Consider the following 54,543-nt stretch of genomic DNA (forward strand, 5'->3'; position numbering starts at 1 on the left):
ATAGCTCAGATCTCTTCATAGGCAATAAGGAGCCTGACTGCTGTCCTTTGCCTTGAAGAATCGACACTCATGAGTGAAATTTATCTCTTAAATTAGGTGTTAAGAAAAAAAATTAGGTTTGTGGCTGTTTTTTCCCCATTTTGGTAAAATACCCATAAAATTTACCATCTTGACCTTTTATGATTAAGGGCCTAATAAGAAGAGAGAATCTTATATATGTAACAAATCATGAAGCTTGAAGATACATAAAGCAAGTAATAGAATTAAAGCAATATTGACAACGGTAAGGGATGTTGACACTTCCAACTGGACAGATCAACAGGACAGAATAAATAAGGAAATAATAGCCTTAAATGAACTAGATCAGTTAGGCACAATATACTTCTACAGAACATTCCACCCCAAAACAAAATGTGTTTTTTTCTCAAGTGCACGTGGAACATTCTCAAGAATATATCATATTTTGGGACACGAGTCAAGTCAAACTTAACAAAGATTGAAATCATGCCAAGTATGCTGATAACATAAAACGAGAATAAGCAGGAAAAACCTCAAACATGGAGCTTAAACAACATGTTGCTCAACACCCACTGGATTATTACCTGGAGCCAAGGAAAAAGAGGCTACAAGCTATCAAAATTTAGGGGATGCAGCAAAAGGTGAATTAAGTTAATTGCAGTACAGGCAAGACAAATCCCAGATGAACAATTTAACTTATCTAAAGCAACTGAAAAGGAACAAAAACAAATGTTAAAAGGAAGGAAATAAAAAAATTAGAGTAGGAAGAAGTGAATTAGAAACCAGGCTATCTAGGGCCTCCCCAGTGGCGCAGCGGTTGAGCGCTGGGTTGCGAGGCTGCCCGCGGCTTCTGCAGCACCGGTTCGATCCCTGGCTGCTCCCCGGCCACCGGAGGAGGGTCCCGCATGGCGCGCAGACCTCTCCTGCCGCCCGCTGCTCCCCTCAGCAGTGTGCTTCGGTCCTTCTGCCTGCTCTGCTCCCCACTCTGGCTCTGGTGGATTCTCTCACCCTCCCGCACTTCTGACTGTACCCAGTGCTTGTATAAATAAATAAATCTTTAAAAAAAGGAAAAAAAGAAAAAGAAACCAGGCTATCTAGAAGATCAGTGAAAAAAGTTGGTTCTTGGAGAAGATAAAATTGAGTCTAGGCTAATAAGAGAAAACTAAAAGAAATGGAAGGAAAAATCACTACAGATGCCAGAGAAATGCAGAGGATTATGAGATGATTATGATCAAATATATAAATTTGGGTAATATTGAAGAAAGTATAAATGTTAAGAACAATATGGTTTACCAAGAGTGAAGCAAGAAGAAAACCTGAACAACCACAATTCTGGAAATTGAAATAATCAGACATCTCTTACCAAACAAAATCTCAGGATCAGGTGACTCTTTTAAGTTTGAATTTTATCAAACTTGAAAGAATTTATGCCCACTTAAATTATTCCCAAAAATCAAAGAAGGAAAAGGGCCTCACTTGTGGCCTAGGAGTTAAATCTCAGTGTTACCACCTCTATGGCCTGAGTTCGATCCATGGCCAGGGAGCTGCCCACAAGGTGCAGCAGGCCTCTCCTGTCTCCCGCTGCTCCCCTCAGCAGTGTATTTCAGTAGACCTGCTTGTTCTGCTCCCTACTCTGTCTCTGGTGGGGCCTCTGGAGACGCTCCCCTGTGACTTGGGATGTGGTGTCCTTGGTAAGGACACACTAAGCCAGTTCTGATATGTTGCTAGGTTGGTCCTTGAAGTATGGAAGAAATGGTGGCCCCCAGTAAATAAGGTGAGCACAGAATCATTATGGCCAACGTATTCAGAGGCCAAAAGGCTCAGCGAGGTGGAAGTGCAGCATAGATGCACTCTGGAAAGAGCAATGAATACGAGTGCTGGGCACTGATAGTCCAAGAGCCTGCGTGTTGTCCTACGAGGCAGAGTGGATACTTGGAGCTGGGCTCCCAGGGATCAGCAGGGATGACAGGATTCCAGAGTAGAGGTTCGCTGATGTACTGACCAGGACAGGAGCAAGGCAGAGTGGCAACCAGGGAGCTTGCAGCTTCCATGCCGATGACTGGGAGGCCAAGGTACTCCGAGGGACCATAGCAGCCCCTGTACCGCTTGAATTTTATAGGATGGAAAGCACTGGAGAGGAGGCTCCTGCAACTGCTGATGGGAGATCTCTAGGAGCCCCCCATTATCAGGCCTGAGTGGGTCCTCAGACCTAGAGGTCACACTGACAGGGAGGCTGGGTCCCTTGTGGAAAAATCTCTAAGGCCTCAGCAAACGCTTGCAGTGGCAGTGCCACCAATCCTTCGCCAAAGGGACCAACAACCATTTCCAGCGAGCAACCTTCACAGGGAAAAGGGGGTACCAGTGATTCCAAGGGCTGTTGGGTACATGGTCTGAATGGGCTTTGGTTGCCGGATACGTCTAGAGGGCTTGGGATTCTCTCCCGTTCGCACTCGCTTCCTGGGTGAACCCCCTCTGGCCGCCTTTCCCAACACCCATCCGTTGCCAGCTCCGTGGGTATCTCCCCAGGCCAGACCTCTCCTCCGATCTTTACAGACTCACGTCCGTCCGCCCCATGATGCCTAATGGGCACCTCACCCCAGTCCCTGGTGAACTCGGATCTGCCCACCCTGTCTGTGCCAAAACCGCGTCTCCTACAGTCTTCCCATCTCCATAAATGACACCACCATCCTGCTTGTTTGTCACACCCCGAAGCCTAGCGGTGTTCCTGGCTTTCTCACCCTGCGTAACAGTCTGCTAGCAAACCCTGTCAGGATTCCCCAAAACCTGCCTAGACCCTGATCGACCACGCCACTTCCACCACCACCTCTGGCGACAAGGCACGCTCTTTCCTCCCGGCTCTGGCAGTGGCTGGAAGCGGGCCTGCTCCCGCCCTCGGCCTCAGGTCTAGGGGCACTAGGGCTACCAAGGGACCGTTCACACACCACTCCCCTCTGCTCAAAATCCCACAGTGGCCCCCACCACACTCAGGGTAACAAGTGTTCGTGGAGGTCTCCCCGGGCCCCCCTGGCCAGTGCTTCCCGCCCGCGCGGCCACAGGCCCTCCCTGGTATTTCTCTACCACAACAGAGAGGGTCCCGCCTCCGGGCCCGCGCTCTTTGCCCTGCCCAGAGCCTCTTGTCTTTCGGGAATGCCTTGCTTCCTCACCTTCGAATATCTGTTCAAACCTCCCTTCAGCGAGGCCTTCGCCTCATTTAAAATGGCGACGCCTCCCTCATCACATTTTCCTCCCATCCTCCATTTTCCTCTTCACTTTGCACCGACAGCTCTGCTTTATATGTTGCTCCTGGCGTGTTTGTTGTTTTCTTCTCTCTCAGGAAGCCTGGATTTGGGGCTGCAGCGCTCGCACCCGTGTCCGGAGTGTCCACTGCTGCAGGTGGGCCGGGCGAACGAGCAGGGCAAAGCCGAGCTCGCTCCGCGAACCGCCGGGCCGCGCCCACGCTGACTCCCGCGTCGCGCCGACTTTATTCTGAGCCGAGGAAGGAGCCGCTGGGGGACCTGGCGGGAGGGCGGGCTCGGAACCGAGCTGACGCGCCGGCCCCTAGCGTGGCGCGGTCGCCAGGGAAACGCGCCGCCCGGGGCCGGACTACAACTCCCAGCGGCCCCCGCGGCTTCCGGCCGGCAAGATGGTGGCGCGCAGGGGGAAGCGCGCGGCGCGGCACTCTGAGGCGCGGATCCCGAGCCCGCCGGGCTACTCGGGTGAGGGGCCCCGGGCCGCGGGGTCGGGCACGGCCAGGCTTCGCGGGGAGGTGGCTCGGGGGTCGGGGGGCCCCGGCGGGTCGTGAGGGCCCGGAGCCCCCGACCCACGCGGTGTCCCGCGCTGCGGCGGCCGCGCTCCCCGGGCCGAGCCCGGGGGGTCCCGCCCGCCCCGCCAGGCGAGCCCGCCGCGTCTCCCGCGTCTGCGCCTCCTCGTCCCGCCCCAGCATGGCAGGGGCCTCCGAGTTGGTTCTCCTGCCTGCGCCTCCTGTCCCCGCGCGGGGCCCGCGGGTCGCCTCAGGTCAGACGGCAGCAGAGCGTGCCTCACGCCCTCGGGCCGGCCCCGGCCCCCTCCGGGCGCCGCCGTGGGCGCCCGACACAAACCTGATTGTTTCCAGCCGGCTTGGGCCGCTGCTGCCCAGGAGCGCTGTCTGTGCCGCCGCAGCGGCGCGCAGGTGACACCGGCAGGGTGTGGCACTTGCTGTGCCCCTTCCTCGGTTCCTGAACCAGCCGCGCCCCGGGCACCCCTTCTGGGGCACCCCTTCTGCCTCTCCCTGTCCCTTCGGGATTTGATGCCATCTTATTCCATGAGTTCATTGCCTCTCCTGACCCGTGGGCGCCCCGAGCGCACCTCTGTGCTCAGAAGGTGGGGAGCATAGGAACAGCCCCGAGGTTTGCGGTTTAGGGCTTATGCGGATTAAAACGTATGGGGGCCGTTACCCACATGATCATACAAATGTCGCTCAGGGCCTGAGGGAAGTGGCGCGGCCCTGGGGATGAGGCTGGCACCTCAGCTTCTCCTGAGGAGTGAAGCCAGAAACCCGGAGAATGGGCAGAGAAGGGGTGGTGCTCCTGGTCAGGCCTTGGCTTACTGCAGTAACAGAGATGGGCAGGGTCCTGCAGGGCCTCCAGCCACACCCCGTGAGGATTTGGGGGTTCACCCCATGAGCAGTAGGGTGTGCTCTCTCATTTCTCCCCACCTGTAACATCTGCCCTCTACATGGCCTCTCCCACCCCGGCCGGGGAGCTCCTCCTGGGCAGAGGTTTCTTGGCTCTCCCGGCCTACCCAGCACTCCCCACAGGCCTGGCCCGGGAAGAGCTCAGAGAAGGATGGACAGACAGATGGAACTGGCCAGGAACAGCCTGAACTTGACTTTCATACTCTTCCTCCCACCCCTGCTTCTCTTCCAGCCATTCCCATCAAGTTCTCGGAAAAACAGCAGGCTTCTCATTACCTCTACGTGAGAGAGCACAGAGTTCGAGAAGGCACCAAGTCTTCCTGGCCTCAGAAGAAGACCCTTTTTGTCCTCAATGTGCCCCCGTACTGCACAGAGGTAAGCTGGTGCCTGGGAGGGAACTGGTGGGCTCAGGTCAGGGCTTCAGGCCGCGCTGGGCTCCCACTGGCCCCACCAAGTCTAGTGAGGTGGCAGCAGCTCATAAGAAGCCCTACGGGGGTTGCACAGAGGCCTGCTTCTCTCGTGGCAGGAAATTGGCCTTTTATTTATTTTTTTAAAGGTTTATTTATTTATGCATACAAGAACTGAGGTACAGACCAGAGGTGTGGGGGGTGAGAGGATTCACCAGAGACAGAGTGGGGAACAGAACAGGCAGATTGACTGAAATACACTGCTGAGGGGAGCAGCGGGCGAGACAGGAGAGGTCTGCTGCTCCATGGGGGTTGCTCCCTGGCCGGTGATCGAACTCGTGTTGCAGAGGCTGTGGATTGCTTCATAGGTTGCGTCTTAACCCCTTGCACCACCAGGGAGGCCCAGGAAATTGGCCTATTAAAGCTGTGCTAAGAAAAACAATCCAAGGAGCCCAAAGGTTTTCATTATTATCCAGAACTGCAGAATTACATGTTGTTTTCCCCAATTCTGAAAGTCACACATGTTCATAGTGAGAAATAAGGAAAGTTGAAGAAAATAAAGTTACCTCTAGATCTGCCATCCATGTCCATTAAATTTTTTTCCTCCAAAAAACTGTTAAAGTTAATATTATGTAGATTTACAGAAGAGCAACTAAGGGAATTGCTGGATTATAGATGAAGTTTTGTTTCAAAAAGGAAGTCTGTTCTCGGAAAGATTCTCGAGTGCTAGAGAGAGGAAGGAGCGCCACGAGGAGAGATGTCACTTTAGCCTTGGCTGAGGCGCATGTGCAGAGCCGGGCATTCCGTGCCCCACCCCACGTGGTCAGCGCCAGGTGGACAACCTGGGAGGGCGCCTAGTTAGAACCTGCTCCTGCTTTTGCAATCATTCACCTATAGAGGTTGCTAGGGACTGAGCTTCCCCAAGATGGCCTCTGCGAGCGCAATTCCGTTCAGCTGGGTGAGGAGAACAGGCACGTGGTGGGTCCTGTCGGCAGCCCCAAGCTGGGTCTGCTTGTCTCCTCCCTCCCAGGGCACTGAGGCCTGGCTTTCCCCCCAGTTTTTAACATGAAGGTCTCCCAGGTGCTTCCTCAGAGCGGGAGGCTGCATTTAGAGGACAGGCTGGCCCAGGCCTCCCTGTTTGCCCTGAGGCAGAGATGCAGGTGCTTAGACCCCAGCAGCCCGCCGGGGCTGTGCTGGGACCCCGTCGAGGCTCCCCTTGCTCCCCTTGCAGGAGTGCCTGGCCCGCCTCCTCTCCCGGTGCGGCCCTGTCCAGTCTGTGGAGCTACAGGAGAAGCCAGATCTTGCCGAGGGCCCCAAAGAGCCCAGGTCGAAGTTTTTTCAGCCCAAGCCTGTCCCGGTAAGCCTCCCCACACTGGGGTCTGCTGGAAGGCGGAGGGGGTGCTGTGGGGTGTGGGGGGGGGGCAGGTGGTAGCTGTGCAGTGTGGCCAGCGTCCCTTGCCAGCCGAGGCCCATCCTGAAGACATGCGGGAGGGCTTTGTCTTCCACTAATGGTGGCTCGTTCTCACGACTCAGTCCGGGCCACTGTTCTTCCCATGGAGACCCCGTCCCATGAACCCGCGCCCCCCCCCCGCCCCGCCCGGCACAGTGGCGCTTGTGCGTCTGTCCATGCTCCTGGCCCCGCCTCAGCTCTCACTGCGCGCCTCCTGGAGCTGGAGAAAGGGCTGTTGCCTCTCCGTGGGGAAGAGGTGGGAGCAGGTCCCTTCTACAGAGGTTGGATAAGCCTGCTCCCCAGATGACGGGACAGCCTCTTGGTGGTCCTCCCGGTCCAGTGACAAGCCCAGCTGCGGATGGTGCGCTTGTGCAGCGGTGGGTGACAGGGAGTGCAGGGGGTTCCCAGCACTCTGATGTGTCTTCCCTGCCCAGGGCTTCCAGGTAGCCTATGTGGTGTTCCAGAAGCCGGGCGGGGTGGTGGCTGCCTTGGCTTTGAAGGGCCCGTTGCTGATCTCCACCGAGACGCACCCCGTGAAGAGCGGCGTGCACAGTCAGTACTGGGTCGGGTTCGGCGTCGGCACCCTGGGCTGGTGGGGGAGGCTTTGTAGCCGCAGGGTCTGTGAGTGCTTCAGGGTGTGGGAGGCCTGAGCGGGTGGGAGAGGTGAGGGCCCAGCTTCCCCTGCTAGAATTTGCTTTACCACCCGAACCCTGAGCCACACGGCTGTTCTCTCACCGTTCCCTGTTCCTGTGAGCCCGAGTGAGAAGGTGCCAGCTAGCCTGGCGGGTTCTGAGTGGGGCCCTGAGGGTCTGCCTGAGGAAACGCCTTTTCCTCGCCCTTTCCAATGCTCAGAGTGGATTGGCGACTACACAGACTCGGTGCCGGACCCCGAGGCCCTAAGGGTGGAAGTGGACACGTTCATGCAGGCCTACGACGAGAAGGTTGCCGAGGTGGGACTTGGCCTGTGGCTGTGAGGAAGAGGGGGTTGTGCGCGCTGGGCTCCCTAGCCCAGTGGGCCGGCGGCAGCCTGTCCCTCGCCAGCCTGTGTCCAGGCTTCCTTCCCTGCTGATCTGGGGCCACTGCCTGGTGACATGTGGTCTCTAGACTGTAGGGAAAGCACGGTTGGAGGGTGGAAGAGGAGGCTGCGCTGGCGCAGATGTGGGCTTGGGGGCTCACTGGGGTGATTCTGGGTGCCAGAGAGCCCAGGGAGGTCCAGGGGAGAGGCGCTTTGGGCTGCAGGCTGACCCCAGGGCCGGCCCGTCCCCGGCCATTCCCTGCAGGAGGAGGCCAAGGCCAAGGAGGAGGAAGGGGTCCCTGACGAGGAGGGCTGGGTGAAGGTGACCCGCCGGGGCCGGCGGCCCGTACTCCCCCGGACGGAGGCGGCCAGCCTGCGCGTGCTGGAGAGGGAGAAGCGGAAGCGCGCCCGCAAGGAGCTGCTCAACTTCTACGCCTGGCAGCACCGCGAGACCAAGATGGAACGTAAGGGCGTGTCCAGGCCCCGTCCTGCCCCCTGCCCTTGGCCACAAGGCCTGTGGGTGGCTACCAGCCCGAGCGGTGGGGTCTCTTCAGGCAGAGACTTCCCCTTGGGCTCTGCAGTTCAAGTCCCAGCAGCCACCCGGGTGGTGGTCCTGTGGCTCCCAGAGGCACCTGCATTTGCCCAGTGGGTGGGGGCCCCTGGGTCCCTTAGAGGTGCAGAGGCGCCGAGTCTGAGTGGTGGTGCGGGAACCTGTCAGCCTCCAGTGAGAGCCGTGGCGGTGGGGGGCGAGACTCAGTTTGAGAGCGTGGCACGGTATTAGGGTGTCCGTGGCACCGTAGCCTGTGGCCTGCCTGGCAGTGATGGTGCTGAGCCCACTACCCAGCCGCCTGGCCGGGGAAGGTGCTCTCCCCTGCGCTCCAGCGCGCAGCCCTTCATCATCTGCCTTCCCTTGATCTCTTGACCCCGTGTACCCTTGGGTCACTGCCATCTCCACTCTGGGTGGAGCCTTGTACCTCTCCTGGCACCCCCAGGCTGGCTGCTGCAATGCGGGGGTTTCCCGGCTCCCCTAGAGCCTGTTGCCTTCCCCTTGGTGTGCAGGCTGGGGTAGGGAGTGTCGCTTCGCGCTCTGTTCACTGGAAGCTCAGGCCTGCTGTCTCCTCCCCCTGACCGTCCTGTTTCCTCACTATTTGCCAACGCAGAATGGGGAAGGGCACTGAGCTCCCCAGCTAGGTGTAGGGAGCGCGTGGTCCAACCCTGCTTCTCCCCGACCCCCAGATCTGGCACAGCTGCGCAAGAAGTTCGAGGAGGACAAGCAGAGGATCGAACTGATGCGGGCCCAGCGCAAATTCCGGCCCTACTGAGTGTGGCCCGGGAGGGGCAGTGGATGGCGGCGGCGGCGCCAGCAGGGACGTGCTCCCGGGGCGTGTCCTGGCTCATCTCCAGATCTGAGCCACGCCTCAGGGGCGAAGGGGACAGTCACCTGTGGTTTGGGGCTTCAGCAGTCCTGTACCTGGTGCTGGCCAGGCCCAGCCAGCATGGGGACGTGGCCCGGGAAGTGGCGCCTTCCCTCTCCCCTCCCGTCCCCTCTCGGCCTGGCGTCTGACACCCGCCCCCCCCCCCCCCGCCCCCGCGTGTGCCTCGGCCTCGGAAGCAGGAAGAACACAGGGACAGTTTATTTTTGATTACAAAAGCCCCTGAGCTGTGCATGGGGTCCCGGCCCCGTCCAGCTGCTGCCAGTGTTGCAGATTCAGCCACAAACACACAACTCACCCCCTCCACTCCCCCCGATCCTGGCAATGTCTCCCCTTGAATCAGTCAAGTTAGAATCTCAGCGTTCTCGCTCCACCAACTGTGCCCTGGATTCTGCCAGCCTGTCGGGTCGTACCAGGGAGGTCCGTTCCCCCCGCCTGGTTGGGGCCTCGGGAGGAGGGAGTCGGGGCAGAAGGCATGAGGTCTCGGGGCTACGGACTCTGTAAGAAGGTGCAGATGATACTGGCCACGTTCTGGGGCTGGTTCAGGTGGACGTAGTGGTTGCCCGGGACTTCCACAAACTGGAACCGCTAGAGGAGGGAGGGTGCACAGTCAGGTGCCGCCCGGAGGGCTGGCGGGCCCTCTGCGCCCCGCTCTTCCGTGACCACTGCCGCGGTGGTTTGCTGATGGGGCCGGTGGCTGAGCCACAGCTGCAGCGGCTTGGTGGGTGGACAGGCCTGACTGCGAGGCAAGAGTGCAAACTCGGGGTTCTGGGCCATTGTAAACTGAAGCAGAGCTCGGCTGGATGGGGGGGTCGGGGCTGCTGGTTCTGATCATCACGCGAGGCGGAGCACCTTTTGCACTGGGCTCTGCCTGACAGGACCGTTAGGCTCTGCGGGTGCACCCAGCCCACCAGGCGGCTTCCCGTTTAAGGCAGCGCTAGAGGCCCGCAGCGGCAGGTGCGTGTGGGTAGATGATCCTAAAATGCCAGGTGTCCCAGGGATGGGGGCAAAGGTCAAGGGCAGCTCGAGTTCCACCCTGGAGACTCACCCACCCCTGCTGCCAGCAGCCCTGATGGGTGGTGTGAGGTCATCTGTTCCTGTTTAGGACCCTATAAAATTGGGGGCCTCCCCTGGCCGAGTTGCACTTGGTCCAGGGTGTATGTGAGGACAATAAACTGGAAGGTTCTGCCAATACAGCCTGTCTCCTGACATGTGACCCCAGATCTCCAGGGACTGTGACCACAGCAGGGAGGGGGCTTAGACCTGGGGCAGGGCAGAGGGGCGAGGGGCCCTGCGTGGCTGACGCCTTCCCAGACCCCGGCACCTACGTCCTTCAGGGTCGACTTCAGCGTGTCGAGCAAGAAGCTCACGGCTTCCCTCTTGTCGTCATTCTCTCTCCGCACGGCATAAAATCCTTGGGTTGATCTGAACGGGAAGAAACGGGGTCCAGCCTGGCGCTGATTCCTCGGCGCCTCAGGACCGGTTCGCCTGACTTGGCTACACGGCCAGGCCCCGCCCGGCGCCTCGCTGTCCTGCTGGCGGGACCACTGGGCGCAGAGCTGGGGGCCAGGCAGGCCCTGGCGTAGGCCTCGTCCTTGGTCCCTCCCGTTTAAACACACGATTCCATTAATAGGCGTTTTAAAAACAGCCACGTGGTGGCCGCGCGACAGAAGCGGGGTCCCACAGCTTCCGGTCTGTTCAGTGGTGCGGCCGTCGCCAGCATCAATTTTAGAAAGTTTCATCTCAAACCCACCCTTGCGTGTGCAGCTGCAGCGCGTGTGCTCCAGCTCCTAGTCTCGCGCCGGCTGACCTCGTTTCCCCGTTTGGCCTGGATGTGCGTGGAACCCCGCGCCCCTGTACTCTGCCTGGCTTTTCACTCTGCGCGTTGTCAAGGCCCGTCGTGGGGTGGGGTCAGGGTCTCCCTCCTTGTGCGGCCAAGAACATGGTGGGGAGACCACGTGCTCGCGGGCTGACCCCTCACGGACGCCTTGGTTGTCACTGCCCGCTAGCGGCTTGGACCTGCCTCTCTAGGCCCTGTGCTGGGTGCCGAGGCCCAGGGGTGTCCCCGGAGGCCACAGCTCCTGCCTCGGGCGTGCTACAACCAGCCAGGTGCGGTACGGCGTGGAGCTGTGGGGAGTGGGTCACCCTAAAGCCACCCTAAAAGACGTTCTTAGCCCTGGGCGCTGGGGGTGGGGAAGGCAGCCTGAGGGGCAGAGGGGGCCTGGAGCGCATGAGGGCCAAGCTGTAATGTCTGCCACCTGGGTGCCCCCGACACACCTGTTCAGAGGGGTGGCGCACCCCAGCTGTCCAAGCCTCCCCTCCCTGGCCCCGCGTTCAGGGGTGGGGCGGGGGCCTTTCCCAGGAAAAACAGCAGTGTGGTCTGGCAGTGTGGTCTCGCCGGGAGGACGGACCCCCCAGCCCCCCAGGCCTCCCTCCGCGCGGCTCACTCACTTGATGAGCAGGACGCGGGCCTGCAGCTGCTTCATGGCGTGCACAAACAGCTCCTTGCTGACGAAGTCGAAGCAGTGCTCTGGCTGGAGAGACGAAACCAGTGAGTACCCCCACCGGCCCTGCCGTGGGCATGAATATTCCATTCCCAGGAAACCACACACAGAGCCAGAAGGTCATGGCCACAAAAAACTCATTGTCCTTGTTCTGCCCTGAACCCCAACAAGTCATTTCTTGCTCCTCGGGCTAAAACACCCTGAGTGCTTTTCTAGAAACAGGCTCCCATGTCACCCGCACGGTGCAACGAGATTGACTGAGGAGCCAGCGTGTGAGTCTTCACAGGGAAGCCCACAGTTGAGGGGAGCCCACGGCTGAGGGCAGGTGGAGAGGCAGTCCCACCCCAGGGAGGGGTTCACAGCACCCAAGTTAATTCCCTGGTGAAAACAGAAGCACTGCCCCCCCCACCAAGTCTGTGATCGCGTCACTGCCCACGGCTGACAGGAGGGGGCGCTGGAACGCAACTCAGGTGGGGACCTCCCCAGGCAGGGGCCCCCTCCCTCCCTCCGGCACAGCCTTGAAGCTCTTCACAACCTTGGGGCTGAGGCTTGAGGGGGTCCCCCGGGCCTGCCTCAATTCTGTGCGGGTCACCAAGGCAGAGTGTGGGGCTGCATCTCCCACGTGTCTCCAGGTGTGAAAACGTGGCGAGGAATGGTGGGCAGAACCCAGCCACTGCTGTGGGCCGGGGGGCCGTGCTGCCACTGTGGAGAGGGTGTGGGGGCTCCCCAAGGGTTAAACAGGACAACCACGACCCTGTGACCAGCAATCCCCCTCCTGCTGTCTAGACACAGGAACTGAAAACGCACTTGAACAGAAAAGTGTCCACTCATGTCCACCGCGGCCCATGGGCAGCAGCGACCCGAGCCCCGCGCGCAGAGCGGGAGCCGGACGCGCCCCAGGTGGTGCCACGGAAGACACGTGACATCATCGTGTGAAATAATCCGGACAAAAAAGGCCTTTATCGCAGGACTCACCCCCTATTTATAGGGGTTCCCCAGAGCAGATTCCAGGGTTGACAGAAAAGAGCTGGGTTGTGGGGCCGCTCAGCGGGGCTAATATCTTCGGTGCCCCTGAATTGAATACTCGTGAAAGGCTTACAAAGCATCAGTATCATGGGCCTCCCCTGGGGGCGCCTGCAGCCTCTGCAGCTCCGGTTCCATCCCCAGCCCCCAGCGAGGGTCCCACATGGCACGCAGCTCTCTCCTGCCGCCCGCTGCTCCCCTCAGCAGCGTGCCTGCTCTGCTCCCTGTTTTGGCTCTGGTGAATTCTCTCACCCTCCCGCGTTTCTGCCTGTACCCAGCGCTTGTATAAATAAATCAATCTTAAAAAAAAAAAAAAGCATCAGTGTCACACCACGTGTACGTAACAACGGTCCAAACAGGAGGGGGCTGAGGGGTACCGCCAGGGCGGGAGACTCACCAAGGCGATCCTGCGGTCTCTGTTCAGCACCACACCTGGAACAGCAGAGAGCGGGCCTCAGGGCGGGTGGGGGACTCGCTCCACACCCCTGGGCCCGGCCTTCCAGCCGGGGCGCACCGCTCAAGCCTGACGTCTTCTGGGGGTTTCAGCCGTCCTCTGGGCATTCAGCTGGAACAGAGCTTGGCCCACAGAGGAGCCACCAGCATGGCCCACAGAGGGGCCCTGGGGGCAGTGACCTGCCTGGAGCCCTAGTTCTGGGTCTCTGAGAACCTTAAAATGATCAGTCAGAGCTTAAGTAACCGGAAGTGCCCAGCAGCTGAGATTCCTGCTGTGCCAGGACAGTGAAGTTCTCTGCCATGAACGAAGACTCGGAGTCTAAATGAAGCTGCAGCAGGGGGAGCCTGGGGAGAGCAAGAGAGCAGCTCGGCCTTTCACGCTTTATGAAAGACTTGAACAAAGGAACGAGAAGATAGCACGCGCTTGTGGCTTTGCTTATACAGATGAATGAGTTACTGCTGAAAACAAGTTTACCAGGTTGGGAGGGAGCACACGCCAGCACGTCCTCAGAGAACAGGAGTCAGTTCTGGGAAGAAGTTCTGTTTGCAGAACTTCCGAAGTCCTGGCACTCCGCGTACAGAGTCAACAGGTGCTCTCCAAAGACTCCAGCTCCCCGCAGGGCAGCAGGCTCCCAGCAGCCTGCCTTCACTTGTCGAAAGAAATGAGACCAAAAAAAGGCTGGCGAGATCTGCGGGACCCAGCAGCAGGCCAGCCTCGCTTCTCTGCCACCCTGCCCACCCAGGAGGGACGGACACCCGCGATTCCACGCCTGGGCAGCGTCCCCTCGAGGAAGGCTACAGGGGTGTCATCCAGAGTGGCGGTCACTGGAGTGGGAGTGAGGGGGAGGTGACTGGGAGACACAGGCCGCTTGGCTGCCTAGGGGAGGCCGCGCCCTCCTTCCTGCAGGTCTTTGCCTCAGCACTGCCCGGCCAGGCCTCTTAGTCCCCCACTTAACACACACTCCGGATCTCTGCCCCTGCCGACCTACCTCTCCCCGCCTAGGCACTGTCTAGCCACTTCCCGCCACACCCCCCCACCCTTGCTCCAGGGGCAAAGGGCTTGGGTTCCCAATCCCAGCCTGCCAAGCAGCCTGCCACCCAGCGTGGGCTTGCTCCGAGGCGCTGCAGGTTGAAAGAGCAGATTTAGCGCGGGGCTTGGGTGAGGACGAAGGGGTTGGGGCAGGGGCCTGCTGTGGCTTCCCTGCGTGCAGGAATGGGGCGGTTGTCAGTCACAGTGTAAACATACATTATGAACCCCACAAGTGGTTTCGAGCTAAACCACCCGAGTCTAAAGTGCACGTGGAAAAATAAACACGCAGGAAGATTGGAAAGGGCCCTAACAGGAGCCTGTCCCGCATGGTTCTGCATGTCTCCTGGAAAGGTCCCACTGCGGGGAGGAGGACCTTGCAGCTGCCACAGACGCAGCCCGCCTGTAACTCTCACCTGCTTGAGGACCTAGGCCACTGATCTCGTTCCTCACTCATTTCCCCACACCATCCCCTTGACCCCTTGACCCTTTCTGCCACCTGCTCCCTCTTTTTTTTTTTTAAGATTTTTAAAATTTATTTATGCAGACAAGAGCTGGGGTGCAGGGGAGAGGATTCACCAGAGACAGAGCGGGGAGCAGAACAGGTGGATTTGACTGAAATCCTCAGCTGAGGGGAGCAGCAGGTGAGACAGGAGAGGTCTGCTGCGCCCTGTGGGTCAGCTCCCTTTCCGGGGATCGAACTCATGCTGCAGTGGCTGCGGATAGTTTGATAGCGCTGAGACTAACCCCTGCGCCACCAGGGAGACCTGCCACCGGTTTCTTCTTAACCTCAGGCGCCCCATTGGGTTTTGCGCTTCCTTAAGCCCCCTGCGCGGAAGCGCCCAGCATCTGTCTTCCTCTTTCCGACTCCCTCGCCTCGCTGTCCTGCAGCTACTAAAATGCACGTAGGGGTTCAATAAACCAAATGTGGGTGCTGGCAAGTGCTGGGCGGACAGAAGGTGGAGAGTTGGAACCCACACCGATGGCATTTAGGGGGTGACAGGGCAGCCCCTCCCTGGGGACCATCACAGACTTTTTAATAACAGCATCAGCAACCGCGGAGCCATCTGGGAAAACAGCAAACCCCAGCGCACACCGCAACGCCCAAGGCGTCGACTCCAGCACAGGCGGGACTCCCACGCCAGCTTTAACCTTGACTCAAAGTGCCGGAGCCGGAGGACACCTCGTGGAGGACGTTTAAAAGCCCTGCGGGCAAGAAAAGCCACTCAAGGCAGAGTCAAACAACAGTCGGGGAAAGTACCAGTGACGCAGTCCACCCCACCCCGCGTCTGAGGAGTCCCGGACTGGAGGAGACCGACACCCCGTCATCGTCGTCTGGCAAGAGCACAGGTCACAGGTGAGGGAGACGCAGCCCCCCCATGACGAGAAAATGCAAGTGAGGCCCCCCCTGCATGTACCTGCTCACCGAGCGCACCGGCAAAATCGCGCCCATGGGAGCTGGGGGGCAGCCTTGGCCTCTCACCTGTCCCAGGCCAGGCAGCTGAGGGACAGCCCTGCGGGTCCCCCGCGCCTTCCAAAGCAGCCCCGCACCCGTGCAGGGAGCGCAGCCGCCTCCGGGGCACCAGGGGCCGGAGCAGAGGCGGCAGGGATGGTGTCTGCATTTACCTAAGGAAACCCTGGAAGGATGAGACCCTACGGGGGTTCCCTGCGCTGAGCTGAGGAAGAGGAGGGCTGGGAACAGACCGAGGCCCAGCTAAACACACGTACTTTTGTGACTGTGGTTTTAAAGCCACCTTCTAGCCCCGTCCCAGAAAGCACTATTAAATTAAAAACCAAAATGACAACCAGGTTGGCATCTCTGCCCAGCCCTGAAGCCCTGTCATGGGGCGGGGTGGGGGGGCACTTTGGGGAGGGCTCCCCCAGGGGAGGCGGGTCGGGTCACCCAGCTGGAAAATGGATGTTTGCACACAGAGTGGCTTTCCGAGAAAGAAACAATTACGGAAACATTAAGAAAAGCTATTTTCCGTAATTATTAGGTTTTCCCCTCTAATGAGAGATTATGGAATTTTTAGAAGATAAATTTAGATGATTAATTGTTGATAGAGGTTCTTAATCAGGCATCTGTGACGCAAAATACTTAGAAGGACCATGTAACTGGGAGAGTTCCTGGCCGTGGCGCTGGTACATCCTCTCCGCCCAGGGAGCGGGCCGGGCCCCTGGCGCCTCAGCCCTGGGCACACTCCAGCCCCTGCCTGGGCCCCACCCAGCCTCACGGAGAAATCCAGGCCTGGTTTTAGCTGCTCCTGGGCTGTGCAAGACCTAAAGGTGGAGGAGTTATCTCGGTGGGGGGGTGACCTCCAAGCTGTCTGGGGACCTCCAGACCATTTTCTCTGCCCTGAGGCCTTGGCCCTTCCTGTGACCAGGTGCCCCGGCTGCGCCAGGGCCTCCGTGAGTGAGCACAGGCGGCGGCTGTCCCAGGCCAGGGCTGCTCCTGGCTGAGGGGTCCGGCCGCTAGTCCTAGGGCAGCAGCCCCGCACATCCGGGAGCGAGGCTGGCGCTCGGCCTTCTCTCCCCGGCCTCCGGTTCCCTGCCGAGGGGACTCATGGCCCTGCCTGCCAGTCACTCATGAGAGGCGTCTCCCCCTCCCCCAGCTGAGGGTTTCAAAACCCCGAAAGGATGCACAAAAGACCCACTTTGTAAGAAAATCCTCCCGAAAGCAAGCGCCATGCCTCCCCTCCCGCCGTCTCCGACCGACACTGTGGCTCAGAGGAGGCACGTGAGTCCTGGCCCTGGCCTGACTGGAGGCCTCTGATTCTACCGGGGGCTCTGGGGGCTCCTGGTGGCGTCAGGAGCGGGCTGCTCCCCAGGAAGGTCCAGCCATGTCTAGAAGCTTAGCATCTCACCCACCCACCCTCCAGGGAGGGGCGAGGGAGTCCATGATCCTTGGCCCACTTGATGAAGCCTCCATAAAAAGCCCCAGGGGTCAGGTCGGAGGGCAGGCGAGGTGCGGGGACCCTCCGCAGCCCCCCCCACCTCGCCCTCTGCGTCTCCCGTCTGCTGTGAGGGGGGCACTGTTCACCGGAAGCGGCGTTTCCCTGTCCCTCTGAGCCGCCGCGGCCTGTTACCGCGGCCGAGGTGTGGGTGAAGGTCCCGGATCTATAGCCCGCTGGCCAGGAGCTCAGCGGTGACCGGGACTTACCCCGGGACGAGCCCCTGCGCCGTGGGGTCTACGCTGACTGCAGGCGGACCGCATCAGAACCGCAGGGAGGGCGGGTCAGCGACGTGGGAGGCCCAGAGGTCTGGAGGTGGAGTCGCCAGTGTGGGGGGGTCTCCTCTAGCCAGGAGCCGGCCCACTGTCCAGGCCCAGGGCCCCCGCGCTGATTCTTGCCTCCTAACCAACCCCTGACTCCAGCCCCGCGTGTCCCCCATCCAGACTGTTCTAGAACTGGACTCTGCCAGGTTCCACTCAGTGCCCGTGACCCTGCGGTGGCTCCTCACCACCCCTGGATAGAATCCCCGCTGCTCAGTGTGCCCCACGAGGCCCTCTCTCTGGCCTCTGACCCCCCCCCGCCCCCACCCCGTGCTCCTCCAGGGCCGCATCCCCAACAGCTCGTTCAGGCAACTGCCAGGTAGACGATCACCTCCTACTGGTCTGTCTCCTAGAAACTAGACCTTCCTCTTTTAATGAAGTCGGGGCACCTGCCCATCAGGCTAAGAACCCCCAGCAGAAGGTGGGGATGCCCCTCAGCCTCCAGAAGGTGTCCTCTGTGCCCAGGGGACACCCATCTTGCAACGGTTTCCCTAAGGGGTTCGAGTTTGCGGGCACCCCTGGCAGGAGACTTTCTGTCCTCCTGAGTCCTGGGGACCCCCGAACTCCAGTCAACAGCAGCAGGAAAGCCGAGGGTGAGACGCCCTCACCCTAGCCTGGGCCAGGGTGGGCCGAGGGTCCCAAACCACAGCCAGGCTGGTCTAGAACAGCAGATGCCACCCGGTGCTCCCCACTTCCAATCAAAACCCTCGGAGAGCGGCTTTGCTTCTGGCGTGAACACCATGCCCACTGCTGACCTGCCCCCACCCCAAGGCTGCCCCCCCTACAGAGCTGGACATGCCCCAGTGGGCAGGGCCTCCGCAGGGCCTCCCTCCCCACCCCCCACCTCCTCCAGGGTGACCCCAGGCTGGTTCTGTCTGGCACATGCCTGCTGGGCGGGAGCCAGGAGCTTCCCAGGACCCGCAGTCAGAGGCAGTGCGAACTCGGGAAACCTTTCCACCTGCTCCCGCCCCGTCTCTGCCGTATACTCAAGAGGCCAGCAGAGGCCCCTTGCAGGCTGCTCACATGGTGGGGCGCCTCTCCAGCTGGCTGCTGCCCAAGGGGCCAGCAGAATGTGTTGTCAGGGCTCCCGGTTTGCAAGAGACGAAACCTCCATTTTTACATAAAACATTTTACATAAAATATGGGCAACCTACTCAGTCCCCCTCATGCCAAATGCTCGTGTTTAAACCACGCAGGTCAAACATGCTGGGCCCGAGCGTCCCTGGCAGCGTGGGCGGGTACCGGCTACTGTCCTCTGTCATGAGCCAGGGGCCTGCTCGGCTCCCCCAAAGCCCCATGAGCCAGACCCAGCTTGTGCCTCAAAACCTTCCCCGGCAGCTGCCTCCACTTGGATCACCTTCCTCCTGGACTGTGACCCTCACCGGCCTCAGCGCCCCAGGTCACCTTCCAAAGCCAGCCAGCCCGGCACACTCCGCTCCGAAGAGCGAACTGCAGGCCCCGCCACATCGGACCCCTCCCCCATCCTACCCTCTCACCTCACACTCTGCAGGGACACAGGGAGGGCTGCCACACGAGCCACAGGCCCCCGGAGGCCCGTGTCAGTGCCACGCCTCAGAGGGAACCAGTCCTGACCCAGGTCCTGGGATTCTGCCCTCAAGAACCGTGAGAAAATAAGTGTCTGCTGTTTCCACCTTCAGGTACTCCAGGGACGCGGGGATGGGGAGGCGGCTGCCGCGGCGCTCTGCCCTCTCCAGCCTGGAACGGGGCCTTGGGGGCCTGGTGGGGAGAACTTGTGAGGGGAGGAGCCCAGACAGTGGCTGCCCTGGGGTCGCCTCAACCAAGGAGGCACCCAGAGGCCTGGGAGCCTGATGGGTCTTCTTATAGGTTAACCCCGGGCCCCAAACGGCCGTGACTGCTGCAGAAGTTCCCCACAGAATGATCCAGCCACCTACCCCCCCAACCCCCGCCTTCCAGCAACACCCCCGCCCACGACAACTGCTCAGCGTCTGTATCACCACCTCACGTGGCCCTGGCCTGGCCTAATCTGCTGTCTGCTGGAGCTGGTCTTAGTCCAGATTAGCCCACTTCTGCGCCTGGGCCCTCTCGATGGGCCACCCGTGTGGGCATGTCGGGGAAGCCCGGGTCCATGGCCTTCTGCCCTCATCTCCTCTCTCCACCATGAATCTGCAGGGAGGCTTCAGGGACGGTAACTAAGACAACTCCCTTGCCCCCTAAGAGACCACAAACTGGCAGCCCGAGGTCCAAAGAGCCATTGGCGCACCCCATTTATCTCACAGTATGTGGTTAATTTCTGGAAGAAAAACACAACATAGCTCTGGCTTCTCCCGAGTAACTGGAAATTCTGGCCACACCAGACCCAAGAGCCCACAGAGTAACCCCGGCTGGGCCGCCCTTCGAGGCAGGTCTCCAGTTCCACAGCCCCCTCTGCTCCACACGCCTCGCTCCTCGCAGATTAACCCTACTACTTGCCAGCTACTCTGCCTCAGCTGGTACTTTATACACTGAATTCAGTCAGCCCCTCGCTAGATGCACTCAGCCCCTGAGCACAGAAGTCTCAGACCTGGCCCCCCGAGACAGCCAGCGGAGCCTAAGCGAGAAGAGACCTGTCCGAGATGGCCGAAGAGCAGAGTCAGGAACTGGACCCTGTTCTCTGCCCAGCACAGGGTGGACATGGTCCATCTTGCCCCTTGTCTCCCTCGGACTTTTACTTTACCTCCCGGGGCTGCTTCTGGACCCCCTCCTGGAGCAGGCCCTCCCATGAGCCCTTGCAGCCTGGCTTGGGCTTGGGCACACGGCAGACCCTTAGTAAAGGTTTCCCGGCTGCATTTATCAGAGAACAAAGTGTGAAGAACCCGGGCTTGAGGCTGCCCAAGGTCCCCAACATTTAGTCCCAAGACTTGGGACCCAGCTCCCCAGTGGACACGCTTTCTCAGGACCCGGCACAAGTCGCTAGGCCTTTCTGAGTCAGCTTCTCCAGCTCTAAATGGGAGGAAGACGGGACGCCAGGAGGATGGGGCGGCTCTGCAGAGCGCTGGGGTCACACCGGCCCCGGAGCAGCAGGGATGACACAGGCCTGTCCGTGGCAACGGCCGTGGACGGGGAGTCTCTCACCTTTGGCCACCTGCGTGGTTCCTCTCTGCAGGATGAGCTGCCCTCCGTCCTCCCCCACGTGACTGTTGTTCTTCAGGAACCTGGGGACAAAAAAAGTTGCTCAATGCTTTGGGGCAAAAAGGCTGACAACGAGGGCCTCCCCTGGTGGCGCAGTGGCTGAGCGCTGAGTTGGGAGGCTGCCCGCAGCCTCTGCAGCGCCAGTTCGCTCCCCGGCCACCGGCGAGGGTCCCACACACAAAAAAAAAACAGGCTGACAAAGAGCAGAGGCTGCAGGGACGGAGGCACCCGAAGGACGGGGTGCTTGCTGACGGCAGCGCGAGGGCGCCGGTGCGTGCCCGATTCCATTCCTGAGACGACAGCGATTTACAGAGCGGTGACCTACTGGGCACTGGGCCATGACCACAAACTCCAGAAGCGTAGACAAAAGCCACCCATGTGGTCACCACCCACAGGCCTGTGGTCACCTATAGGCAGGAAAGGGCAGCTCCCTGGGGAGCCGGGCAGGCTTCTGGGGGGCAGCAGCGAGGCGCGAAGGAGGAGTTGGGGGAGTCGGCAAAGTGCCAGGAGGGGAGGGAGGCCCTGGCAGAAGGAAGAAAAGGCGGGGGAGGCAGAGAGAGGCTGTGCGCGCACGCCCGGGCCTGCTTGCAGGGAGAGCAGGGGCTGGCCGGGGCCATCAGAAGGGGAGGGCACGGCGAGAGGGCGAGGATGACGGCAGATGCCCCCGCTGGGGACGGCAGTGCCAGGAAGCCTGATGCCTAGCAAAACACAGAGAACAGGCTGGGGGATTTTTGAGGAGATGGACGCTACCGCTCGGCCCCTGAGACTTCTCCCACCACTCCCGCAGACACCCCTGCCCGGGCCTGCCCCCCGCACGCACCCCTGCAGCATCTCCGCCGGGCTGACCACGCGGGAGGGCTTCTGGGCCGCCTCTAGCTGCAGTGTGTGTTCTATGGCCTTCCGCTTGTAGGTCAGGAGGTTGGGCATTTCCTGCAGATGGCAGGTTCCGCTGGGTGGGCAGGGATCTCGGCTGCACCCAGCAGCCCCTCATTCCGCCGAGCAGGATTCCTGCTGACCCGGTGCTGGCACGCAGGACCAGCCTGGCTGGCTAGGCCGCGTTCTCATTCCAGACGGTGGGGCGAGGACGGCCGGCTGGGGGCAGCTCAGGGACCCCGGCCCCACACCCCAGCACGCCCTCCAGTCCTGCCTGGGCCTGTCCATGGTGTACTGCTGGCTCAGCCGCCGAAGTGACATGCCCCCCTCAACCCCGGGGGGACAGGGAGGACCAGGCGCTCGCCCAGACAACGCGGAGGCGCCCAGACCCCGGAGCACCGCTGTCAACTCGGTGAGTGACGCAGGAAGGGGAGACCTGGGTCCCGCAGGGCCCGCGCACTCTGGGCAGGCGTGGGCTCGCTGTGTGCCCCCCGCTTCCTCAGCCACTGTCCCTGCCCTCGCACCCCATCAGTCACTGTGATTCTGCGGCCACACACGGCGTTTCCAAGGGTGACAGAGGCCCCTGCGCCCCTTTCCTTGCCATTTCTGGGGGTATAAGCCTCGGGGGTCTGATCCCTTTGTCTACTCCCTGCACCTCCGGCCTCCATGGGACCCCCCAAAGGAGACAGGGCAGAGGGCACCCCCAGACCCCAGGTCTCCCCAGCGGCAGCATGCCCAGGAGCCCCGCTGTTACCTGGGAGTCCAGAGCAAACGGCACTGACTCCAGCAAGACCAGCTTGTCCACCATCTCGGGGAAGATGCAGGAAAACTGAGGCGTGACACAGAGACGAGAATGAGCAGGACAGGGAGAAGGCAAAGGCGCCCAAGCGCTCCCGGGACACTAGTGCTTCCTGAGACAGCTCCAGGGAGGGGCCAGATTCGGGGTACCCTGGTAGAGGCCACAGGGAGGGTGAGGCACTGAACCCCCTTGGGAACTGTCACCCTTTCAGCCGGTGTCCCCACAACCCTGTTACCGCCTCTACAAAGCAAACAGGCCCAGCTAATGAATCATGGGCTTGAAACTCAGGATTTGAGGCGCTTCCCAGCTCCGGGAACTTCCCCTCCCTGCACTGGCTCTCCCCACCCTGCCTGCCGGGGCACCCAAGGTGGCCAGAGGTGGTCACGGCAGGGTCATCTACTCACCATTCCGCCCACAATGCCACCTGCAGGGCAAAAGAGCAGTTGGCTGGCACTCTTTCACCCTTTCCAGCCCCCCAATCCTGTGCAGCCTCCCCAGGGACAGTCGCCCCCGCACTAGCAGAGCAGGGCTCCCTCCCTGGGCCATGCGGCCTCTTCATCAGACCTGAACGCTCAGCGCGTACGGGCCTGTGTCCCTCCGGGCAGTGGCCTCCCCTCTCCGTGCAGGTCCCAGAATGCAGGGGAGACGCGGTACAGGGCACCAGCCCCTCTCCCTCCGCCACAGGCCCAGCTCCCCAGCCCAGTCGGGTCGTGGCCGCGTGTACTCACCAAAGCTGTGGCCTATGAGGGAAAACCGGCTCCACTTCAAGGCTGAAAACACAGGAGGCGCATCGGGATGGGCCCAACTTCCCCAAAGTCACCCATGAACTCCTGGCAGAACTGGGGCCAGGCCCCCTTACACCCAAGCCAGCGCTGCACCCCGTTCCGAAGACGAGAGGGGATGTCCCGAGCACCCCCACCACACACACCCCCCTTACTCACCGGCCGCCACTCTTCGGATCTCACTCACAAAGTTCTGGTGGAAATACGGGAGCCCCGGGCTATAATGGGACGAGAGCCCATGACCCCCAAAATCCATGGCAACATAATGAAAGTCTGATGCCGAGAGAAGGGGGTGGGAGAAGGTGTAGGTTAGCGGCTTCCTGGCCCTCCTCCTTCCCGGCCCCTCACCCCGCCACCCCCTCACCCCCACCCGGCCCCACCTTTCGGGAGAAGAGGGATGAGTCTGTCGAAGGAGTTGGCGTTGTCCAGCCAGCCGTGCAGGCAGAGAATCGGGGGCGCCTGCTGGGAGCCCCAGGCTTTGGCTGCGATGTGGCCCCAGGGCACGGCCAGCTTCAGCTCTGACAGCAGACCTGGGGGCAGCCAGCAGCCCCTGAGCGCGCGGCCGCCCCTGCCCTGGACCTGTGCCCCATGCAGGGCCCGCTGCCCACTGCCCTGGGGGGCTGGGGAGGGCCAGACAAGGGCTCCGGACACCCCGAAGAGAGGGACGGAAACTGGGACACCGGGGGCCGAGCGCCTTGAAGGGATTCATAGCAGAACTTTCCGGGGGGCTGGCCAGGCCCGGGCTCTGCCTCACGGCGTGTGACCTTGGGCGAGTGACCAGAACCTCCGGGCTCGGCGTCCTTCCCCGCGGGGCTGCCGACCACGGGCAGTCACCCCGCCGGCACTTCCCGCGCCCCGCGGCTGCGGGCCAGGGCGGCTGGGGGGCTCCCCTGCTCCCAGCGCTGGGTCCCCGCGGGCGCCGAGGTCCGGGCAGGCGCCTCAGCCCCCCGCGCGCGGGTCCCCCCCCACCCCGGCGCTGACCTTTGCCCCACTTGGCCCTCCCGGCCCGGGGGGACCTGCGTGACCCCAGACGCGCGCGCGCTCCTCGAGCCGGGGGTCTCCGGGGGCCCTGCCGCCCCGCCCTCCCACCATCGGCCACCCAGGAGGCGGCGCGGAGAGCGAACCCCGCGGGCCCCGCGCCGTCCCCCGCGGCCCAGGCCACGGGGCGGGCGGGGGCGCGCCCGAGGCCCCCCCGTCGCGCCCCGGTCTAAGGGCCCAGGGCGGAGTTTCACCCATTGCTCCGGTCCCGCGGCCGCTCGGCTGCCGTCACTGCAGGGCCGCCCGGGCGCCGGGGAGGGGCGCCCCAAGTTCCGGTGCCCGCCCTTCGGAGGCCCCGCCCCACCCGGCCCCGGGCCCGGCCCCCGAAGGCCCCGCCCGCCCCGTCCAGGCCCCGCCCCCGGAGGCCCCGCCCGTCACGGGTCAGGCCCCGCCCCCGGCCCTTGAAGGCCCCGCCCGCCTCCGTCCAGGCCCCGGCCCCCGGCCCCGGCCCCCGAAGGCCCCGCCCGCCTCCGTCCAGGCCCCGCCCCCGAAGGCCCCGCCCCCTCCCTGGCCGGGCCTGGCCCCGGCGCGGGGGCTCCTCTCGGGCCTGGCCGCGCGTGGAGCCCGGGGGCGGGGCCTGGCCCTCGGCTCCGACCCGACGGGACGCGCTGCGGAGTCGCCGCCTGCCCTGGGAGGCCGCCCAGCCCGCCTGGCGCGGCCGTGAGTCCAGCCGTGGGGATCCGGGCGGTGGCCAGACCGCGTCCACAGCCCCGGCCGCCCCGGGCGGCGTCGCGGGGAGCCGCGGAGGCTCCGCCGGACACGGGGCGGCGGACCCCCTCCCTGGCGGCGCCCGGGGCCGCGCACCCCCGCGCGGGGCTGGGAGCAGCGGCCGCGGGCGGGCGGCCCGGGTCCGCGCTGCCCCCACGTCCCGGAGCCCCGCCCCCCCAGGCGCGGCCGGCGTCGCCGCCTGCAGGAAGCGCGCGGCGGCCCCGGGGAGGCCTCGCTCAGCCCTCGGGGAGGCCGCCCCGCCCCCCGGCCGGGTGGTGCCGCCACCCTCGCGCGCTGGTCAGCCCGGGCGGCCCGTGTCCAGCGTTCCTGGCCTCAGCATCCCCGGAGCGCGGGGGCGGCGGGCGCGCGACTCCTGCCGACGCACCGGGTGAGAAGGGCTGAGAACGTCCCTCCTAAGGCCTTTTTTTAAAAAAAAGATTTCTTTGTGCATGCACACAGGAGCCGGCGCGGGCCAGAGGCGGGGGCCAGGGTTCCCGGGGCGGGGTCCTCCCAAGGCCCCAGAACTTTCTCTCCCGTTTCTGTGCTCGGTTAGGTCCTCTGAGCACCAGAGCGGAGGCTCCTCCCCACAGGGGCGCTCCTGGCGTCGCGGCCCGGGGAGCGGGGCGTCTGGTGCCGGAGCCTGCCGGGCCGGCTGCTGGCTTCGCACCAAGGTCGCGCGCCGCGGGGACGTTGGGGACGGCAGGGCCGCCCGGGGGCTCGGCGCCGCCCCCGCCCCTCTGTGGCCCCGACCTCACCCCAGCACCCGAGAGTGGGTGTTTAAAACCCGGTGAGCGCACTTGGCTTAGGGTCTAGACTTGTTCGTTGTGCCGAGAAACGCTCAACAGCCGTCCTCACGCGGCTTTGTTTTGTCGCACTTGGATCCTAATCATGAAAAATTTACGTTTCTGAAAACGGTTGTACTGTGTCCGCAGGGCGGGCCTGGCGGGGGCCGGCCTCCGCGCTGCGTCTAGTGTCGTGTTTTTGAAGGGGTCTTGCGCCTACCTGGTCCCAGATGAAACGCCACGTGCAGGGGGTTCCCTTGTTTTCACCCTGCCCCTGTTCACCCCACTCCCACCGCTCCCTTCCAGAAACTTCTATTCAGTTCTTAGGATTCTTTGGTTCATTTTAATATTTTAATGTGCCTGTGGACAACTGTCCACTTCTCTGGCCCCAGAGGGGCGGGTGGTGTGTGCGGGTCCCACCAAGCGCTTTTTCCACCTTCACAGACAAGCACAAGGTTTCCCATTCTCTTTCTTTCTTTTTTTTTTAAATAATAAATTTTATTTTTATTCCCATTCTCTTTCTTACGCCGTGTGACCTTCTGTTGTGTGAACACGCCCCATTTCTATTTTCCTGTTCCTCTATAAAGGGAAAATGACAGTTTCCCCCCGTTCTTTGATTTGCAACAAGTCGTACATGCAGTGATAACCCAGGTAGACTCCCCAGGGGTGGGAGAGCAGAGCCAAGCACATTCGTAATGTTACTAGACGTTTCTGTGGTGCCCAGACTGTCCCGGGTTGCACCCCACCCTGTGCCACAGGCTTGTGCTTCTCCTGCCCGACAGACCTTTTGAATGGTGTTGATTTGGTGGATAAGAAATTGTATCACGGGGTGTTGGTGAGTAAGTTATCTTTTCTTATAAGTGGGCCTAATCATCTTTTTATATGCTGAAGGACTATTTGCATTTTAAAAAAATGAGCTGGCTTTAAGTATTTTTCTCCATATTTTTTCAGTTTTCCCTGATTTCTCAAAACTCTGAAATATCAGTTACAGATTAATTTTTCCTACGTGACGACTTGCATATTTTTTCCCCAAAAACTTACCATTTGACTTTTGAACTTATTTATTACCATGCAGGTTTTTTTTTTTTTTTTCATTTTTTATGTGGTCAGTCATTTCTTATTTTACTTCTCGATTCTAGACCCTGCAAGTTCCTTGTTATGAAGTTTGGGGTGAATGGCTTTGCAGCAGTGAGGTGATGGGACAGCAAAGGCCTGTCAAAGACCCTGGAAAATTCTTTGTTAACTGAATCAATATGAAAGACTAAATACTACACAAGCCCGGGGAGACCGGTGTACCTCAGACAGTGCGTTTTTCCTTTTGGTTCCTTCAAGTGCCCAGGAGAGTGCTTTAGGGTGTCTGGGGGTCTCTGTTCTCCAGTTTTTTGGTAGCTGCTCTGCCATAAAGGTCAGCCTTTGGGAGGTATGGGGGGGTTGCTTCTATTTCATTTTCAACCCCCTGGCGGGTGTCGTCACACAGAGAACACAGGTGCACGCTCAGTGACAGGCGCCCTGACAAAGGGTGACCTGGGTGGGCTCAGCCTCGGGACAGCTCCCCAGTCCCCGGCTCCCACAGCCGGGGACCCCGAAATGCCTTGCATGGAGGATGGGAGAGAGTGCTTCAAGATACTGAGGCTCAAGACTCAGCAGATGTCTGGCCTGGGCGGGGAGGAGGATGAGGAAGAGGGGGCATGGCTGCAGGCAAGGCCAGCTGAGTCCTGCTGCCAGGGCCTGGCCTGATATGGCCATGGGCACATAGAGACTTGAACGCCTACAGCTGTGGGGGGCCGGAAGTGCCGGCCCCTGCGGTGCCCTTGTCCCGTTGCCAGTGGCTTCCGAGTGAGCAGGATACCCCAGGGCAGCTGGCAAGCCCTCTGGAGCTATTTGAAGCCTTTTGCAGACACCCCGTCCCTGGCTGGCAGCTAGCCTAGCCCTGGGTGCCTCACTGCGCAGTTATAGGGTTCATCAGGACCTGCCTGTCCTCAGCTGAGTTGGCTCCCAGCCTGTCCTGCCTGTCCCCCTGCTCTAAGACACCCCCAGCCCGGCCTCCCCTCCCCCTCTGAAGGGGGTTGACGGAGGAGAGGGCTGTGCTCTGTTTTCCTCCTCAACAAACTAACCCCCAAATCCACAGCATGCCTTTTCGGGGCACCATGGCTGCTCTCCCTGTTCTTTTGCCCCGGATCCAGTCTGCACAGGCTGCGGGGCCGCCAGCCTTGCCTCGATCCCAGCCCCTCGCTCCCAGCACAACAGGCCGAGGCTCCCAAGGGCATGCAAGTTCAACCTGCCAGGTGCCAGGTGTGGCTTCTCTAACTCGTCGGGCCTGAGTGCGTGACCCAACAAGCTTTCTGCACACACATCTCAAACCCCCTTTTCTTCCCTGGGTCACCCGCCCTGAGTCAAGAGACCTGAGGTTCAAAGGAAAGCTGATAGTTGTAGCAAGATGCCAGTGATCATTTCCAGTCTCTGCTTCCTTACTGGCCCCGGGCAACTCCTGTTTGCTAAATGAAACGGGCAGAGATCAGGGCCTCCCTGGTGGCACAAGGGGTTAAGTCTCAGCGCTATCCAGCTGTCCCGGGCCAGGGAGCTGACCCACATGTCGCAGCAGACCTCTCCTGTGGATTTCAGCAGGAGGATTTCAGTAGATCCGCCTGTTCTGCTCCCCACTATGTCTCTGGTGAGTCCTCTCATCCCCTGCACCTCTGGCCTGCGCCCCAGCCATGGATGCATAAATAAATAAAATAAATCTGAAAAAAACGAAAGAAAGAATCTGGCAGAGATCAGGGCTGCCTGTCTCTCTGGAGCACAGCAGGAGGGGCTGGTGTAATCAGTCCTGAGGGAGGGAGGGCAAGTGTGGCCTGTGGGGGTCCCTTTGAATCCTAGTTCTTTCCTGCCCTGGGGCAGAGATTTGGGCTGCCCCATTGCTCAACAAGGCCTGGGGGTCCGCGGGGGTGGGGGACTCCCTTCTCTCCTCCACGTGGCCACCGTGGCCACCGCCAGGTTCTGACCACCACCAGCTGCTGCTAACCAAGGTCTGTCGCTGGGCTTCTGTTCCTCGTTGCAAGGAATTTCCTTCTGGGGGGGGAGGTTGTGTGGACAGCCGTGTGGCCATTTACAGTCTGACAGTCTCCAGGCTGCAGGCGGCGAGACCCAGAGACTCTGGACGAGCCCCAGCGAGCGTTCTCATGCCAGCGCCCGCGCTTGCAGCTGAGGAAAGCGGAGGGTATTTTAACCTGTCCCGGGGCGTGGGGCAGAGATAGGGGGCGGGGGCGGGGGTGGGGGTGCTTGGATTAGACCAGATTCTCCAGCCACTCACCACAGCCCCACTTTGGCGGGTTTGGAGGTACAGGAGCTCACGGAGCTGGGGATGGGGGGGCTGCCGAGGTGGGCACGCGCTCCATCTGGGGTTTACAGTGAATTCAGTCAAAAGGGGGAAAGACAAGGGCACGACCTGGGGCGGCGGGGACCTCCGGACTGGCCCCACCCGCGCCCCCGGAGGACAGTGTGTCGTGGGCGGGCCTGGAGCACCCCTGCCGGCCCGCGCCTTCCCGCAGCCCTCGCCCGCGCCCTCCAGCGCCAGGAGGGGACCCGGGCAGGGCCCGAGAGCGTCTGGCCGCCCGTCCCTGCCCACGTAGGCTGCTACTGGTTTGGTTTTAATTTCAAGAGAAAGGGGAAGAAGGACTCGTATTTGTTGTGTTTTCCGGACAGTTTGGCTCCAGGATCACTTCAGGGTCCGAGTCTGAAGATGGTCTGGCCACCCCACAGTCTGAGGGCCATTGTGGACAAGTACACGTGTCGCTTTGGAATGGGGCTTCGCTTCTGCGCAGAAGACAGACGCATAGTCTGGTTTTGTTTGTCTTTTTTGTAAGTTGTTTCATCTGTGCTTTGATTCATGAACCTCTGCTTTTTTTTTTTAAGATTTATTTATTTAAGCATACAAGAATGGGGGGGCGGGGTTTACAGGCCTGAGGTGGGGTGTGCGTGTGTGAGAGGATTCACCAGAGACAGAGCGGGGAACAGACCAGGCAGACTGACAAAATATGCAGCTGAGGGGAGCAGCGGGTGAGACAGGAGAGGTCTGCCGCACCCTGTGGGTAGCTCCCTGGCCAGCCGGGGATCGAACTGGCGCTGCAGAGGCTGCAGACAGCTTCTCAGTGCTGCGCTCAACCGCCTTTGCCACCAGGGAGACCCCTTGAACCTCTGCTTCTTAGGCCCCCTAGAGAGCCCCAGGGCCCACTGTGAGATCAACAATGTCCTTAGAATACCCTGGACTCACAGGTGGGATTGAGGACGGTGCATTTATTTTAGGTTGAATTGATGGCATCAAGGGCATCCTGGATCTTTGCTTAGTCTGAAACTATCTCCAAGTTGGACTAGCGGTTGATAGATTAAGGTTCATCAAAGTAATGTAGGGACTTCTGAGTGTGACCCATTTAGTGATAAGACACTTTATCTGCATCATGGAAAATAACACGCTTACTGGCTGAGCAATAAAGGGCCAGATAGGAATTGATTTTACCTTCCTCCTCAGGCTCACAGCATTGACAAGCTCTGGCCTCAGTCCTTCCTGTTATAGCTAAGGACAGCACCTCTTCTGGCATTTGGAAACCAAGAACAATATGTCACCTGAATGATAAACCTTCAAATAATTGAAGACAGTTATTAATTAAATCTGCTTCAACCTCCTTTCTTCCAACTGAATCATAAAAACCTTTAATCTGTCTTTATCTGACGTGTTTTCGGTCGGTCTTTCTATTTTAGTTTTTTAAAATCCATCTACAAACATGAAATGGAGACTGCATTACAAATAATAATAATTTTAAAAATGCTCACAAAGAATGTGCAAGTTAGTCATCCCAATGCCATGTTTATGCGCCTCAGCTGATGGCGTCATCTTAGAGGCAGCGCGAGACCCGGTCCTGGGGGAGGAGTTCACGGCTCTAAGTTTTAGACTAAAACTGTGAAAATGTTTACCGTCAGCGCCCTCGCCATCCCCCGCTGCACCCCCATCCTCGACTTGAAAACAGATTGGCTGTTGCCTTCATGGCTGTTTCCCAAAACTGTTCTCAGCCAACTAACATCTGCAGTTGAAATAAAACTTTGCTGGGGCCTCCCTGGTGGCGCAAGGGGTTAAGCACCGCACTATGACGCTGTCCGCAGCCTCTGCAGCATGAATTTGATTCCCGGCCCGCCAGGGAGCAACCCACGTGGCGCAGCAGACCCCTCCTGTCTCCCCGCTGCTCCCCTCAGCAGTGGATTTCAGTCAGTCTGCCTGTTCTGCTCCCCACTCTGTCTCTGGTGGATCCTCTCACCCTCCCGTGCATCTGGCCTGTCCCCCCACTACACACACACCATGTGTGGTTGGGGGAGTAGCTCATAGGATGCTGGATCCTTCATTCATTACCACATTCCCGGGACAGGTGCCCACTCAGTGTGTAAATAAACCTGCCTCGAGCTCTCTGTGCTTTCCCTGGGACATCTGGGCATCCCCTCGGTACCCGAGAAACCTTCTGCAGTTGATAATCCCAAAAGGAATCATGACAAGAAAGCCAAGGTTTTGAATACCGCACGTGAGGTCTGGTTGCTCGCCCGTCTATTACCCGTTATTTGTCTCCCTCTGCTGGAATGGAAGCTCTGCAAGGTGAGCTCTTCGCTTGTGCTGACTTGCCAAGCACCGAGCACCCAGTAGGCCTTCGATGCACCCGGCACCTCGTAGACCTTTGAGACGGAGCCGAGAATGAGTGAGTCACGGCCAGTGGCGCCGGCTCTGCCAGCCTGGATCAGGCTTCTTCCTGGATCAAACCGTGGGCCTGGGGCACGTTTATTCTCTGAACTTCAGTGTGGTTTTGTATTGGGGGTGGGGGAGACAGAAGGAGCAGGAATGTACGGGATTGTTGATTTCACTGAAAAGTGACTTATTACTTCAAACATTTCAGCTGGAATTCGTGGATCAGAAATTCTAAATCTTGGGTTAGGAGAAATTCCTCCCGAATGGAGCGGGGAGCAGGGCATATTCCTAAGGGGGCCCCATGCCCTTGCATGGCCCTGCGGCCTGTGTGGAGGCTTGCGAGGGTGTGTGTGTAAAGCTTCAGGAGGAAGGTTGAGACTGGCTCTTTGCTCCCACGCGCCATCCTGGCCCCTGCTGCGGGGCCGCGACTGTTGTTGCCACCTTCAAGGTGCCAAAGTCCTTTTCTCCTTTGCAGCTTTTCAAAGGGCAAGGTGGGGGCTTGGTGACCGCTGGCATGATCCTCTAGTCCTTCCTGCAGCATCAGAGGCAGGCCAGAGAAGAGGGGGCGTGTTTACTTAGGACGTGGGTCGTAGCTCTTCTTTCCAAAGACAGCGCCTCACGTGCTTCTTAGCTGCGGAGCAGCGAGCGCAGGCTGCTTTCTGCCGGGGAGCTGAGCCGCCGGCCACGGGGGCACGGGGGTTTCAGCGTCGCTTTCACGGTCAGGCTCTGGCGTCCGCTCGGCAGGCGCACAGGGACGCCTGAGGATGCGGGCCATGCAGGTCCTGACTCTGTGCCGAGCCGCCCGCAAGGAGCAGGATGCCCAGTCGCCCTCTAGGCGTCTCTCCTGGACCAGGCCCCATGGATTCTTGCTTTGATTTTTTTAAACTTTGGAGGAGAAGAAAAAATTTTCTATACTCTTAAAACTTGCTGGATTTATGTGAAAATGTCATTTCCCAAACTGTGTGTTACGAAATGTTGGTAGTTCTAGGAAATGTTGTTATGTGTTCCTGATCTTAAATTTAGGTTAGCATTTTTTCCCCTAAAATTATGGGTTTATAGAAATGTTAAACCCACATTTGTAATTAGTATTATTATTACATGATACTCGTCCTTTAAGAAATACGGCACCAAGCCCTAGGATGCAAGGAAATAGCATGAAAGACCACTTGGTGTGTGAACTGCCTGCCGGATCATGCCGCATGGCCTCACACGGGCAGCATTTACCAGCTCAGCACTTATGTACCTGCAGCCCGAGTGCTGGGTTATATTTTTTCTTTAAGACCTCACCATCCAATCAGATATTCAACCGACACCCAGTCTTCATGGTCTATGAAACATCAAGCCAGGGGCCTCCCTGGTAGTGCAGGGGTTAAGTCTCAGCACTATGAAGCTGTAGCACTTGTTCAATTCCCTCAATCCCCGGGCCGGGCCGGGGAGCTACCCACATGGCGCAGCAGACTCTCCTGACTCGCCCGCTGCTCCCCTCAGCAGTGGATTTCAGTGGATCCACCTGTTCTGCTCCCCACTCTGTCTCTGATGAATCCTCTCGCCCCCTGCACCTCTGGCCTGTACCCCAGTTCTTGTATGCATAAATAAAAGAAAATCTTTTAAAAAATTTGTAAACACACATCAGACCAGATTTAAAAGCTCTTGAAACCTTTAGCAATTGTTTAAAACAAGTTTGCATGCAGACCTGACTTGCTAGACCCTGTAGCTCTCACATCCTTGGTTGTGCAGTCGGATAGAGGGGTGTGACCCCCGCAGGCGTGCAGGGCCTAGTGGAAGCAGCACCCAGACCTGTGTTCATGGTTAGGTCTGTCGCCAACTCCGCCTGTGGTCCCTGTGCGCCCGCTCCCGTGCCCAGGAGGTGAGCGCTGGCGGAGAACTCTGCAAAGAGAAAATGAAAGGGACCCAAACCACAACTTGGCGGGGAGCACATGGGGCTGCCCGGGCCGTCTGTGGGTGACAATTTTAAACAGTTTGACCCACATTTTCTGTCTTTCACCATTTTAGGCAGAAGGACTCTGGAAAGTGTTTCTTTTGCATGAGGATCCATTTTGAATGTAAAACTCACAAAAAGGACCTCCCCGCTGGCGCAGCGGTTGAGCGCTGGGCTGAGAGGCTGTCCGCAGCCTCTGCAGCGCCAGTTCAATCCCTGGCCGCTGGGGAGGGTCCCACAAAAAAAAAAACAAAAAAAACTCACAAACATCTGCTCCTGACAGGCTGTCCCTGGGCCGTGGCGTCGTGACTCTGTGACTTTTCCCCCCGGTGTTTACTAAATAGCCCGCAGCTCGTGGGGGGAGCCCAGCTAGAACGTGCGCCTCCTGGTCTTAAATTCAGGGTTGATGTTGCCTCCCCGAATCTTAGGTCCAGATCTCAATATTCTGAGAAAGCTCTCCCGGCAGAGGCCACTGGGTAAGAGGCGGTCAAAAGCATGGTTAGGAATCCTCTGGTTAAGAAGGCTCTTTAGCTTCCAAATAGACAAATATTGACCGTGGGGTCTCGCCACAAATCTCTCCTTACGCTGGCTTACAAGTTTAGTGCATGAAAGAAAAATGTCTCTCCCTGAGCGTCCTGCTGCACGACAAGTCTTCACTCCTCTGTGCAGCTGGAGAAGCTGGAGTTGTTTACTTTGGCCCTCCGTGTTGCTCCAGGAAGGTGGAAGCATCGCTTGGTTCCATTCTGCTAGACAGAACCGGCCCAGATCATCTGAGGGACCCGCTTCTTCACAGCCGCTGGCTTAGTTTCAGGTAAGATTCTCAAGAGGTCATTTTGCCACGACTGCATCTGTCACCCTTTGTTTAGTGGGGACTTTTAGCGAATTCGGACTGGCTTTCCCCAAAGGGTCAGACCGCTCAGATGGCCGGGCACCTGCCTGCGGCCCGGGGTCGCCGCGGATGCCGCCCGGCTGGTTTGCGGGTGAGGCTGGCGGGGCTGCCTCCAGGCTCGCCTCTGTGGCTCCCGCGGGCTGGAATCGCCGGTGCCTTTTTTTTAAAGAGGAAATTTTAAAGCCTGAGAATGGGGCGCTCCCTTGGGAGCTGCCTGCTGGTGCCAGCGTGGGGCCCCAACCTCAGGTCCTCAATGGGGTGCCAGAGGCACGAGGCGCTGAGAGCAAAATCCAGCGCCCCGGGCACCCGGGACCCCGCGGGCTGCAGGGCCGCCGGGGAGAGCAGAGGAGCCTTCGGAACCGAGAGGAGCAGGGGCGAGCGCGGAGGGCAGCTGCGGGGATCGGGTCCCGGGAGACCTGGGGCGTGGGGGACCCGGGGCGAGTGAGGACGCGGAGCTGAGCTGCGCTGGCTCTCGCTGTTAGGTGCTCTCCAAAGGGCTCTGATGTGCTTGGCTGAGCTCCGGGAGAGGCATTTCTGATTGTCTCCCACCGTCCTCCCCGTGCCAGGGTGGCCCGCGGTGGTGCCAGGGTCTCTGTACCCGCGGGCAGGACACGCGGGGCGCAGACCCCAGAGGCGCCCTCCCCGCGCTTGGCCTCCCCGGCCCAGGGCGTCAGGGCACAGTCCACTGCAAGTTTAGACGGCTGGAAAGAGATGAGCTGAACGGCGCTGAGCTCCCAGGCCAGCCTCTGAGGGTTTGGAGGGGTGTGCTCCGATCTGCCAAGTTCTCCCGCCACACACACTGTCCCCCACCTCCAGGGCGGTGCTCTCCACGCCCCCTCCCTGCCTGAGTGGCACAGCCTGGGTGGCACAGCCAGGCACCTTCTGCCCAGGCCGGGCTCACAGGAAGGGGGCACTTGCCTGTTGCAAGCACCCTGTGTAGCTGGTGGAGAGCCCTTCCTGGAGGGGGTGCTGAAGGCTGAGGCCGTGGGAGATTGGGAAGGGGCGGGGCAGCGTCCAGTCTTCCTTGAAAGGCCAAGTGCTGTGACCATCCATCCTTCTAGTCCAAAGGCAGATGCCGGTGGCCTCCTGCTTGGCGGGGACAGCGTGGGCGCCCCCTGGAGCGATGGCCAGTGATGGCTGAGTCCAGCGGTGCTCAGACCCTGCGCCCCACGGAGGCAGCCGGCAGCTGGGGAGGCTGTGACCATTTAGGACAGCGAGTCTCTGTCATTAGTTGGTATAAGGATCAAACTCAGGTTCCACCAGGTTTTCTAAGGTGAGCGCTTTTTCAGAGAGAAATAGACCTGAAAGGAGGTGTCTGGGGATTTAAACTGTCTTCAGTCTCTTGAGAAACCGCAGTGTAGAAAGACTTATGGGTAAAACATAGCGTGGCTGCCGGCAAAGGCCGGGGAGGGTGGGCGGAGGGCTGGCATGTGTGCGGGCCCGGCCACGGAAGGCGGGTCTGAGAAGGCGGTGAGGACAGCTCAAGGAGAGGGGCTGGGGGTGGCTGGAGACTCTTGGGAAGGGAGGCGTCGTGGTACTGGAGGTGTCGGGGGCTGGACAGATCCCTCACTCATGTCTGCTGGGACCTGAGATCGCAGGCGAGCCGGGGGAGCTGGCCCGTGCCCCGCCTGAACAGGTGGGCTACATGACAGCTGCAGGGCGCTGCCTCACCCCTTGTTTAACAACCTGCCCCACCAGACTGACCAAGGCACCCCACCTCAACAAAAGGGGCTATTACGGCGACCTAGGTCTCACTGAGCCAAAACACACACCACTGGGTGCTGTTGAGACATGTGACATTGGAAGAAGCACAGAACCCACCTAGACGTGCCCCGCTATCTCCGGGTCATGAGGTAGTCCAGGTCATAAGACAGGCCAGCTTAAAACACTGTCCCTCTGCCATGCCCTCTCGTGGTGGACGGCCCCCTTCAGGCCTTTTCCTGGCTCCCGTGGAGAGCTGGCCCAGTTCAGCCTCTGTCAGCGCAGCCTCCCTGGCGCCCCGCAGAATTCTCATCCAGCCGTGGCTGCATGTAGTCCGTCTTGCTTCCTTGCTCAATTTTCTTTCCTTCTTTCCTTCCTTCTTTCTTTCTTTCTTATTTATTTATTCATGCGTATAAGAACTGGGGTACAGGCCAGAAGTGTGGGGGGTGAAAGGATTCATCAGAGACAGAGTGGGGAACAGAACAGGCAGATTGACTGAAATACACTGCTGAGGGGAGCAGCGGGCGAGGCAGGAGAGGTCTGCTGCACCATGTGGGTAGCTCCCTGGTTGGGGATCGAACTCGTGCTGTAGTAGCTGCGGATAACTTCATAGGTTGTGTCTTAACCTCTTGTGCCACCAGGGAGGCCCCGTTCAATTTTCTTATGAGAGGTCTGAACCTCCACAGCCCCCAGGTTAGTGGTGTTGGCAGCTGGGATCTTAACTCGAATTACCCTGTCACTAGCCAATGAACTTCAGCCAAGTCCACATTTCCACCGCTCCCTTTCAGCCAATAAAATTTAACTCCTTTGCTCTCCACCCAAGTGCCCAAATCTATATACTCTCATTCCCTTTCTTTTCTTTTCTTTTCTTTTTTTTTTAAGATTTATTTACTTATACATACAAGAGCTGGGGTACAGGCCAGAGGTGTGTGGGGTGAGAGGACTCACCAGAGACAGAGTGGGGAGCAGAACAGGCAGACTGACGAAATACACTGCTGAGGGGAGCAGCGGGCGAGTCAGGAGAGGTCTGCTGCGCCATGTGAGTAGTTCCCTGGCCTGGGATGGAACTTGACTGCAGAGGCTGCGAATAGCTTCATAGATTGCGTCTTAACCCCTTGCGCCACCAGGGAGGCCCCCTCTCATTCCCTCTCTTAACCAGGGGGACAGATTTGGCTTTATCTCCTGTCTCCCTGCCCATTGGTGTGTAATAAAGCTTCTTTCTTTTCTCAAAGCCCTGGTGTCATGATAATCTGGTCTAAGCAAGTCAGTGGCGAGCTCATTGCTCGGTAATAAACCCACAAGAATTCCAGTGCAGCCACCTCACAGGCAGGACCAAGCTTGGTGCACTATCCACGAGGGACTCAGACCTGCCCGTGACCGGGAGAGGAGCCATGGTGTCTGCTCGGCCTCCTGCCTCCCTCCCCAGCCTCCCCTGGGACCGCCCCACCCCGCTCACATGCCGGAGTCACTCTGCTGACACCTGCTCTGACGCCCTCTGCCCGGAACACTTCCCATGGTTGGCTCTTCGGGTCACTGCTTCAGTGCCACCTCCTCCGAGAAGCTTTCTTGGCCTGCCCTATCCAAGTAGCACCCTACCATCCAAAATAATGCTGCCCCACCGCCGAGCTGCCCCCCTCGTCACCCCCAGGGCCTGTGAATAGATTTTGTTCTGTGACAAGGGGGAATTAGGGCTGCAGATGGAATGAAGTTTACTAATCAACTGATTTTAAAAGAATGCGATTATCCTGGATCATTTGGGCAGGACCATGTCATCATGAGGGGCCCGACCTGGAGCTGGAGAAGGCAGATGGTTCAGAAGCAGGAGAGGGCAGCGTGAGAACAACCTGGCCACCATGTGGGCTCTGAAGACGGACGAAGATGCCAGAAGCCGAGTGTGGGCGCTGTGAGTAGCGGGAGAGGCCGGGATACTTACTGTCCCCTGCAGTTCCACCAAGGAAGTCAGCTCTGCCGTCTCCTGCATCTTACTCGGTCACTTTTGTCTTGTGACCTCCCAAACTGTCAGATAACCGCGCTGTGTTGTGGAAGCCACTATGTTGGGGGCATTTGTTACAGCTGCCGCCAGACGCTCCCACAGATGTCAGCTTCGGTGCCAAACCCAGCGACGCCCTCCCCACCGCCTCAGTCACGGCAGCACCCCAACCTCAGCTCCCGCACCAGGGACCCAGCAGCAAACCAGACATGACAAGCCCCTCTCTCACCCAGCCTGCCTGGCGAGGGGCGTGATGAACAAACCTAACAAGCAGGTCCTGTTGGGGATGTGAGACGGCACCCCAGGAGGCGGGGTGCTGGGCTCTGGGCAGCGCGCTTGCAAATGACTTGGTCGCAGAGCGGGGCACGCGGGCACGGACTCCAAGGGCCAGGGAACCCAAGTCTCCAGACCTCCAGGTCTCATCGTGTAACAGGGGGGTCCCCAGGAAAGGGGGAGGTTCCAGGTTCCCTGCCCCACCCAAGGGAGGGTGGAGCTGAGCAGGAAGAGGAGAAGCTGCAGAAGAGACTGAGGAAGGAAGCAGGATGGAGCCAGGAGCCCTGGAGGAGGCGCGTGGAGCCTAGAGACACGTGAAGAAACTGCGCTTGTCTTTTGGTCGTGGACTGGGTGACACAGATGTGGGTGAGACCCGTGGGGAGGTGACCATGGCAGCTTTTATCTGGATGTTGATTTTGCTCTTTTCCTTCCGGGCTTGTCCGGTTGTTTGTGACCCTTTTCTGTGGGTCCCCACTGGAAGATGCTTTAGACTTGGGGCAGGCTTTGGGGCCTTGCTCTGCGCCATTCCCATATGGATGGACTTTTACCCACGAGGGGACGGGTCACTTTGGGTGCTTCATTTAGAAACTAGACTCTTTGCCTCACCTGTATTGTTTCCTAGTTTTTATTAAAGATCCTTCCCATTAAAGTCTCCTATGTTTTGTGTTGATGCGGCGGATGGCAGAACCCATGTAGAATAGGCAGGTTTGCGGGGCTTGGGCTACCCCTCTCCCTGTCCTATAACAATCGGACTTCCCTTGCAAACGCAGATTCGAAGATTAAAGCACTGAGACTTCCCAGATGGCGGCGTGGAGCCGGAAGCCCGCGTGCGGGGCCGTCTACCCGGCCGGGCGCCCGCGGAGCCGTCCACGCCTGCCTGGCCCGCTGGCCCCACTCGCCCCTGCGCGGCTCCCTGGGTGGGAGACTCTGCGAGCGCCCAGAAACGTAAGTAAAATGATCTCTAGCTGAGTCGGCCTGGTTCTTAAGTCTGCTCTCCTGCTAATGGCAGCAAAGAAAAAAAATTTAAAACACTGTGAACTTGCTAATCAAAGCTACCTCAGTCTCCGGACTTCAAAAACTCCTCCCTAGTTAACTCAGAGTCAAGATAAAAGTTCAAGTACACTCAGGTCCAGACTCCCTGATGGGGCTCCTTCTCCCCGCTCCTTCCCAAGAGGGTCGGCTCCCTGGCTCCTGCCTCCAGGCCAGAGCCCGTCCCTCTGAGCAGGCCGCTCTGGCCCCCTGCCCCCAGCCCAGGCCTCCTCCCGCAGTGCCTGAAGAGCCAGTGACGGCTGGGTAGGCCCTGGGGTGCTGGGGCCATGCTCACCCCAGGGCCTTCCTGTGGGTGTTTTGACCTGGAGGATGGAAATAGAGCCCTCAGGCCTGACCTCTCATCTCTGCTTACCCGTGGGAAGTGCCCTGTGCCGTGGCCTCTGACCTCATAGGTGGTTTATAATTAAGTTCCCCAGCCTGGTTCTTGTCTTTTAAAGTGGAGACTTTGAAATTTAGAAAATCCTTTCTTGTCTGAACCAAGCTCCTTGTCAAGACACAGCATCAGTCTTAGCACTCAAAGGTAAAAGGTCTTTTTTTCCCTTGTTACATCCCTACAGTGGAAACCACCCCCTCCCCGAGGCAGACCCCGCCTCTGTTTGAATAGGAGAAGGAAAAAATATTAACACATAAAAATGTATTCCCCTTTTACCTTTAACATCACACTTATCACAATGTATGGACACTAACAGACTATCGTTACCTAAAGGCTGGAGGACAAATATCACTCAGTTTCTTTCTTCTTTTTTTTTATTTATACAAGAGCCAGGGTACAGACCAGATGTGCAGGAGGGTGAGAGGATTCACCAGAGACAGAGTGGGGAGCAGAGCAGGCAGATGGACCGAAACACACTGCTGAGGGGAGCAGCGGGCGAGACAGGAGAGGTCTGCTCGCCATGTGGGTTGCTCCGAGGCTGGCGGGGATCGAACTGGCACTGCAGAGGCTGCAGACAGCTTCACAGCGCTGCGCTCAACTTCCTGCGCCACCAGGGAGGCCCTCACTCATTTTCTTTATCAAGTATCTAAATATTGTGCCTGACGCTTTATAGGCTGAGAAATGGATGGATGGATGGATGGATGGATGGACAGATGAATAGACAGATGGGTAGATGGGTGGCTAGATGGATGAATAGGTAGGTGGGGGGAGTAAATGGATGGATGGACAGATCAAAAATCTTCCCCGAAATATGCCTTTCAAACCTCCTTTATTCTGTGTCACATGTCACCCAGAGATGCAAGGAAGCTGAAAGCATAATATGGCAGCTGTGTTCATTTTATTTTATTTTTAAAAAAGATTTATTTATTTATGCATACAGGAGCTGGGATACAGGCCAGAGATGCGGGGGGTGAGAGGATTCACCAGAGACAGAGTGGGGAACAGAACAGGCAGACTGACTGAAATACACTGCTGAGGGGAGCAGCGGGCGAGGCAGGAGAGGTCTGCTGCACCATGTGGGTTGCTCCCTGGCTGGCCGGGGATCGAACTTGTGCTGCAGAGTCTGTGGATTGCTTCATAGTGCGGTGCTTAACCCCTTGCACCACCAGGGAGGCCCCAGCTGTGGTCATTTTAAATGGGATATCTTTTTAATCTGAACAGAACTGTGGTTCTGTTGACAAGGAAGACAGTGTGGATCCTGCCACTGGCAGTGACAGCCAGAGGGGTTGCCTCTTAGTTCAGCCTACCGGGTGCGAGGGAGGGCATTTTGAGCGCAAGCACAGCCTAACCAAGGGGGTGGAGGCCAGAGAGCTCCCAGCGGCGGCTCTGGGGCATTCTGTATGACGTCAGCCGGTCACGTTTCGTGCAGTGTGGATAGTGACACACACACACGTTTGTGTGGCTGGTAACACACACACGCTGCAGAAAGCGTTTGTATTTCAGCCGACGCCGCACATGAACGCCGCATTGTAGAACGAGGTGTGGGAGATCCGTTATTTTGGGGGGTGGTCTCTGGCCAGGGACCTTCTTTTGGTCCACGCCCACGCCCACCTCCTGTCCATCCCGGCGCTCTCACCAGAGACCGGCCTGTTCAGTCTCCTCAGGCCCTGCCGTGGTTTCTTCCACTCAGCGTTTCCTTCATGCCCGTGCTTACCTGTGCGGCGTCCGTGTTTCCTTCCTATTTTGTTTTTCTTGTTTAATTATCCTCCTCTCCTCGGGCTGGAAGCCCTGGCACCCAGTAACTTGGGGTGTTTCTTGCTGCCGTGCCTCGGGGTAGCGGCCTCCCGGCCTGCTCCTGGTCCCGTCTCTTCTCGTGTTATTTCTGTGCTCATTGTTTTCTGATGCCCCTTAGGAGATCTTTGGCTCAGCGTGTGATCCCCGCTTCTCAATTTCCAGACCACCACATGGGGAGGAGTTCCTGATCACTTTCTCATCTTTCAGCACGGCCAGTTCCCCGTTTGGGTTGAGAATGGCTTTGGGTGCAGTTTTAGGAGCGTTCGGTGGCTCTGCAGGCGGCTTCTCTGGCTCCTGGGGAGAGGGGCCTGGGACTGTCCGCGCGGTGCGGAGAACGTCTGTCCTCAGCCTGCTTGGCCCGGCAACGGCGGAGGCCCGTCTGGCGCCTGTGACGGTCGGCCTGGCCGTGGACACGTTGCTCGCTTTCCGCTGCGCTGCGGGGGCACGGTGGACCTGCTGCGCCCAGACACCAAAACCACCTCCCCACCTTCCTGGGCCTCCCAGCCTGCGGCTACACCCCGGGGCGTACAGCGCGGGTCTGCACTCCTGTCTGGGCAGCTTGGTGTGGGGGCCACCCCTGGGGCTGGCCAAAGCTCACAGAGTCCAGGCGCTCTGAGGTGCTTCCTTCCCTCTCTCCTTGTGCAGAGCTCAGGCCTGTTGGCCCCGGGCGAAGCCTCTCCAGGCTGCTCTACTCCCCCCACACCCCCCGCCCCAGCCTCCCTCCAGCAGGTCTCCTGTGCAGATAATTCTGTCTTGGCATTTGTTTCTTGGATGATCCAAACGAACACAAAGCATTTGCCAATTTCTCCTTGTAAGTCTGACAATTCTTGACATGTTGTTGGGTGTATGAAAATTCAGACTTATTCTATCCTGTTCCTGTTATTGCATGTAACAAACCTCCTTATTTAATAGTGCGCTTCGTTAAGTGTCACCTCCCTGAGCCATATATGGTATTTACTCACCTAATGAAAATGGTCGCATGGAGGGATCCCCTGCAATTTTTGCAATTTTTGTTTTGGAGACTTAGCTCTTAGCTGCACGTCGTGGCAGTTTATTTTTGCTGCTCTATAGCCTATTTGGGGACCACGATGCATTCTTTGTCTCCATGCAGAGGACACTGAGCTTATCCCACTTTCCTTTATTACTTGCAGTGCTGCTGTGAAAATTCTTTTTTTTAAAAAGATTAATTTTTATTTACTTATGCACATACGAGCTAGGATGTAGGCCAGAGGTGTGGGTGGTGAGAGGATTCACCAGAGACAGAGTGGGGAGCAGAACAGGCGGATCGACTGAAATGCACTGCTGAGGGGAGCAGCGGGGAGACAGGAGAGGTCTGCCCCCTGGCTGGGGATGGAGCTCAGGCCTCAGTGACTGGCAATAACTTGAGAGCACTGAGATTTAACCCCTGTGGCACCAGGGAAGCCCCAGTTTGTTGATTTTTTAAAAATTTTATTTATTTATTTTTAAAGATTTATTTATTTATGCATACAAGAGCTGGGGTATAGGCCAGAGATGCAGGGGGTGAGAGGATTCACCAGAGACAGAGTAGGGAACAGAACAGGCAGACTGACTGAAATACACTGCTGAGGGGAGCAGCGGGCGAGACAGGAGAGGTCTGCTGCTCCATGTGGGTTGCTCCCTGACAGGCCAGGGATCAAACTCGTGCTGCAGAGGCTGTGAATTGCTTCATGGTGCAGTGCTTAACCCCTTGTGCCACCAGGGAGGCCCAGTTTATTGATTTTTAATCTGCTTAAAGGAGGAATCCAATTTTATTCCATCCCATTTGTGAAACAGTTTGTCCCGACACCCCTGTGGCACAGTGCATTCAGACCCCCACCTGACTGTTGTCATCACGACTTGTGTGGATTCAGGGTTTGGATTCTTCTACATCTTTTTGGTGTCTGCACTCACCTGTATAGTCGCATATTTCTTATTTGTTAAATTTTTTTTTAAATTTTTTTTTACTCTTTTTTTTTTTAAAGATAGATTTATTTATTTATTTATACACGCACTGGGTACTTGTCAGAAGCGCGGGAGGGTGAGAGGATTCACCAGAGCCGGAGCGGGGAGCAGAGCAGGCAGAAGGACCGAAGTACACTGCTGAGGGGAGCAGCGGGCGGCAGGAGAGGTCTGCGCGCCCTACGGGACCCTCCTCCGGTGGCCGGGGAGCAGCCGTGGATTGAACTGGCGCTGCAGAGGCTGCAGGCAGCTTCGCAACCCAGCGCTCAACCGCTGCGCCACCAGGGAGGCCCTGTTAAATATATTTTTTAGGTTATTAGGTGGAAAGTATGAATAACACTGGAAGTATTTTAAGAATGACTTTTGATTTGAAGAATTCCCAAGAATCCCTGGGGATTCCAATGTCTCATTTCTGAAACCTGAGGTTTAAGATCTGTCGGGATCTGGAAACACTTTGACTCCGGTGAGATGATTTTGCTGACTCTGGAACTCTCCCGCGCCTGGATCTGGGCCTTGGGCAAGCTCTTCGCCTCCTGTGCTCATATTCCTCGCCTGTCAAGGGGGTGTGATAATAACAACGCCCAGTTCTTGGGGCGGTTATGAAGATTACGTGAACCAAGGGGAGAGCAGAGGACATGCCTGGTCGCTGCAAGCACTTGATAAATGCAATTTATTGTTTCCAAATGTCACTTCCTCCCTCTGGGTTGAATTTCTTTTTTCCTGAAGTACATCCTTTATTAGCACCTTTAGAGAGAGTCTGAGCGAGGTAAATTGTCTCTGCCTTGATTTGAAAATATCCTTCTCTTGCTCTCATCCTAGAAGAATAGCTTAGCTAAACATGGGAGTGTGGGTTGACAATTATTTCCCCTCAGCACTTTGAAAATATTACTTAGTTGTCTTCTGAGCTTTTAGTTGCTGTTGAGCTGTCTTCTGTCAGTATAATTGTTGCCTCTGTAGGTAGTCTGGTTGCCTTTATAGTCATATTTTTGTCTTTTGTGTCTTAGAGTTTCTATCTTGTGTGCCTACGTGTGAATCTGTTCTTACCTATTGCTTAGGGCTTTTTGAAGCCAAGCATTTAGGTTCTTCTATCAATTCTCAAAACTGCTCAGCCATTATTTCTTTAAATACCGCCTTTCCCTTTGCTCTAGAATCTTTTTGAAATCCTGTTAAATGAGCAATGTACCTTTCTGTTCCATCTTCTGTGACTCATGATCGCTCTTGTAAAGTTTTCATGTATTTCTCTCTCTCCACTGCAGTCTACATATTTCTTTATATCTTCCAATTCATCAATTCTCTCTTTGTCGGTGTCCAATCTGCCATAAAACTGTCCTGAGTTTTAAGTTTCATTATTTATATTGTTATTTCCAGAAGTTCTGTTTGGAGATTGGTTTTGTTTTGTTTTCGCTTTTATTTTGGAGCATTTCAAATGTATGCAAAATTCGAGACAATATATTTTAAGTCACCTTCAACAGTTACTAGCATATATCTGTCTTGTTTGATCCACATTCCTTCCCCAGGTCCCCACCATGAGATTCTTTTAAGGCAAATCTCAGACACCCTGTCACTTCATCCATAGATATTGTTCACATCTGTCTATTCTTGTTTTTATAGTGTTATTTTCTTGAAAGTTTGAATTTCCATTTTGTCCTTCAATTATCACAAACATTCTTACCAGCAATTTGGCCTGCTGTTCTGTTGCCTCAAGTCTGAGGGCTCTAACCCTCCGGTCCGTGGTGCCTGCTGAGGGGTCCAGGATGGCCTCTTCCTCTGTATATAGAGGGATTGGATATTATGAGCTCGTCTTTGAAGGAGCTTGTTTTCCCGTGGGAATTTCCTGCTACCTGAGCTGAAAGCGGGCCCCTCCAGAGTCATTTTGCATCTGCTTTACTGCATCACTCAGGGTTATCAGCCTCAGACCAATTTTTTTTCACTTGACATAATCCCAGACCCTGCATGCAATATAAATCTGGACCTCAAGCCCACTCAAGTCACAAGCTTGAGGCACGAATTTTTCAGAGGATCCTTTTTAAATCCTCACTGGCCTATGCACAAACTGTAATAGACAAGCTTCTTTGTTATCTCCCTGTGCCAGGGGATAGATTTTATTCCTTGCACACCTTTTCAATGAGAGATCAGCCCTTACAGGAGTCTGGCTTTGCAAGAAGTCACAGTTTCAGCCCTCTGCCTCCTATCAGCTGAGGCTCTTATCTCCTGTCTCAGCATCTCATCTCAGTGTGGAAGCTCACACTGAGGCCCAGGTTACTGGCAGTGATTACCCTCCCACCTCTCTCTGCCCCCCACCCCCGGACCCCCGGGTCCCGCTGCTGTGGGGTCGAATCCGGTGATCAGCACTCTGGCATTTAGCTTTGTTCTGGCCCCTAGAGACGCTCTTTCTTGCTGCTAACTGGGCCTTGCACTCGCAGTTTGTTCAATTGGTTCTATCTGTCTGTAGGGAGGGGCTTTTCACATGACTGTAGGTATGATTTTGGCAGAACTGACACCCTTTTGTGGTGAAAGCTGGTTTGATTTATGTTTATCCTTGTTTCTTACTTGAAATTTAAAAAAAAAAAAAGGAAAATAATGCAGTCATCACAGCATCCCGTTCAGATCAGATCCGTCTGCCCCAGAGCCCCTGCAGGCGTGCAGCCTGCCCTCTCTGGTCCTTGGCTTTGGACAAGTCACCTGCCCTACCCTTAAGATTCGCAGTGACTGCACCTCCGCCCCTGCAGGGCCTTGAGGACAGAGTCCAGCCTTTTATTTGGGGCTGACCCGCCCTGGGGTTTGCCCCATGAAATAACCGGCTGGTGCTCGGTGCTGTTTCTGGTTTCAGAATTCTGATTTTTTTGCAGCGATGTGAACTCTCTGTCCATTTTTCTTTGTAAATAGGCAACATTCACCCTAAATACCGATTTGTGTCACTGCCACTAAGTAGCCAGCCAGCAAAAAAAATGACCTGAGTGTTCCAGTCCTTCTGTCAGGGACACGCCTACTAAGATGGCATAAATCTCACCCTGTCGTGCCACAAGCCCCAGCCCCACGCGCAGGTGCTGCTCGTCCCGCTTCTAGTTCTGGGTTCCACGAGGGGCCAGGCTTGTTGTTCCAAAGCCCCTTCTGTTCTGCTGCGAAACTGGGGTGGCCGTCAGTGGCCAGGCCGGCGCCTATCAAGCACCCAGTTCCCGAGCTTCCGATGCGCCTGCTGGAGAGTCAGGCGACGCCGAGGGGTGCGCAGCTCTGTAGATGCCGAGGAGCCACCAGACATTTAGAGTGGGGCGGATAAATGAAACCTCCAAAAGTTTCTTTCTTTTAAGCACACACTGCTTTCCACCGTGCCCCTGCTGTGGCCTGGCCCTCCCCGTGACCCGGACCCGCTCCAGGCCTGCGGGACTTGCCGGGTGTCCCTGCTGCCGACCCCTGGCTCCCCACACAGCTGAGTGCCCCCTGGCTCCCTCCAGGAAGGTTCTCTGACTTCTGTGAGCCCTGCCTGGAGAACCCCTGTGCGGCTCTGGCCACGCCATGCTCGGGGCTCCAGGCTGTGGGTGTGTCTCCCGGCCTGCAGCTCCCTCACTCTGCCCTCCAGGTCTGGCCTTAGTGCCTGGCAGCCAGGAGATGCTCAGCAGGTGCCTGTTCAGGGAGAACCAGCTGGCTGCGTGGGTCCCCCTCTGAACTTGACCGCTCTTCGGCTTGTAGGAGCCCTGCCCACGAGCATGTCGCGGGCACAAGCTCATGCAGAATCACCCAGGCGCGGCTTCGTGGCACTCCCCTGGCCCTCCCCCGGCACTCCTCTTTAGCTTCTCCTGAACCTCTGATTTAGCAATTAGCAGTCTGCCAGAACCACCTCCCTTGTCTTTCTGGAATGCTTCTCTCCTAAGGTACCTTTCCCTGGGGGTGGGGTGGGAAGCAGGGAGCTGAGCGCTAGCTGCTGAACGAGAGGGGACGGGGCCAATTAGCATTCAGCTAGCAGGGAAATGATTTCTCCCATCAGCAATAAAAACTGACAGCTCTATCAGAGGAGGAGCTGGGGAGCCAGAGAGCCTGGCAGGGCGGGGTGGGGAGGGCAGAAGCGCCCGGGCCCAGCAGGAGCAGTGAAAACACTGAGGGCAGACGCTGCTGGAGGCAGGGAACCTGCAGGCAGCCAGGGAGCGCCTGGGGAGCCCCTCTCGCCCTCGCCCTCGCCCCTCCTTTCTGAGCCAGCCTGAGGACTAGCACAGTTCAGCTTCTGAACCCCAAACTCAGAGCGGAGTCCGCCGCTCCTGTGCGCGCCTCGCCTCTGACCTCACAGAAGGGGAAGCCACGGGCCGCCTGTTCCTGGGAGCGGAGGGCCTGGCGGGGAGTCTGGCCTTGGTGACTTCCACGGGCTGATGACATGGCTCTGGCCTTCGGGATCTCCCCACGCCAGGAATGAATAAGGGGGTGGGGGTAGGGGGCAGGGCGGGGAGCAAAGCTCCGCTGACAGACCAGTCCCTTCTTTGGGGCCGCGGGTGATCCTTCTACCTATCGGGGCCACGAACCAGGTAGGATTTAATGGCGCTCGAATTTAATAGCGTTAATTTGAGGGGAGGTGCCGAGGGGGGGACAAGGGGGGCAAAGCACCCTCATTTGGGTTGATTGGGAAGATATTTAACGTTTACACATGGAACCGCTGCCTTGCTGTTGCGAGAGCGGGCCAGGGACGCCCCCACAGCCCGGGACTGGCGGGAACGGAGACAAGAGCAGGTTGGCCTTGCGCTGGGAGCAGGGGGGGGCGGGGGGTGGTGTTGGGGGTTTGGGGGGTGTTGAGGGGGTTGGGGGGGTTGGGAGGGGGTTTGGGGCACGTTCGGGCCCGTCCTGGGCCGGGCCGCTGCTGGAGGCCCGACACCGGGTGCTGCCGCCCTCCTGGCCCGAGTGTCTGAGCGCCCGTCCCGGGAAGGAGGCGGCAGAAACGGTCTGGGCCACACGGCGGGGGCTTCTCTTCCTCGGGACGCGGGCCTTGGCGACGCTCAGGAGAGTCCGGCCGCCGGGGCTGGGGCTGGGGCTCCCGGGTCGCCCCCGCGGGCTGCTGAGGGGGATTCTGGATCAGGTCTGGGCCAACCGTTCTCCTATTAATTTATTTATTTAATGTTCTTGGTGCCAGCGATGTCACAAGGCAGGAAACATAAGGCCTTTAATCCCCAAGAATCGATTTCAGATAAAAGCGCCCACCTGAGGCGCCTCCCGGGCCCCCTGTCCTGGGTTACGAGGCGGCGTCTTGCTCGACGCTCTGCTGGGTTTCCAGGCGAGAGGCCGGGACCTGCCAGCCGGCGCCACGACCCTCAACGATTCACGCTTTAACACAAAATGCATGTTTCGCCCTCATGGCAGACCCCGCGGCGGTGTGGGTGGCGGCGGCTGTCCCCGCTCGGGACTTGGGGGCTCGGGGACCCGGGGGCTCGGGGGCTCGGGGGCTCGGGGGTGTCCATCTTTCGGTGCCACAACTTCCAGGGCTTTGTCCTCGCCATCTGCCTCCATGGCACGGCAGAGGGGGGAGAACGTGCCTCTCAAGGGCAGTGGCTGGGAGTGACGTGCGTCACCCTTCGCGCCCCGCTGCTGGGTCCTCCCAACGCCTCACCGGGGCGGGGACGGCTGGGAAACCTGCCTGGCCGCCATCCGTGCCGGGGCGGGAGGGGCCTGCTCTGGTAGAAGGGGCCTCATCTCCTCCAAACCCCTCTTGGCGCCTCTCTCAAGGATCCCCCTCGACAGGAACGAAGGGAGAGCATCACTTCGCTACCTTTGCGGGACGCAAAGGACCAGCAAGACCTGTCAAGCAAATTCTTTAAATATTTCTGGGTCATTTACTGTTTAGCTCTTAGGAAGCCACCCGAGGTCTGCACTCAGCTTTTAATAGCACTGAGGTACAGAGACGAGTCCCTACGCCCGCCGGCATGGGCAGCCCCGTAGCTGCTAGACCTTCCAGAGCCAGTGGCCAGGCTTCACTTGACACCCCGATGGAAGACGAGGCCCAGCATCCGGACGAGACGGGCAGGGGGTTCCCCCCTCTTTCTGTGTAAGGCAGGCACCGCCCACGTGGTGCACACCCCAGCCAACCCCTCCTGTGTGCCTCAGTCTCCCTTTAGCCCGCCGTCCTGACTGAGCAATGTGATGTCCAAGCCACGAAGTTTCCCAGGACCTATTTTTATCCCCGAAGGATTCCCCTCTGCTTAAGCACATGGGGTATTAAAGGGAAGGGAGGTGGGTGGGGCAGGGAGGAGGAGAGGCTCAGCACGTCTCCATCTCTTGCAGCCTAATCTCCGACACAACGCCCCATCGAGTCTACCACATGCTGGTGCTTGGCGGTGGGTAGCAGATCCAGGCCACCCTGGAGGCCAGGGTGGCACAGGTGTGACCACCAGGAGGCAGGCTCACCGAGCCGGTTCAGAAGGTGCCGCCTACACATACTTGACTTGCTTGACAGTCGCAAGAGGGTTGTCATGATCTCTACTGTCTCCACTTTACAGGTGAGAAAAATGAGGCAGAGGGGGGCTTTGCAGCCCCCTCAGGGTCCCAGAGCCAGGAGGTGGCAGGGCTGGGTTCAGCCCAGCAGCCTCCTCAGAAGCACCTGCCCTGAGCCCAGGGGGCCTCTGGGAGTCGGGCGGTGGGTCCCCTGCTGATTCCTGGGAGAAGGGGGTGTGTGGCAAAATGTGGCTGATGGTGGGTGCAGTCTGGGACAGGGCTGCTGGACGAACACGAAGGTTGCTGGGCCTGGAGAAGAGCATTTGGGGGGGGCCTCCAGCTGACGGGAATGGGATTGGGAGAGAATGGGCAGGGTGCAGGGGGAACAGCCAATAAGGACCTTCTTTCAAGGAATTTTGCTAAAAGTAGTGTCTGAGAAATGGCTCGATTCTGGAAAGGTACCGCTGAGCCAGGCTTTTGTGGTTTTTCGTGTTTTCGGAAGAGAGGCCTGCAGCGCGCTTGCAGCCCCGGGCACTGGCGACCAGGAGTGGACATGAAGTGAGAGGGGGGTGAGGCGGGAGCAGGGAGAACCGCCGCAGGGTGGGCTGGGGGCCAGAGGGACTGCTGTGGCCGAGGAGGTGTGGAGGCCGCCGCGTGCTGGAGCGGGACTTCCCGGCCGCTCCCCCTGCCCCCGCACCCCCCAGCCTTTATGTCCTGTTTGCAGCCTGTGGGTTTCCTGGGGCCCATGACCAAGTACCGCAAACTGGCGGCTTAAAGCACCAGACACTGAGGGCCTCGCCCTCCCTCTGAGGGCAGCAGGGCTGGGCAGGTCTGCTCCAGGGAGGCTCTCCCAGGCCCGGGGCCCAGGAGCTCCTGGTCTGTGACGCCACTTTCACGGCTTTCCTGCATCTGTGTCCCCTCCGCTCATAAGGACACAAGACACTGGATTTATTTCATCCTGAGGTGACAGGAGCGACATAGCCGCAGACCCTGTTGCTAACTAGGGCCACCGACGCGGAGCCCGGTTAATGCTAGCGTGAGTCTTCTGGGAAGAGGACTCAACCCTCTCAGCTCGGGAGGCTCGAGCCTGCGTGGTCATGGGGGGAGGGCTCTGCAGTGCCCCCTGACTCCGGGCCTGCCTCTCCCCCTGCCCACTCTGCCAGGGGAGGGGGCTGAGGGAGGCGGCCTGAGCTGACAGGGGCACAAGCCTCACAGTTGCAGTCACCCTTCCTGAAAAGCCCCCTTGGGGCCTCCCTGGTGGCTCAAGGGGTTAAGCACAGCACAGCACTGTGAAGCAATCCGCAGCCTCTGCAGCATGAGTTCTATCCCCGGCCAGGGAGCAACCCACATGGCGCAGCAGACCTCTCCTGCCTCGCCCGCTGCTCCCCTCAGCAGTGTACTTCAGTCAGACAGTCTGCCTGTTCTGTTCTCCGCTCTGTCTCTGGTGAATCCTCTCACCCCCACACCTCTGGCCTGTACCCCAGCTCTTGTCTGCATAAATAAATAAATCTCTTTATTTTTAAAAAAGCCCCCTTGCAACCCTCTCGGAGTCCTTGGTTTCTGCCCTGCTCCGTTCTGTCTCCTTCCGCACCCCTGGGATCTCAGGGATTCCATCCTGAGCCCTGGGCCAGGGTCTACTCCCACGACCCGCAGCCCTGCTTGCCAGGCCCCCCCCCTCCACCGGGGCTGACCCCTAAGGTCCCACACAGGGGTTTGGTCTTCTCCATTGGTTGACGCACCCATGGCCCCTCACCCATGGACATGGCACAGTGCCTTGGGCCCTGGTCCCCTTCTCTGGAGACGTGGGGAGCTCTACCCCATAGGGTTCCGTGTTCATGGGAGAAAAAGGTTGGGAAAAGGCTTTGTAAACCTGGGGTGTGTCGCCAAAGGAGGTGGCAGAGTGCCCCCCAGCCCTCCATCGGGCTGCGGTCAGGAAGGCTGAGCCTGGGGCTGCAGGGTCCAGGGCATGGCACAGAGGCGCCCCCTTCCTCTCCACCATGGGCCCCCCCACCCTCCTGCTGGGAGAACCCTGAGGACAGGCTGAGGCTTTGGTCCTGCTCCCAGGAGCCTCGGGCCCGACCCTCCTTCCCTCACAGTGACGCTGGGGACCAGGGCAGGGTGGGGGCCTTTGGGGACCAGCAGAGGCTGGGGCAGGCACCCGACCTTAGATTCAGGCCACACTGCTGTATTGCCAGGGCGCGCCACACAGAGTCCTGAAAGATTCAGAACAAGCTCATTCACCACATTTTCAGAAAATGGATGAGAGGCTGATCAAACAGTCCTTTGATGCCAGGATGAAGGGGGGGGTCCTGCTTGATGGGTTGGAGGCAAAGTGTGGGCTGGAGTTCTGACAGCTGGAGAGGAGTCTCCCTCATCCATCAAACCCGAGGAAGAGAAATGAGGCCTGTCCCTCCTGCTGGGAGCCTGGCGGCGGATGGCAGCCTGCGCAAGGGCTGAGGGGTCCAGGGCCACGGGGCTTCAGGGGGCCGGCTTGCTGCCAAGCCACAGCCCAGCTTGAGGCCTGGCTCAGAACCTCGTTCAAAAACGCCATCCCTTCTCTGGGCTGCAGCGGTGGAAGAGCTCACCTGCCAGGCTCTGGGTCTTCCTAGCAGAACCCCAAATGGCAGCATTCCCCAGAAAAGGGCAGCTGCCTCCATAGGAGAGAGCCTCTCCCAGGCAGGACTCACAGGCTCTGTCTGCTCTGCTCCCCTCTCCTCATCAGCCTGTGTGCGGGGGTAGGGAATGACCCTCCCTCTCACCTCCCCCTCACCTCCCCCTCACCACACCTGGTCCTCACCCTCATCTCACCTCATCCTCACCCTCACCTCACCCTCAGCTCACCTAACCTCACCCTCACCTGCCCTTCATTTCACCTCACCCTCACTTCATCCTCACCTCACCTCACCCTCACCTCATCCTCCCCCTCACCTCCTCCTCACCCTCACCTCATCCTCCCTCTCATCTCACCCTTAGCTCACCTCACCTCACCCTTACCTGACCTCACCTCACCCTCACCTGACCTTCATTTCACCTCACCCTCACCTCATCCTCACCTCACCTCACCCTCACCTCATCCTCCCCCTTACCTCCTCCTCACCCTCATCTCACCTTATCCTCACCTCATCCTCCTCCTCACCTCACCCTCACCTTCACCTCACCTTATTTTCACCCTCACCTCACCCTCACCTTCACCTCATCTTCACCTCACCCTCACCTCATCCTCCTCCTCATCTCACCCTCACCTCATTTTCACCCTCACCTCACCCTCACCTCATCCTCACTTCACCTCACCCTCACCTTCACCCTCACCTCACCTCACCTCATTCTCATCTGACCTTAATTTTACCTCACCCTTACCTCATCCTCATCCTCACCCTCACCTCACCTCATCCTCCCCTTACCTTTACCCTCACCGTTACCTGACCTTAATTTCACCTCACCCTCACCTCAGCTTCACCTCACCTCATCCTCACCTCACCCTTACCTGACCTTCATTTTACCTCACCCTCACCTCATCCTCCCCTCACCTTTACCCTCACCCTCACTTGACCTTAATTTCACCTCACCCTCACCTCATCCTCACCTCACCTCACCCTCACCTCATCCTCCCCCTCACCTCCTCCTCACCCTCATCTCACCTCACCCTCACCTCATCCTCCCCTCACCTTTACCCTCACCCTCACCTGACCTTAATTTCACCTCACCCTCACCTCAGCCTCACCTCAGCTCATCCTCACCTCACCTCACCCTCACCTGACCTTCATTTCACCTCACCCTTACCTCATCCTCACCCTCACCTTTACCTTCACCCTCACTTCATCCCCACAGGGACCAGGACCAGAACAGGGCTGGGCCTTCAACCCAGATCTCTTTTTTCAAATCCAGGCTCCTTGAGGCAGAGGCCACCCCTGGCTGGAAGGCGCGTTTGGAAAGCTGTGCTGTCTGGGGGCCATCAACAGCCAGTCTGCCTGCTGCATCCTCTTCCCAGCACTTTCTCAGGAACAGCCAGGTTATGGCGCAGCTGCCCTGCCTGCTCAGTTAGTGCCTCAGTAAACACGAAGCCTTTGTTTATTTTTCAGCCACTGGATTGCCACATGTTCACGTGCTGACAGAGTTCTGTGATGTTGAAGAAGGTGAGACATTTCAGCCTCAGTACATCTCTTTCCCTTGCTTCCCACCTCGCCTGCCGGTGGGAGGTTTCGCCTGGCCCTGGGCGTTTGGAGAAAGTGGATTTGGAGGGCCTCCCCCGTGGCGCAGCGGGTTGAGCACAGCGCTGTGAAGCTGTCCGCAGCCCCTGCAGCACAGGTTCAATCCTGGCCAATTCCCGGCCGGTGGGGGAAAACCCACATGGCGCAGCAGACCTCTCCTGTCGCGCCTGCTGCTCCCCTCAGCAGTGTTTTTGGTCGTTCTGCCTGTTCTGCTCCCCGCTCTGTCTCTGGTGAATTCCCTCACCCTCCTGCACCTCTGGTCTGTACCCCAGTTCTTGTATAAATAAATACATCTTTAATTTAAAAAAAAAAAGAAAGTGGATTTGGGTGTATTTAGTTTGGGATGATGGGCTCCTTCATGTGGCTCACAGTTACACCCACGTGTGGCTCAGTTATTGGGGTACCTGGGTGAATGATGACTTCCAGAACATTCCCACCATCATGAAGAAGATGAATCCAATGAACACAGTGGAAAATGACTTCAGTTGCTTGCAGCTTGGAGATGAAATACCCACCTCAACAAAGATGACAAAAGGCAGCACAGACCCTGCACCCAGGGGTCAACCTAGGTGTCGCCACCCATTGGGGAGGTCGTAATAGTCCCTGCATGAGAGAACGTGGCCTGCCCTGAATTTGAACAGGTAGGAAGTTAACAGTCCACCTGTGTCCTCGTTCCAGAACACGCACCGCAGAGTCCTCGCTGGACAAAGGGGCGATCAGGGCCGCCTGGGGCCACGTTCCTGACGCATTTGTCCGTCTTTTGAAATGTGTGGCCTGTGGCTTTAGTCTCCTAGCACCGGGAAGTTATTTCTCGCGTCACACCTAGTTTAGGCTT

At 58.5% G+C, this 54,543-nt stretch overlaps 2 protein-coding genes and 2 long non-coding RNA genes across 8 annotated transcripts; 3 read left to right on the forward strand and 1 right to left on the reverse strand.

Annotated features, from left to right (window-relative positions):
- The first annotated feature begins 3,651 nt into the window (after nt 1-3,651).
- On the forward strand, nt 3,652-10,440 carry RRP7A (ribosomal RNA processing 7 homolog A). The gene is made up of 7 exons (XM_037513430.2): nt 3,652-3,734; nt 4,923-5,065; nt 6,329-6,454; nt 6,982-7,099; nt 7,400-7,497; nt 7,828-8,026; nt 8,799-10,440. The coding sequence occupies exons 1-7, from the start codon at nt 3,662-3,664 to the stop codon at nt 8,882-8,884; spliced, it is 843 nt and encodes a 280-aa protein (XP_037369327.1). The 5' UTR covers nt 3,652-3,661; the 3' UTR covers nt 8,885-10,440.
- Nucleotides 9,159-24,167, reverse strand: SERHL2 (serine hydrolase like 2). Its single transcript, XM_037513431.2, has 12 exons — nt 24,110-24,167; nt 23,258-23,407; nt 23,037-23,150; nt 22,824-22,865; nt 22,500-22,519; nt 22,051-22,125; nt 21,244-21,353; nt 20,367-20,446; nt 12,920-12,954; nt 11,447-11,529; nt 10,324-10,420; nt 9,159-9,583 (listed from the first exon to the last, which is right to left on the reverse strand). The coding sequence occupies exons 1-12, from the start codon at nt 24,111-24,113 to the stop codon at nt 9,485-9,487; spliced, it is 909 nt and encodes a 302-aa protein (XP_037369328.1). The 5' UTR covers nt 24,114-24,167; the 3' UTR covers nt 9,159-9,484.
- Nucleotides 24,168-24,556: 389 nt separating this feature from the next.
- LOC119247186 (uncharacterized) lies at nt 24,557-38,683 on the forward strand. Of its 5 annotated transcripts, XR_008552109.1 has the most exons (4): nt 24,922-25,011; nt 29,108-29,263; nt 33,782-33,877; nt 36,889-38,683. It is a non-coding gene; the product is annotated as an uncharacterized LOC119247186 (long non-coding RNA). The 5 variants fall into 5 exon arrangements; XR_005125654.2 differs by lacking the exons at nt 24,922-25,011; nt 29,108-29,263 and adding an exon at nt 24,557-24,575; XR_005125655.2 differs by lacking the exon at nt 29,108-29,263.
- A 109-nt stretch (nt 38,684-38,792) lies between these two features.
- On the forward strand, nt 38,793-53,974 carry LOC119247187 (uncharacterized). Its single transcript, XR_005125656.2, has 3 exons — nt 38,793-38,864; nt 49,351-49,565; nt 53,580-53,974. It is a non-coding gene; the product is annotated as an uncharacterized LOC119247187 (long non-coding RNA).
- Nucleotides 53,975-54,543: the final 569 nt, after the last annotated feature.

Source organism: Talpa occidentalis, unplaced genomic scaffold (genome assembly GCF_014898055.3).
Source record: "Talpa occidentalis isolate TD23 unplaced genomic scaffold, MPIMG_talOcc4v2.1 talOcc4.16, whole genome shotgun sequence".
Taxonomy (NCBI): domain Eukaryota; kingdom Metazoa; phylum Chordata; class Mammalia; order Eulipotyphla; family Talpidae; genus Talpa; species Talpa occidentalis.

Bases quoted from the DNA above. Each gene is read 5' to 3' on its own strand.
- RRP7A (XM_037513430.2), top strand. From the start codon at position 3,662: ATGGTGGCGCGCAGGGGGAAGCGCGCGGCGCGGCACTCTGAGGCGCGG. The intron at 7,498-7,827 runs GTGGGACTTGGC...CATTCCCTGCAG, and splicing joins ACGACGAGAAGGTTGCCGAG to GAGGAGGCCAAGGCCAAGGA. The intron at 8,027-8,798 runs GTAAGGGCGTGT...CCCGACCCCCAG, and splicing joins CCGCGAGACCAAGATGGAAC to ATCTGGCACAGCTGCGCAAG.
- SERHL2 (XM_037513431.2), bottom strand. The intron at 22,866-23,036 runs GTGAGTAAGGGG...CTGTGTTTTCAG, and splicing joins GATCCGAAGAGTGGCGGCCG to CCTTGAAGTGGAGCCGGTTT. The intron at 22,520-22,823 runs GTGAGTACACGC...TTTGCCCTGCAG, and splicing joins CCTCATAGGCCACAGCTTTG to GTGGCATTGTGGGCGGAATG.